Here is a 72,089-nt window from a genome sequence, read left to right on the forward strand (position 1 = left end):
CACAACACATTTTGGTGATAAAAAGGGATTTAAGGAAGTGGCAAGTGTTGTTGTAGATAGTGCTGCTGCATACTTACTCTAGTCTTATCTCTGCTTCAGGTCCGAATGCCCCCTTTAATTTTTTTAGTCTCTGTAAGGTGCTGCTTATAGGAATCACAAATTCAGAAAGCGTTTCTGCTTTGTAATTGTAGATTTATCGAATGGTGTTTTAGCATCATCATGTTGTCTGTCTAGTCTTTGCTAACAGATTTGTCATGTGATTTCATGCTTGGTTGTCTTCAAACTCTGTAAAGATTTCAAATCTCCACCTCCAAGCCTCAATTAATTGGCTTCTTGTTTCTAAACATGTGTCTGCCTAGCTTATGATAATTATGCCGCCTGAGTAACCCCAAATTCTCATTTTTGTTCCCTAGGAAGACAGTGTCTATTATACAGGGAGGATTCCTGATCCAGGCCACCGCCCTATTTCTGTTGTGAGAGATTTAACTTGCCCATAGACAGTGCTCTGATTTGGGGGGTGGAACCTGCCTTCCCCATAGGCAGAGATTCTGAATCCTGCCTCATTCAATACTCTGATCTCATAGTGTCATAGGTCCACTCAGTACGGGTAGACTTCTGTGTGCCCAAATATTCATTTTATGACAATATACACAATATGAAGCTTCTCTATTTTTTAAAAGATTGTGCCGTAATGACAGTACTTAAGGAAATCACAATGTTTGAAGTGTTAAATCTGTGACATCATCAATCAACATTTATTAAATGCCAACTATGGGCCAACTAGGCTTAAGTACTGGGTATACAAAATGAGGTAAAAAGGCAATCCCTGCCCAAAAGGGTACAATCTAATACAAGAGACAACATACAAATATGTGCAAACGAGCTGGATGCAAAAGAAATAAGAAATAATTAAGATTGGGAAAGTACTGGAATTAAGAGGGCTTGGTGAAGACTTCCTGTAGAAGATGGGATTTTTAACTGACACTTCAAGGAAGCCAGGGGTCAGTAGAATAAAGAAGCACCAGGGACAGCCAGAGAAAATGCCTAGAGCTGGGAGATGCAGGGTTTTGTTCAGTAAACGGCTTAGAGGTGAGTGTCCCTGGATCGAACGGTGTGTGTTGGGGATCGAGGTATAGGAACACTGCAAAGGGAGGAGGGAGCTATATTATGAAGAGCTTTGAATGTCAAAGTGAGCATTTTGCATGTGATCCTGGAGGTACAGGAGCCACTGGGATTTACTGAGTTTCCTAGGAGGTGACATGGTCAGATCTGTGGTTTAGGACTGGAGTAGGGAGAGACTTGAGGCAGGCAGGCAGCCCCTGTCCCCACCCCCCAATCCCACCCCCAGCTACTGCTGTTATTGCACCAAAGGGTGACAGTGTCAAGGCATCAAGAGATATTGCAGAGGTGACATCTCATAGGCTGTGACAACAGCTTGGATACAGGAGGGTGAGAAATAGTGCGGAATTCAGGACGACTCCTAGGTTGTGAGCTGGGGAGGATGGTGCTGTCCTCTACAATAAAAGAGAACGTAGAAAGCTTAGAAAAGTTTAGGAGGAAAGATCAGGTGTTTGGTTTTGAAATGCTGTTTTAAGATATTGAACAGGCAGTTGGAGAACTTCAGGGTCACATGATGAACAAGGTGGAGGGCTAGATAACTTTCCAGATGCTCACAGACTTGCAAACTTAGGTAAAACAGGAGCTATGCACAAGAAATAATACTTTTTAATATATTTTTTATATATTTTATATTCTGCTACCTTGCTAATGTGACTGTTTCAATTTTTAGTTGAATCTTGAGTTCTCCAAGTAAACCATCAGGTCATCCACAAAAATTATAATTGTATTAGTTTTTTTTAAAAACCTAAACCTATCTCCCAGTTTCTTGTTCTCGTCTTATTGCTGTAGCTATTTCTGGAACTCTAACACAGTAGTGAGTAGATATTCTTAATCTTTAGTACTTCTTCATTATATCTAAAACTAAGAGGTAGCATTATCTGTAATCTACCATGAAAAGGAACGGTCCACTTATTCTTGCTTTTCAATTTCTTTTTTCAGGTATGTATTGGTATTGTATTTGTCAAAAGCTTTTAAAAAATCCATGTACTACTGTATTTTTGTTATTAATATGATCTCATGTAATATTGAGCCAGCCCTGTATTCTTTGTATAACTCCAGCGTAGTCTTCCTGTGTACTTCTTCTGTTTGTGTAGCCTCTTGGTTAATTTTCAATGATTCAATATTTTTTATTGATATGCATTAGATATTAGTTTATAGTTTATTTTCTGTGACTTCTGTCTCCCTAGATTAGAGATCAGGACCATATTTGCCTCGTAAAAGGTCTTTGGTAGGATGTTGTCTTCCTCTGGTTTCACAAACAATTTATGTAATATTATGTTAATTATTCTTTGAATGACAGAATTTGCGTGTAAATCCATCTGTTCCTGGGGTGTTTTTTATTTCTTTTAAAAAACCCACAAAGGTTTTCTCTTTACTTTTTGTGCCATCTTTTCCCAATACTCTCTCCTAGCCCAATAGAATACTTCTAACAAAGAGTCAGAATTAGGATATAATCTGAATTTTACTGTCCACGTTATTATCATTGTGCATATCATCTGATTCCATTTTTCTTTGCTCTGCATCATCAACTAATTCACTCCCATGTTTCTGTCAACAAATATTTATTAAGCTCTGAATGTGTGCCAGACATTGTGCTAAGTACCCAGGATAAAAAGGTAAAATGGTCCCTGCCTTATAATGGGGGAAGATTACACAATATATATACAGGGTAAACTGGAGGTAATCTCAGAGGGAAGGGACTGACACTGAAGGGCAACAGGAAAAACTGTAAGCTGAATAAAGAGAGGAAAGCCAGGATGTGGTACTTGGGAGGATTGAGGATAAGAGCAGAAAGGTTGTGAAGGGCTCCTTGTGTACTTCTTCTCATCCTAATTTTCTCTGAATTCTTCATCTTATTTTCTGTAGTTAAATAGTATTTCATCAAATTTATATGCCACAAATCCCCAAGTGATTGGCCCCCATCTTGTTTCTATCTTTTTGCTATTTTTGTATATATGAGCCCTGCATTTCATAATTCACATCGTTTTATTACCTGCTCCATCTCCATCATATTGGTCTTTTGGGAGTACATACTCTACTCTATTAATGTTATATTTCTGAATCATAGGCTATGAACAACTTGGCAACTTTTCTCAAACAAGTCCAAATGGTTTTCCAGGATGGTGGGACCAACTCACAGCTCCCCAACAGCGTATCAGTGTGCCTCACTGCCCACAGCATGCTTACTGCTCATGGGAGGGGAAACTTCAGAGCTGTTTAATTTAGTGACTTGAATCACTGTTTTGTGAATATTGATACTTTTTTCCCTCAATAATTCTATTTTTTAAAATGTTTTATTCATATCATTTGACTTCTGCTGATCAGATTTCCACTTGCAGAGAGCTGACATAATCCCAGGACTCTGGGACTGAACATCATAGACACTGGGGCACACCCATAGAAATCAGTGGGTCTCAGAAACCGGATTATAAAAATATAATAGTAGACAGTGGGCTGGGGTAAGGGAATATCTATACCACAAAGTGGTCAGAAAAGGGGCTATAAGCTAGTAGGACCTAGGGGAACATCTTGATGAGGAAGAAGTGCAAGCCTAAGCCTAATGATGTTATTGGGGGCATGGGGTAGGTGTCCATGTGGATCAAAGGCCTATGAACAAGGAGAGTAGCTGCAAGCCAAAGGCTTGGAGTGTCTTAGGTGTCCCTAAAGTTCTAGAATCACTTGTTGGTCACCATCTTGAGTGTGTAACTCTAGGAAAATATACCGAGGAGCACAATAAGCATAGTATAACAGGGGCTTGCTAAAGTATATGTAAAGTATAATAAGCCTAACCCTTAGGATGTGGAAAAAACTGTTTTATTAGGAGAGTATACCAGGGCAGGGGGAGAGGCAACCTAAAGCAGCCTATTTGGCCTTCCCCATGTGACACTGCACCTTAAGATTTTTAATCAGGTATTGTAGGTTCAAAATCCAGTCACTTATGAACCATGGGACCCTGGGCCTCAGTTTAACCATATGTAAGATGGCAATGTTGGGAAGGAACTCTTAGAAGTCCCTTTCGGTTGGAAGTCTTTCCTGTCCCAACTCCAGTAGAAGATAGGCTTCCTGAAAACAGGGGCTATTTTCCTTGTTCTGTTTGTACCTCCTATGCCCAGCAGTGCTAGGTGCTCACTGAGGGCTTGCTGAATTGAGTTCAGAGGTTGGATCTTGTGAGTCATCTGTGGAAAGGCAGCAGACGAAACCACAAATTAACAGAATTGCCAAGAAAGGGAAACATTTTGGCCCAAGTCGGGCGTTTCATTGAGAGGCTGGAAAGAGGAAGCACCACAGTGCACACAGAGTGCTGGGCCTGGAGTCAGCGAGTCCTGAATTCAAATCCAGCCTCAGACATTGACTAGCTCTGTGAGCTGAAGCAAGTCACTTCACCTTTACCTGCCACAGTTTCCTCCTTTGTAAAATGGGAATCAAACAGCACGTAGTTCCCAGGGCCGTTATGAGGATCAAATGAGAAAAAATGTGTAAAAGTTTTGTAGACCTTAAAGTACAGATAGTATTTATATACGCTCTAGGTCTGGAGTGGAAGGAATGAAGTTCGAGTCCTGCTCTGGGGCTTACTATCTGGAGGTGTGCCACCAGTGAGGGGCTTGGTCCCTTCACATTCTATGATCTTAAATCTATTCAAAGGACCATCAAATGGAAGAGTAAAGATTTGTACCACTTGACTCCAAGGGACAGAGTGAAAAATAATGGGCTGGGCTGTTATTGCATCAAGAATGATTTAGGTTTGACGTAAGAAAAACTTACCAATTGAGTGCAGTCCCATGGGATGGACAGGCACGGAAAGGCTGTGATTCACAGAGCTGGAGCAAACAGTGAGATCAAGGAGATCCCAGATCCACCTTCATCCCTGACCCCAAAGTCCCCAAATGCTGCTGCATCTCTGCAGGGAAAGGCACCATCCAGCAGAGACTGGATGGCCACTTGTGGGGCATGGCATAGAAGGGAGGGACTCGGGTCCTGTGAAATTCAACCTGGTAATCCATTACCTTTATGTTTAGGTGGTACCTAAGCCAGGCAATTCAATCTCATTTTCCTTTCTCTACGCACTCGTCCTGTAGATTCCCATAAGATCTTCAGTAACTGGAGAAACAAATCATCTTAAAACTCTTCAAGATGTCACTGTCACCAGTGGCTCAGATGCTTTTGATTCCTCACTCTGCAAACACTGCCCCACTCTGGCAGAGGCAACAACCTCCCAGCTGCCAAAATGAAGTCATTGCAGCAAATGTTTTAAAAACAAAGGCCACTCACATTTCTGTGCTGTTTTATTTCAAGAGGTGAAGCTTTTCAATTACGCCGTCAATGAATGCATTCTTTAAGACAAGAGCATCTTTGTTAAAAGTGGTTTTATACAGAAACAGAATCAAGAGCAAAGTCAATTCCTTGAAACATGCACAGTTTGGTGCACTGGTAACTTGGTGCAGGTGTGGACACAAAAGGGAATTGGAATTCTGAGTAAAGCTATTTTGGTGCTTGTAACCCAAGGACACAATTCTGTTCTGGACCAAGTGGGCTAAAGTAATGTTTAAAAAAAAAAAAAAAAGATCTGAAAAAGCTACTGTGATGAACTTGACCAATGGGGTCCTGACAACATGGGGGGGGGCAAGAGAGGAGATAGTAATGCTTTTGATGTATATTTCAGGTTAAGGGGAGGGAAATGTGGGTGTGAAGGAACAGGTAGCAATAAAACAGTGTGAATTACGGAACACAGTTACAAGGGTAGGCACTCTGAGCCACACGATGTGATGCATATATAGTCAAGGCACATAGTTAGTTAGGATCATTCCAGAGGAGCTGCAATCGGAGAGAACGGAGTAGACATTAATTCTTCAGGTAACAAAGGAGTCAGAGCTTCAAATATAATCTCATAGAAGGGCACTTATTGAGAAATCGATAGACGGATCTCTGGCTCCCTTTGAGATGTACACGTACCAATTTCCTAGCTGGCAGGTGTGACCTCTAAACTACATGATCCCTAGCTAGCTTCCAGATCCGGATTATTACACTGCTTTTGGCTCCTTTTATGCACCATTCTATTTGCTCTCTTTCCATCTCCACTCTAGGCAAGTGATTTTTGAAATCTCTGAAAACGTTAAGGGCTCCTAACCCCCTAATGAAGGCTCTTTAGTCAGCAAAATGTGCTTTGCTCGGTGACCTGAATTAATTGTGGCCAAGTATTTGCTAAATCTCTGTTTGGCCATTGACAGACACATGCGCAGGCCCGGCCTTGAAGGATGTGCAGCCTGTAGCTCAGCAGCAACCAAACCCAATACAGGGGATGGGAAGAGAGAGGTACTCTCAGCTACCACACCAGCTCCATTGCTGACTTGGTATTGAGTTTATTCATTCAAGGCAACACAACTGTTAAGCCCCCATAAGAAAAATATTTCCCATGTCCTACTTAAACAACTTCCAAGCTAATCCCAGCTGTTAAGAGTCTCTTTTCCTGTATCGAGCTTGGTCAAAGCAGTTCTACCGCTCTGGGAACAAGAGGGTGATCTGAAGAGCCCCTCCCCCCAAGAGGACAAAAATACTTAAACAGACAAATAGGGAAAGTAGCTACATTGTTCCAACTTTGGACATGAGTAAAACCATCACTTTTTCAACTCAACTGCAAGAGAAAAGCAGAGGAACAGTTTGGTCCATTTTTCTGAACAGGACGCCTCCTGGTTTAAGAACCATATGGGATGAATGGGCTTGAGAAATCCCATCGGGTCCTTTCTGTTAATCATTGAGCCGATCCCTACCTGGTTCGCAACGAGAAGTCTTTAGTGGGATCTACATGAATGGATGGATGGCACCAATCCCGGAACTTCAACCCCCCAAAGGAGCAAAGGCGTGGCCCTAATACTGATTCTCTACTGGGAATGGTGTCTGTCCATACGGATCATGGGGGATGTGGCTGAGATGCATTATTTCAATTCCATTAAAGTGCAAATGCTTCGGTGTATAATGGTCACACCAAAATGTCTGCCCTCTTTATTCCCAAGCAGCAACTGGAGAAGTGAGGTGGCTCCATCTGGGTGACAGCAAAGAGTTCAAAATTACAAGTCCCTTTCCAACAAAGGTGGCAGTGGTGCAGAAGCAGTGACTTGATGGCTCCATTTGGGGGGCACTGGGATATACAAAGAAAAAACCGCAGTCTGGGAACAATGGAAGAAAAGTGGAAGGAAGGGACAGACAGCAATCAGGAGGAAGTTACTTGGGTTGCTTCTTAAATCCTCGTTCCCTCATATTCTCGGTTTAAGATTGTTCTGGATTTATTTCGCCACACATCTTGGCCAGGTAAGCCCACCACAGGCAAGCGAGACGATGACGTAGATGAAAATCTGTGGAGAAATGACATTTCTGTTCATGAGCAACGTAGCAAGTACACGGAGGCTTTTCCATCCAAGGTACATTCATCAGGAATCACCTCACTATACTCCACCATACCCCCTCCGATTCCACCATTCTGAAAGTCAATAACAAGTTGAACAAGTACTTTAAGGTTTGCGAACCCTGGTGAGGCAGCTCGAGCACATTACGAAGCAGTAATCTAAGCTCAAGGACCACTGGCTGGTGGCCTAGTACTAAGACTAGAACCTAACTACTAGACCTTGAACCTTGAACTGCTGATTCCAAGATCAGTTCTTTCTATCTTTCTATGCTGCTTCGCAAGCTGCATTTCCTTCCTATACAAATTGATGGGCTAACTAGGTCTCATTGATCAAACTGGTCAATTCAGAATTTATTTAATTTTTTCAAGTTGGGCACCGATTCCTTTGACAGAACTGGAATTTACGGCATTTCAGGTGCAAACGTTAATGGTAGTCGGGGCCAGCTTCTGGCAAAGGGTACCATACCCCAGTTCACTAAGGCTTATCTTAATCATGTAGGAGGAGGACAGGTCTGACAAATTAAGGGAAACTGAGGATGTCTAGAGAAACAGAAGAGATTTTGTTACACAGACTATATATTTTGTTATATACAGATTACCCAGAAAGAAAGAAACAAAAGATGAGGAATTTGGAATTCCTCCGGCAGAGATGAAATACTTCTTGACTTATTAATAATAATTTTATCCTCCAAAAGGTATTTGGGGGAAATTCTATTCTGGATCTGACTTCCACTACTATAGAGGAACCAGCTGCTAGGACAGAAATGCGGGGAATACTGAGGGTGGATGACCACCACCGAAGAGAGGAAATCTGGGCATCCTCTGACATGACCCTAGACACTTCAAAGGCAAGGATAGGAATGATCTTATGGACTAATATGCTTAAGGAGCAGTCAGCCCAAAGAAAGGGAACAATTCCAATGAGGAAAAATAGGATTTGAGTATATATGTATGCACAGGGAATCTACCAACTGACTTAAAAGATTTTAAAAATGCAATATATACAACATGGCAATAAGGTCAGGGAAGAGGAGGATGGATGAGTGAGGCACTTGTTGTAGATGGACCCTCTGCCACCTCCTGGAGAGACCTAATGACCTCCAAGCAGGAACAGCATGAAGCTGGGTGACACATGGATGCCAGAGTCTGGATCCAAATGGATCTTAAAAGATGAGAACATTGGGGTGAATCTTATGAGATGAAATTTAACAGAGTTTAATATAAAGTCTTGTATTTGGGTAGAAAAAACTTGGTAGCTTCACCAGCATAAAATGAGGAAATTTGGTAGACAGCAGTTTGTTTGAAAAAGATCTAAGGGGTCTTAATGGACTGCAAGTTTAGTGAGTTAACAGTGTGATGTGACAGCTGAAAAAGCTAACACAACCTTAAAAGAATAAGGAGGTGACAATCCTTTTAGACTACAGTTCTAAATAACCAGAATGGTGGCTGGCCTTCTATCATGTCATAGGAACAGGATATATGTAGCCTTGCGAAGAGATGACTCATAGGGAACAAGATAGTTAGATTCAAGGGTTTGAAGAGCTGATATGTGAAAGAAAGATTAGACGAGTTTTGGATTGGCCCCAGTTGCCAGCAAGAAATGGGTAGAGGTTGTAAATTTGGGTTTGATGTCAGGGGGGAAAAAAACAAACTCCCAAACAATGAGAGCAATCCCCAAAGGGAATGGGCTGCCTCCAGAAGTGCTGAGATTCCCCTACTTGGAAGGCTACAAACCAAAGCTGAATAACTGCTTGCATGTATAATATAATGATGATTCCTTCTCAGCATGCTGCTAAAGTCCCTTCAAATCAAATTCTGGGATTCTCATGATACAATATTTTTTTGGGAAGCTTTTGATTTTCAAAACATATGCAAGGATAATTTTTTTTCAACATTGACCCTTGCAAAATCTTGTGTTCCAATCCCCACCCCCACTTCCCTAGATGGCAAGTAACCCAATATATATTAAACATGGTAAAAATATATGCAAAGACAATATATGCATACATAGTTATACAATTATCTTGCTGCACAAGAAAAATCCAATCAAAAAGGAAAAAAAAACTGAGAAAGAAAAAATGCAAGCCAACAACAAAAAGAGTGAAAATACTATGTATGTTGTGCTCCACACTTAGTCCCCACAGCCCTCTCTCTGGGTGCAGATGGCTCTCTTCATCCCAAGACCACTGGAACTGGCCTGAATCATCTCATTGTTGAAGAGAACCACATCCATTAGAATTGATCATCATATAATCTTGTTGCCGTGTACAATGATCTCCTGGTTCTGTTCATTTCATTTAGCATCAGTTCACGTCCATCTCTCCAGACCTCTCTGAAATCATCCTGTTGGTCATTTCTTACAGAACAATAATATTCCATAACATTCATATACCATAACTTACTCAGCCATTCTCCAATTGATGAGCATCCACTCAGTTCCCAGTTTCTAGCCACTACAAAAGGGCTGCCACAAACATTTTGGCATGTGTGGGTCCCTGTCCCTCCTTCAGGATCTCTCTGGGATACAAGCCCAGTAGTAACACTGCTGGATCAAAGGGTATGCACAGTTTCATAGCCCTTTGGGTATAGTTCCAAACTACTCTCTAGAATGGTTGGATGATGCAATATTTTTTAAAATGTCCTCAAAATCTTTATGATTTTATTTTGCTTTACTTTCATTTTCAAGTATTTTTCCTTTCTCTCTATCCTTGGAACAAAGAATGAAAAAAGGAGGAAAAACCCATTTGATAAAACCAACTAATACATCAATCAAATCACAGATACTTGTTACCTCCTCATCTCCCATCTAAAAAGAAGAGATCTTAACCATTTATCATCTAATTCAACCCTTCACTGGAGTGAACTCTACTTGACAGTATCTTTACTATTGCATTCATCCTTCCCTATCTAGCATGGCAGCTGTTCCTTTCCTAGACAGTTCTGGCCGTCGTATTTCTAAAGTAACATGGTACAGCATTATTTTGCTTGTCTGACTAGCACATGACACTGATGGCCCCCTTTGAAGCTCCCATAGTCCTCCACACTGTCTTCTCCTTACAACCATTACCAGTGCAGCCGACAATTTTGTATCCTGAGCCATTTTCATTTATCTTTGCTAATTGAGAAGTAACATTTCAACACTGTTCAGCCTTAGTTCTAGATCCTGACCACCAACCTTCTACTTTTATGATATTGGCACACCATCTCCACCATTATGCAAGTCATTAAGCAAACCTTTCGAGTTTGACATCACAGATGCCTAAACACGCTCTGAGTGACGATGACTGACAGTAGAGCAGTAAGAAAATGGGGCAAGTCCAGCTAAGGAGAGTGGATGGTTTGGAAGAACTGAGGTTCTGAGGGGCCTACCACCTTTCCAGTCAGCCAGTCAGTCGGCAGGTCTTGTGGATCCTTCCTTACCAATATCATTAGTTTGTATCTACACTTCCATGGCCACCACTCTGGGAAAAGCTGTCATTGATAGTCACATGGCAAGTCCCCCTTCTCTAATCCACACTCTACAATTTCTCATTGCATAGGCCTGACCACATCACTTCTTTGCTAATAATGTTCAGGAACTCTCCTTGATTGCCCCAAGGCAACTTTAAAATTTCACAATTTCAACAAGTCTTCAGCTTGGAACTTGAAGTCCTTCACAATATGGCTCCAACCTACCTCTCCAGGCACAGCAGTTCCCTTTGCAGACATGATGTTTCAGTCAAATTGGCTTGTTTACTCTATCTCCTCCCTTAGAGGCAGAGGTTGTCCGCCATGGCTGGAAGGCCCCTGTCAGCCTTCAAGACTTAGTTTAGGTGCCATTTTCTTTCTTTCTTTTTTTTTTTGGCTGAGGTAATTGGGGTTAAGTGACTTGCCCAGGATCACACAGCCAGGAAGTGTTAAGTGTCTGAGACCAGATTTGAACTCAGGTCCTCCTGATTTCAGGGCTGGTGCTCTATCTACTGTGCCACCATGCTGCCCCTCAGGTGTTCAGATAGAAATATCTACAATATGTATCGGTTTATGTGTTGTATCCTCACCCCTGGGAGAATTTGAGCTCCTTGAGAGCAGGGATGGCACCCCTGGCCCATAACTGCCACCCAAGAAATGATTTTTGGATTAAAATGAAGAAAGAAGCATCATGTCAATCAGCAGGCAAGGAATCGGGGAAAATATAGTGAAGATGAAGGCAAGACAAGGCCCAAGACAAAAGCCTAGTGAATAGGCAAGGAAATGGGCCCAAGGTAGCAGCAGCAAGAACTTGAAATCTTCATCAGTTGGTCTCGTACACTTTCTGCCAGCCAGTAAACATTTATTAAGTGCCCCAAATGTGCCAAGCATTGTGCTGGATACTAGAGATACAAAGAAAGGCAAAAGTCAGCCCCTGTCCTCAAGGAGCTCAGAGTCTAATGAGGAAAACACCAAGCAAAGAAATACATACCAACAAGATACAAGGAAAATAATGAACTGAGAGAAGGCACTAGAATTATGAGGGGTTGGGGAAGGCTTCCTGCGAATGCTAGGATTTTTGTTGGGACTTAAAGGAAGCCAGAGAGGTCAGAACCTGAGAAAGAAAGGAGAACATTTTAGGCACGGGAAACAGCCGGAAAGAATGCTCAGATCCAAGAGATGGAGTGTTTTGTTCATGGAACAGCCAGGAGGAGTGTCACTGGGTAGAAGAGTACATGGCAGAAAGTAATGTGTAAAAAGATTGGGCAGGGGTTGGGGATGGTTTGTTATAAAGTTTTGCTTGCGAGGATTCTGTATTTGATTCTAGAGATGAGAGGGAGCCACTAGAATTTATTCAGGAGAGTGAAATGATCACACCTTCGAGTTAGAAAAATCCCTTTGGTGACTGAAAGGAGGATGGACTCAAGCGGGAAAGAGACTTGAGGTAGGCCAACTCACCAGCACTTATTGCAATAATCCAGGCATGAGGGTGGAGACAGTGTCAAAGGAGCAAAGGGAGAACCTCTGAGAGAAGCTGCAGAGGTGAAGTCAACGGGCTTGGGCAATAAGGATATAACTTGGTCTGGGAGGTGAGTGTGAAGAATCCAGAATGACTTCTGGGTTATGAGCCTGGGAGCTTGTGAGGAAGGTGATACCTTCAACATTAAAAGGGAAAGTGGGAGAGGGGAGGGTTTAAAAGGAAAAACAATTAATCTCTGGGTCATACTGAGTCCTAAGATGTCTAAAGGACATCTAGTTTGAGATGTCTCATAGACAGCTGACATGAGCCTATGCCAGCTAAGAGGTCAGATGCATAGAGATGATAATTCAGTCCATGGGAATTGATGAAATTATCAAGTGAAGCAGGACAGAGGGAAGAGACCACCCAGGCAAGTCTGAGAGAAACCCTCTGAGAGTACAAACTGGATGCAGGTCCAACAGAGGACTCTGAGATAGAGTAGTCAGACAGGCAGGAAGAGAACCAGTAGAGTTGTGTCCACAAAACTGAGAGAGAACAGAGTATCACGGATATGGATAGATGAATCAAATGAGTTTTTTGCAGATGGGTTTGACATGGACATGTTTATAGGCAGTAAGAAAGCAAGAGACTGAAAAGGGAGAGGGAAGATAATGGGAGAGGGAAGGAGGACGATGCAATCTGGCGGAGAAGGTGGGGATTACTTGTGCACGTAGAGGAGTCATTGTTCATCCTTTGTCTTCAAAGGGGAACAATGACATTGCAGGTGATGTCACTTTCACATGAATTGGATTTAAGTGAGACAGAGTGTCAGCCTCATTTTCTCTTCCAGATTCATAAAAGTCCAGTGCGAGAACAGCCACCTCATCCTGTGGGTAGGGGTGAAGGAGATAGTGACAGAAAGTACCCGAATAATGTGAGATAAGGATGAGAGAAGAAAGGGTCTTGGTGAATGTTCTGTTTTTTTTTTCTTCAGTAAAATAAAAGGCAAGTTTCTCATCTGATAAAATAAGAGAAGGGGAAGTCATGGAAGGTTTGAAAAGGGTATGAAAGGTTTGCAAGACTCTCTGTAGAAAGTGGGAGAGTGAACTAAGGAGGTAAGGCAAAAAGACTGCCTAGATTCAATGAGGGTCTGATTGAGATCATGGAACATATATTTGTAGTGGGCCCAGTCACTTTCCCCTGACTGGAACAGTTTTTTTTTTTTTTAACCTTCTTTACCTTTGTTTCTCTTTAAAAAAGAAAAAAAGTAACGTTTCCCCCGTCACTGTCAATAACTTGTTGCCCCTTGCTACCCCATAGAACTCTCTTTTGTGGCAGAGAAGTACAGCTGAGCCAAACAAAGTGGCACACGTCCTGTATCTACAGTTTCTGACCTGCTGCTACCTGTCAAGAGAAGGGACTCGGCTAACTTTTGTAGACTTCACATCACTCCCTGTCACACATCCTAGTTGCAGGCAAACAAGCCATTTCCCACCTCTACAAGGGCTGGTTCCCACACCTGAGATGGGCTCCTCTTGGCCCTCCCCTCTAGCCGCCACTTTCTTACAAAGCCTTTCTTCATGGCTTCATTAATGCTCTCTTCTATCCTTGAATGGTATTTACCAGAAGAAGCTTCTCAAATGGAGGCATCTGACACATGTGATTAATAAAAGCTTGTCACAATGGACTGAATCTTGCATGCTATAGTCCAAGCTCTCCTAGTGGTAGCAATTCTGGCCTGTGATGGACCTTCCAGAATGGGGTTTGGAGGGGGAGGGAAGCACCTAAGAATGCAGCTTTACCTGTTTCTTCTTCTCCTTTCCCTCTGTTGCCAGTTGTCCCTATGGAGATGACAAAGAGAGAGGAGGAGGAAAGACAGAGCCAGTGGTGGATTCTGTAGCAGTGAGGGGAAAGAAAGGAAGAAACGATGGGCAGAAGGAAAATTTCTTGCACCTGACACATGAGTTAAGTATCTGGTTGTCCAATTGCTTGTATGAAATACCACTTGGGAGTGTGCAGCGAGTATTCATGGCCTCTTCTCAATCCTCATTCTCCTTGACCCCTTTGCAACATTTCTCCTTGGAACCTGCCCACATTGGTGCAGGTCACATCACCTCACACCTGGACTGCAACAGGAGCTGCTGATGGCTCTGCCTGCCTCAAGTCTCTCCCGTTCTGAACCATCCTCTGTGTGGCCACTGACATGATTTTCCTAATACACAAGACTGACTACTTCTCCCCCTACTCAATAAACTCCAGTGGCTCCCCATGATCTCTAGGTTCAAATGCAAACTTCTTTGGCATTCAAAGCCCTTCATGACATGGTCCTCCTATCTTTTTAGTGTCCTTATAGCTTACTTCTTGGCATGTGCCCTTTTAGTCAGGGACAGTTCTCAGATCCTGAAATCTTCTCTGTCACCCATACCCGGAACACCCTCCTTCCTCAACTTGTCTACTGATTTATTTGGTTTCCTTTAAGTCCCAACTCAATTCCCATCTTTTTCAAGAAGCATCTTTCAACTGCTCTTGAACCTAGTGCCTTTCTTTGTTCATTATTTCCTATTTATTCTTTATATTGCTTGCATTTAAATTTTTTTGCATGCTGTCTCTTTTGCATGTTTTGATTGTAATCTCCTTGATTGTCTTTTGCCTTTCTTGATATTCCCAATGCCTCCAAGATTGTCTGGCACATAGAAGATGCTTAATAAATGCTTTTTGACTGACCTAACTGATTCGTGCCCAGTCACATGCTTTGAAGAGATAGCCAGGGCTCCTCCTTAAATGGTTTTCCCCTGAAACTGAAAATTTAGCTTTCTGACATCACAGTAGAACTTGGGTTTTAATCATGGCAATGCTATTTGTAACTCAGATTTGGAGGACCAACAAGGAACAGCTAAATTAGACTTCACAGATTTCTCAAAACTGTGAGATTCTTAGCACCCTCCACATTTATAACTGGAAAAGAAGGGGAACTGGTCATGTGGTAAGAGCAAGGGATATTCAAACGCATGAGATCAGAGAGGATATTGAAGTATTTTCATATGTCCATATTTTCATTATCTTGTCAACCTTTTAGAATCACTTAGAGCAGAACGTTCCATTTCTTGCTTAGTGACCATGAAGCAGTTTCTTAGCAGTTCATCTTCTTTAAGGACAATGTTAGCTACTCACGCTCACAGGAGGGGTTCATCAAACTTACCATTGCTGCGATGATGATGATGACGGTGAGCTTTAGGTTCTTCATACACATGGCTCTGGCAAGGTTCCTGCTAGTAGTTTTGAAGGTGACTGACTAGAAGAAAATGAGTGAACAGTTTGATCTGTAATATTCAATATTTGATTATCTCAGTATCACCTGAAATATATCTTGCTTCTTCCAGAAAGCTGTTAAGCATACATGTAAAACTAGACGAACATTTTCTTTGAACTGTTTAAAACATCTGATTTCTTAGAGAAAGCTGAGCAACAAAAACAAAGGGTAACAAAAATAGTATCTACTCTAAACAAAGCTAATAGTAAGCATCTGTTTTAAAAAAAAATGACAAAAACAAAACTCAACGTGGATTCCAAACTTCAGCTCCCAACTGATAATGTCCCTTCCTTCCTTACTACTGTATCACTGCCCCATTGCATTTTGGTCACTTATTAAAGGGCCTGCAGTTGCATGGGAGAACACAGATCATATTGCTTCTGAGTGACACTGTACACTGAAGAAGAACGAGAGGTGGGGGAAGGGGACTAAACAAACTTTAGTAGTCAAATGGAGATTGTTTATTCTTATGAGCTTTGGTTAAGGGTTTGTACAATACGGCAAATCTTCTGGCTTCCCATTTATGCAGCTATGAAAAATGTCAGCACTTGGTACTCTTTAACAAAAGCTGACATTTAAGTTTCGATGTTATTTCTGCAACTAAGCTGCTCATGCTGCAATGGTTGAAAGAAAAATAAAACTTGAATTGGAGCTCATGAATCACTTCTTGCTAAGGGCAGAGAGGCTCATTACCAAGAGGCTGCCCATTGTGGACAACTTCATGGGGACCCATGAAATAAACTCAAAGTAGCCCTTAGATCTGGGCAGCCTCTGCAGTGACAGTAGCCAAGTGGTGGCAGAGCTTTGACAAAGGGGCTAAGAATTCCTATTTTTCACCTTTAACTTGGTTACTGGTACTCTTAATATGAGATCCCTGTATCAAGATCAAGAAGTAGACAGACTATTTGAAGCCTAGGAGTCTACCAGTCTTGATGTTCTGGCTATAAATAAAGCCACTAAATGGAAAAGATGGTGAGAAGCACTCCTTGGAGAGGCAAAGGAGCTGGTGAAGTTGCCCAAAGGCCTATTCCACAACTTTTTAGCTCACATTGCAATGCTCCTAAGTATCTGCAGAAAAGACTACCAAAGAGTCACTGCAGCTTATGTACCAGGAGTTATTGCAAAGGAGGAAAAGGGAGAGACGTTCTACACAAAGAACTCCAACAGACCTTCCCGATTTGGTCAACAGAGGCTTTGGTAGTGGGATCCTTCAGGGAAAAAGTGGAACTAGCAAGGACGGTGAGGAATACATTGGAAAGCACATTTGGGAATAAGGACTGAAAAATTCTTGTAAAACTGTACACAGAAATGTCATGTCTCTATATCATGAACCTTTGAGAACTAGAGTATCACTAGATGCTAGACATAATGAGCGCTAGGTAACACCTTATATTTAAGGGAAGTGGATTTGTATTTTGACAGGAAATGATTTGTTACTGATGTGGTAATCACCGTTACTCCTGAATTAAGCTCATCTTAGTAGGTGAGTTGTAGGGGAGAACTTTATAGGCAATGTGGTGTAGTGGAAAGACCACAGAACTTAAAAGAGTTCCAGGACCTGAGTTCAAATTCCAGCCCTAATACTTATTACCCATGGCACTTAACTTCCGAATCTCAGTTTCCTTATCTGTCAAATGAAGGAATTGGATTAGATAACCTCTAAGGCCCCTTCCAGCTCTAGATCAAGGATCCAGTGAGCCTAAAGGGAAGGTCTTCTCCTGTGATGTGCTATAGCAGATCACATCTTTACTAACATGCAATTGACTAAGAGATACTGAGAATACAATGAAAAAAAATGTGATTTGATAAAGTACCACCTCTTCCAACAAGGTATATCCTCTCTATGTATCAAAATTGGTCAAGATTTTTAAAAAAAGACAAAACAACAGTGATAATAGCAGATAGGACTTACAACAGAGAGGAGTATGACTATACAAAGTATTGACCACTATGATGGAGAAGCAGAGCCTCCTGGAAGAAATTTGCAATAATGAAGAGGAGTCAGAAGTAACAATCCACATAGGAAAAACCAAGTGGATGAAGAATGTCTATTACTTGTATATCGCATACAGCTGAAAACATATCTATCAGTACAGATACCTGGAATACACTATGCAAATGGACATTTAGTTGAGCTCAGAATTAAAGAGAAAGAAGACAGAGAATGCTAGATTACCTTTAGGAATCTGCAAAGCTTTCTTAATAATCCCAAATTTCTCCCAGAAACAAAAGTCTATTTTTTTAATACCAATATTCTATTTATATTATATAGTGTAAGACATAGAACGTGATTGTCTCTAAGGAATCAAAAATAAATATTATGTTAAGGTCAAGGAAAAACTCATGGTGGATATGAAAACAAGCTATAGCATAAAATAAATAGGGAACTTTGCAAAACAGGAGTTTTTACAGGAGTAAAAACAGGATATTATTAGGGAAATGTATGACTGAAAAATAAAACAGGCTGGTCATGTGGTAGGGGATAAGAGCTGGACAGTCCATGTTCCACCTGTAGCACCCTTACAATGTGAGATGAAACTAAGAACTCCTCAGTACACTGGGAAGACTGCTTCTGGCAAGCTAATGGGAGGACACTGCTAGTACTGGGCAGGCATGGATACACTGGAATCTGTATTGGTGGAAGGAACATCCCCAGATCCATCTGAATACTTGAGTATAATAAAAGAGTGGCTTACCTCAATTGCTCATCTGGAAATCATAGATCAGTTTCTGTTGAAATCACAAAGCTTTTGATTTCATTCATCCACAAAGAAACTTCACTACTTTACCTTAAACTAAGTCAGGATGACATATAAAAAGCTAAGTTGATTCAAACTAGAGAAAGATTTTTCAAAATCTATACAATGTAAGAGGTAAACAAGCATTACTTCATGTCCACTCTTCAAAAGCAATTCTATGTGTTTCTTAAAAACAAAAACAAAAGTGAATCCCAGCCTCAATCTGACAACCTAACATGAAGATTATCAACACTCTTATTTTGGATTCACATCGATTAGGAAAGAGCTACATGAATTGCACTTAGCTATAGCTGGCCCTTTCTTGAAATTTAATAAGCATTTATTAAGCTTCTTTATATGCAATGAATGGTGCTAGGCACTGGGGGAAATACAGAGGTAAGACAGATAGGCTTTTTACATAAAACTTAGAAAGAGATAAATACACTAAAAATTGGAACCTAAAAAGTAAATCAGAGAACAAAGTACTCATGACATCATTATATGTGACGGAGAAATCGCTTTCAGTGGTCAGGGAAACGGAAAGGCTTCGTGGAAAAGATGGCAATTTGAGCTGAACCCTGGCAACAGCACATCCAGAGACACCGGAGGTGTCCAAGCTTTGCCGAGTTTGTCCAGAGGGCCGGGTATACGACAGCAACCTGTTACCTCAGGCTGAGAAGGTTGCTTAGTGGCAGATCATGGAATGCCTTGAATCACAGGCACTTGCCAGTTTTTCGTTTTTCAAATGCAGGCAGGCTCTGGCAAGAAGCAAAATGGCCCATGTGGCCAAGACACTGACACTTCTGTCCTTTGGGAAAATTTTTTTTTCTGTGTAATATGAGAGCCCTCTAAAACCAATCTTTATGGACTATTAATGGGGTCAAGTTTGTAATTCTGTCTAGCTTCATGTAAACAAACAAGTGTGCCCGTTTAAAGAATTCAAGGCGAGAGGAGGATTAAGAGAAGACGGGGAGAAGCTGCTTCAGTCTGAGATGAGGGCCGTGCCATCTCCAGGGAGGCCTTGGGAAGAAGAGCAGTTGGAGTCCATGCTGAATCTCCTACTTCTTTTCTGACTCCAAGTGATACATCTCAGGATCATGGGGAAATCATGAGCCCTCATGAGGTCAGTGGATTCACTGCTTATTCCAAAGGAAGAGCTTCAGTTTTCCAATCCAGAACAAGCTGTTATTCACTGATTTCTGGAAGAATGAGCCTGCCCAATGGTCAACGGACAGGGGCAAAATGAAGGTGCTCTGCTCTCTCTGGTTTGTTTTGCTTTACAAGTCTGTGACAACCTGGTAGCTTTGCTGCTTCTGCCCAACTCTCCCTTATATTCTATACCTCCCTGTCTCATGGTGGCTTCTGCCCAACTCTCCCTTATATTCTATACCTCCCTGTCTCATGGTGGCTTCTGCCCAACTCTCCCTTATATTCTATACCTCCCTGTCTCATGGTGGTTAGCAAGAACAATAAGACAACTCTTATGGCTCTCAACCAGCATATGAAATGAATGTGACCTCTGAATAAAAAGCATGCAGCAATTCGTTTTCCTAAGTGATTCTCGTTTCCCGAAATCCGGCTTCTTCAAGGCTACTCCAGGCAAGGCCAGTCTTCTTCATAAGCAAAGAAGTGGCTACTAGTCAAACTGATATTATGAGAGGGGGGCCAGGAAGGCTTCAAAGAACTGTGACCTCATCAGTGAGGATGCTCACTTCACCAATGCAGATCACAGCCCCTCTAACTTCATGAGTTTCTGTGGCCAAAAACTCTCCAACTCCCCCCCCCCCCAAAAAAAAAAAATTAAACAAATTGAAACCAAATCAGCAACCTTCCCCACATAATAGACACATAGTCTACCATCAAAATCTTTCCAGTATGGCAGGCCTGGCCAGAGCTTGTCCAGCTTTTGAGAAACTCATGTCACCTCCACACCATGAAGAGGCAATGGAGGAAGACTTTGGTGGTGAATCTCCTCTGCTTCTTCCCCTCCACAAAATCACTACTACCAGCCATTCTAGTTCTCCAAATTCCACCACTGGGGATTTGTTCTCTTGGGACTTATGAAGGTCCTTCGTCCTAAGCTAATAGGAAAAGTGTTAGCTTATAAAGGCTTACCTGATAAAAGGTAGGTTAAAACCCAGAGTCTTTAGGCTTGTATTCAAGGCCTCCCCAAACAGGCTGTGGCCAATTCTAACTTTGACTCTTACTACCTCCCTTACACACTCTCAGGAGAAAGCCAAAGGGGATTCTGAATTACTCTGTCCTCCAGGTACTTGTAGTCACAATGTGTTTGTTTTCACACATCTTCAAGGTCCAACCCAAAGGCTGTCATGAACTTTCTCTTAGCCCCAAAGCTCTCTTAGCTGTGTACATGCCTTTTTCTCTCTCTTCAAACATGTAGGCGGCTCTTTATTGTGAGGGATTATTTATCTTACTCATCTTTGTATTTTTCCAATACACTGCCTACCACATGGAAGTTCGCACTCGATAATAACCAGTTCTGGACTACTACTCTGGAATTTCCCCCAATAACTCAGCCATCAAATTGAATCTGGTTCTTGTGAAATACTTACAGAATCGACCAGATGTTCTGTTTTATCTATCAGTAATTCCAGTCTTTCTCCTCGTTGAGCCACAAGATCTGGGAGTAGGAAGGGAGGAGGGAGGGAAGTCATAAGGAGTAGCAGCAGAATAGGGAGATTGGGGAAATAGAAAAGAAAGAAAAAACTAGATTAAAATTCTGCTAGTTTGCAATTTGAAACTATGCTTAAAAAGTTATCAAACTGTGCATACCCTTTGACCCAGGAGTGTTTCTACTGGGCTTATATCCCAAAGAGATCTTAAAAAGAAGGGAAAGGGACCTGTATGTGGAAAAATGTTTGTGGCAGCCTTCTTTGTAGTGGCAAGAAACTGGAAACTGAGTGGATGCCCATCAACTGGAGAATGGCTGAGTAAGTTATGATATATGAATGCTGTGGAATATTATTGTTCTGTAAGAAACGATCAGCAGGATGATTTGAGAGAGGCCTGGAGAGACTTACAGGAACTGATGCTGAGTGAAATGAGCAGAATCAGGAGATCATTGTACACAGCCACAAGACTATACAACGACCAATTCTGATGGACGTGGCTCTCTTCAACACTGAGATGATTCAAACCAGTTCCACTTGTACAGTGATGAAAAGAGCCATCTACACCCAGAGAGAGGACCGTGGGAATAGAGTGTGGACCACAACATCGCATTCTCACTCTCTCTGTTATTTGCTTGCATTTTGTTTTCTTTCTCAGTTTTTCTTTTTCTTCCTTCTTGATCTGATTTTTCTTGTACAACAAGATAACTGTATAAATACGTATATATATATTGGATCGAACATGTATTTCAATATATTTAACATGTATTGGACTACCTGCCATCTAGGGGAGGGGGTGGGGGAAAGGAGGGGAAAATTGGACAAAAGGTTTTGCAAGAGTCAATGTTGGAAAAATTACCCATGCATATGCTTTGTAAATAAAAAGCTTTAATAAAAAAAATTAAATTCTGCTAGTTTGGCTCTCAATTATAACTAAATTTTTCCAGTGTTTGTTCACCACAGAACCATGAACACCCTTAAATCACTGGAAGAAATGAGAAAAACCAAAATATTAGCACTCTCTCTCTCTATAAAGAAGGGATAACTGCTATTGCAAAATGTGAGGGAGACATGGAAGTAACTTGTCCAGTGATTTCTCTAATCTTTCTGTGACCAAATGCCTAAAGACTAACAGCTATTCATACTGTAAATATTCAAGCTATTAATAAAAGATCAAATTTGGGAACTAAAATTCAGTTCCCCTCCAACAGCGTCATCTTGAAAGTTACAAGTTAACTTCAAGTGCTTTGCAGAAGCCAGTGATGTAAGGTTTTAGAGAAATAAGCTAGGTTTGAGAGTCAGGACAAAAACAGACTTCACAAGTTGGAGATTATGGCACATCCCTTTTTTTTTTTTTTAAAGCACTGAAACTCAGTCATGTATGCTTTTCTGAAGTCTACAAAAACTTGTATTTCTAAGGAAGTTAGGAATATTTATGAGGAAGTTATAATTTAAGGTATAGATTTAAAAGGAGATGTCTACCTGACTCTATTTTTTTATTACTTACCAATCTAACACACACACACACACACACACACACACCCACCCACCTCTCTGTGCTCTTTTGGGAGAATTGGTTTTGTTCTGTACCCAAGCATGGTCAGAAGGATAAAAGAGAGATAAAACATATATGCAGGGCCACACATGAGCTACCTGAGTAGACAACTATACTTGGGAGTAAACTGGGGGGAAGAGGTGGGGATCTTTCTAGTCAGTGTCAAATCCTAAAGAGCCCAAGCAGCTCAGTTCCTGCCTCTCCATTTGCCCAGAGGCTTCTAGACCACAAGTCATACCAATGTTCCGGACCATGATTCCTTTTAGTTCATCCACCTGGGCTTGAGTCTCCACCACTTTGTCCACCTGTTTGTTCTCAGAGTGATGTTTCTATGAGAAAAGAAGATTTGTGTGAGACAACCTAACATGCAATGAAAACTTATTTACTGCAAAAAACAGCAAGAATGACAAGACTGCGGGAAGAAATATGTCTAGTAACTAAGCTTGGTCAGAAACTTCACTGTCACAGGCAGAAATAACACAGAGAGAAGAAAGAAACATTACAGGAAATAGAAAAGGAAGGATTAAGGTACTAAAATATCATTGTATAAAGTATCATTTATACTAAGGAAAAAAAAAAGAGAAAACATACAAAAAATATAAAATGTCATCTGAGAACCTGAGAAGGAGGCAGAGGAAGAATAAAGACCATTCAATATGACACCCCAAACCCCAAACTGATGTGGTACCGCCCTTAGGAAGGATGTAGCAATAATCCCACCTGACCTTGGGAGGGATGTAGTTGGAAATGATGAATTTCTTCCTTTACATTATCCTGTCCCCATTTACTCTGAGCTGGATGCTGAGCCCACAAATATTGCTGGCTGTCAGAAAACAGCCTGTTGGTCTGTGATAATTTGGTCTTTGAGACTAATGAGCAACAATAATGAGGTGCTGAAAGTTAATGCAGGCCCAGAACAAAAGTGGATGTCCAACACTTGACCTAGTGGTTTCAGGCCTAAAACACAGCCCCTGGAAGGTCGTGCTAGCTCTGCCCAGAGAACTACGGGTACTGAATCTGCCCCAAAAGTCAGAACCAGACCACTCCTCAACTCCACCTCTAAGCCATAAAATAAGCATATCAGTTAAGGGAAGTGCCTGGCTCTTTTACTTACTTTGGAATTTAGCCCACTTTAATTGGCATTACAATTGTAATAAACTATATCCTTTGACTGGGAGAGGGGTCTGAGTCTGGAAATTCTTTTGAGACACCTCTTAATACTGATCTGCAAACCAACATTTTTGGGAATCCCCCCCCGAACCCCTATAAAACAAAATACAAGAATGAAAATGAGTTGAGAAGAATCGACATCTAGGCCATCATTCATTCCTTTTATTCCTCTCTTGTCCCTAAGATGGTTTAAACTTTTTTGTGTTCGTCTCTGACTACCTAGCATTGTTTTCAATTTCTCTGTGTGTGTGTGTGTTAACATGCAATAGAAAATATGATAGCAGTACTTTTTTGGTAGCAAATAACAGGATGAACATTGATTGGGGAAAAAGTAAAAAAACAAACCAAAAAACTGTGGTAAGTGAATATAATGGAAGAAACAATAACTCATTGGTTGGCCCAGGTTTCCCTCTTCCTTACACAGGCAGGGGGCCACAGCTATGAACAAAGTCAGACCCAAGGAGGCCTCAGAATTAACCTGGGGCTATGAACTTGTTTTAAAAATATTTCAATAACTGTATTTAAACAAAATTAGTTTCCTATTAGCATTTACAAATATTATTCAGAGAAGAGATTCACATGTATCACCAGGCTACAAAGGGGTTCAGGACACAAGAAAAGCTTTTTTGAATTTAATTCATTTCCTCATCTGTTAGATAAGATCCCTAAGCTCCCTTTTAGCACTTTAGCTTGTATTCCATTAGTCTATGACATATCTTGTACCTTGAGTTGAGTTTTGGAACTTAAGTATAAGACTTCATGCCTGCTGAATTTCTTCTTACTAGATTCAGTATAATGGTCTAGGGATTTAGAGCTCCTTGGATGCTGACTGTAATCCACTCTGTTGGTTCCCCCTCTAATTTCCAGTCATCTGTAAAACTGATAAGCCCATTTTCTAGGCTTTTACTTTAGTCATTGTTAAAAATGTTCAATGGCATGGGGCCAAGCACAGATCCCTGTGGCACTCCCCTGTAGACATTCTGCCACATAGATATTGAGCTATTTATGAGCATTCTTCAAACCTGGCCTTTCCAGCAAGTCCAACTCCATCTTACTGTATCATTGTCTGCACAATTCTATCGTGGATGTTTAATGAACTCTGTGCAATTTGGATATAATCCCAAACAATGACAAATTATATGGGGGCATACCATTCCATTAGGGGTTCCCTGAATGAACAAGGCTGCAGAAATTATTCTCTGCCTATCTTAATCTGCATACCTTGGGGCCTAAGCCGTCAAAATGATGACAATTACATCCCTAGAGTGCTGATGTTTTGGGAAAGTCCGTGAAGGGCTTTACAAACAAAACATTCCCAACAACCACCCACCAACCAAGAACTATGGAGCAGATGAAACAGAGATTCAAAAAGCTTCAATGACTTACCTAGGGTTATTGAGCAAGTAAGTGTTGAATAGGATTTGAATTCAGATTTTCAAATCTAGCACTATTCATCACACAAAAGGCAATGACCAAAGGAATAAATAAAACAATTAAAAAAAAAAAACTAGAACTTTAATCACAAAATGCTATCATTCCTATCCTTTAAAGCTCAATTATGTAGCATAATGAATAATATGCTAGATTGGGAGGCAGCAGAGTCTTGGATTCAAATCCGACCTACCACCTGTGTGATCAGAGGCAACCAGCCATCTCACTTCATTTGTTGAAGGGCATTATTACTTGCAACACATAACTGGAAGGATTATTGTAAGGAAGGCACTTTATAAATCCTGATAAGATATAAATGTGAATGATTAGTCCGGCTGGAACAATACAAATATTTGTCATAAGGTATTCTGTCACAGATCGAAGTTCAAAAAACCATTTAAGATCATTCAAAATCGAAGTGTCCAAACTGAAAAGAATATAATTTTCTATTATCTGTGACTTAGAATCACCAGAATAAACAGAAACAACCAACCCATCGGAAAGTACTTCTGATTAGATTCAGGTTTTGAGAACTCTGCTTTGAGCATCTTAAAAAAGTCAAAATGTAAGAGCAAGAGTTCTAGAGTAGATTCCTCCAATTGCAAGAAGACCAAAAATTCTAGTCTCTGATCCCCAGATAAAGTTCTTTATCTTTCTCTTAACTTCATGAGCTACTCGGAAGGGTTACCTACTTGGTGAGTCCTCTGACCCCTTCTCAGTCTGAAATTCAGAGTCCTACCTATCTGTATTTCACACTACTGATTCCCCACCCCCCCTCAAGATGCATCCCTGAGTCCTGTTTCCTCTCCTTTTCCCTTTGCACACTCTGTCCATCAAGAACTGGATCCTTTAATCACTGCTTTAAGCATCACCTCTATACCAATGACTCCAAAATCTTAGGGATTTCTTACTTTACCTTCTCTCCTTAACATGACCCCTATCTCCACCTGCCTGCTACACATTTCCATGAAGATATCCCATCATAACCTCAAACAGTGCAGGAACCAAGGAACTCCTCATCCTGTTCTCCTCCATTAGTCAGTTGCTCCCAGGCTTCAAAGTGCCTCCTCCTGTTATCTCCTCTTCACCTCCAAGCACCAAATGCTCTTGGTTCTCCCTACAAAATCACGCTGTCATGGCTGCCACTCCAGTTAGTACTGGAGTACCTTTAGTATCTCTCACCTCCACTACAGTTAACAACATCCTAGTCTGTTTCTCTATGATTTCTCCTCCAATTCAGCCTGCCATCTGCAACCAGATGTAAGCTTCCAGGTGAGCACTTTATAAATCAAGGCATTTCACTGCTCCCCCCTACCACCACCCAAACTAAAAGTCTCTGTCTCAGTCAATATGCCATGCACTGAGCCAGGTGCTGCAGATACCAAGACAAAAATGAGACAATACTGTCCTCAAGGAGCCTCCGTTCTCTCTGGGAAAATAGCCCCCACACAACTAAACAGATGCAAAGAGAGACAAGAGGGAATTTCAGGTTGTGGCTTCTGGTCAGTCTGACTGACTTGAGCTGGGTGACGGACAGCAACCACTCAATCAAAATAAACATTCACGAAATGGCTACTGTGTCTCAGGTACCACTGTGCTAAGTGCCACGGGGGATATACAGATGCAAAAGACAGTCCTAATCCTAAAAGAGCTTACAATCTAATGGTGGAGATAACATGCAAACAGATACGAAGCAAGCAATACACAGAGATTCACACACACAGGAATTAAGAGGGATTGGAGAAGGCTTTCAGTGAAAGAGAAGAGTTTTAGTTAAGACTTAAAGAAAAGTAGGGAAATCAGTAAGTCAGAGCTGATGAGGGAAAGCATTCTCAGCATGGGGGACGGCTAGAGCAAATGCCTGGAGGTGAGAAATGAAGGGCTTGTTCAGGAACAGTCAGGAGGCCAGGTCACTGGACCAAAATGTACCTGGTCAGGAGACTTATTGAGTAGGGAGGTGGCTTGCCATTTAGGAAAATCCCTTTGGTGACTGAATGGTGGGAAGTATTTCTGCAATAATACACTGACTGGTTGATTGATGGCAAAAAAAAAAAGAAAAAAAAATCTATTAAATCCTCTCATGGTCCTCCAGTTGACAGCAATGGAGGGAATGTAGTCAAAAAGTCGACTCTTCTTGGGGCCCTAAGAAGAAAAGTTTTGGGGGAAGGTGTCCTCTTACTAGGCAGACTATGGAACCCTGTTCTCTAGGCTTTAAAAAAAACTTGGGTATCTAGGAAAATCAGATGCCGGTGTGGACTGTTATTTTGATTTTAGAGAGACCAGAAAAGAGGAAAGGGAAGGAAGATGAAGGGGCACAGTGTAGTTGCGCCACCCCCCCCCCATTCCTCACAGTGGAAGGGGGGAAGGAGGACATTGGAACAGATGCTCAACAACTGCTAAAGAATCCATTTCTCTTGGTCCAGACCCTCTGTGGTACCTCTCTGACACTCCATTTCTGGGGAATGTTGGCCACCAGGGTATGTTGAAGTCCAAAATGAGATTAGAGGAAGAAGAGGCAGAAAAGGATGGAGGGTAATTGTACCTGAAGCAGCGGGGAAGGGGGTATCATGCAGAAGGGGTCCAAATATAATCCACCTACCTCTAAAAAATTTCATGTCCTTTCACTGTCTCCCCCTGAGGGACTGACTATAGAAGAATTTGTCTCCTTCCTGGTTGTTTTTTCCCCCATCATTTTAGAATTTAAACCATAAGGCAGGCAAAGCAGCCATTGGGGTTGAGCCTAGCAAGTGGGGGAGAAGGGGGGAAGAGGCATGCCCCCCAACTTGCCCTTCCCCAAATTTTCTCTCTACCCCCCAAACACTTTCTTCTTTTGAACTCCTTGTCATCCAGGCCTCTAACCTTGGTCCTCTTTCACCATACATATCCAATTCATGTTTGGTCTTTTCTATTTTTTATAACACCTCTCTTGTCCATTCACTGGGGTCCTCATCACCTTGGGCCTGGAGTACTGGAACAGCCTTCTGGTGGATCTGCTGCCTCTAGGCTTTCCCTGCTCTAGCCCATCCTCCACACGGCCACTAAAATGATTTTTGTAAAGAGCAGGTCTGCCTCATCTCCCCACCCCCAACTGCAGTGACTCCCCATGGCCTCCAGGTTTTTGGAAAGCCTTTCCTAACATGGGCCCTTTCTGTAGTCTTCCTTTTCTTGGACAGGGTCACTGGACCCTGCTCCACTCTTGCACTACTCTCCCTTGCAATTCTTGATTTTTTTGGCTTCCCTTACAACTTGATGCAAGGAGGAGTCCTCTTGGCAGAAGGCCTTACATGTAACAGTCCCCATGGAAACTAGCAGCACCCCCCGAGGACCAACTGCCATCCCCTTCATACAGAACAGCTTGCATGCTCTCTGCATGGAGAGAATGGAAACTCCTTAAAGGTGAGGCCCATGGCTCTGTCTTTCTTAGCACCCTCAGTCCCTGGCACAAAGAAAGCACATAATGACTATCCCAATGCCTGCTTAATTGGAACTTCAGAGAAGACATAAACCGGAAGGTCCAGAAATTAGTATCCTATTCTTTGTTTGAATTCATTTCCTAAGAAGCAATATAGTGACCACCCAACTTCTCACCAAACTTAGTATGCGTATACAGGGGAAAACTGCTGTTTTCAGGGCGGATTTTGCTGAAGAAAAAGCTAAAGCACTATTTGAATAAGCCGAGAAAAATAATTCTATAGAATCTCATTCCAACACTCTTCCCCAAATAAAGTGTAAGTGAAGTTTTGCCTTTTTGAAATAACTTGTCTTTTTCGAAAGGTACTAAGTGATGTGGGTGAGGGAGATGTGGAAAGATCCCGTGTCAGGCTCCAGTTAGCATGTGTGTGAGGAAGCAGCAAGGCAGGCAGGGAGGCAAGTGGAACTCTGGGGAGACGGGACATGTTGCGTAATGGCAACGGTTCTAACTGATTCGGCCTGCATGTGTCTGAGACTATGGGGTTCTTGTAACAGCTTCCTGACCTCAGCCTGTGGCCACATTTCTGCTCTAATGCTTTTTCTGAAATGCAAAACCGGGACAGAGCCAGGCAAGTGGCTGGTGTTAAGAAGTTCTCAGGAGCAAGAGTGCAAACCAGACCAGCAGCAGGTCCAGGGGCTATTTCTACTTTTCCAGGCAGAATGTACTTCCACAAGCTGTTCTACGAAGATTTTCCTGAAAAAGCTCTTGGTGTTTCCTTCAAGTGTTCACACCAACAGCCACGACAAATAGTGAATAATCCGGCAGAAACTTCTAGAGTTAACAAGCATTTACTGAGTACCTACTTCCGTGCCAGGTACTATGCCAAACATACAGAGAAAGGCCCTTAAGATATAGATGGGCTAAATTTCAACTAGAGGCAGCAGCATCAGAGGGAAAACACGAGCACTCAGGGGAGAAGGAAGGGCTTCCAGGAGAAGGGGGGATTTTGGCAGACACTTGAAGGAAGCCAGGAGGCTGAGGCCAAGAAGGAGAGCATCCTCAACATGGAGGACAGCCAGTGAAAAGACAAAGAGCTGAGAAACGATCGAATTTCTTGTTGGAGGAATAGCAAGGAGGCCGCTGGGGTCACTGGATCACAGAGAAGGTGTAAGAATGATAAGGCAGAAAGGAGCCAGGTTGGGAAGGATTTGGTATCTGATCCTGGAGGTGATAGGGAGGCGTTCGCTAGAAAGGTTTTGCATGGCACCCATGGCTGAGCCTGTCTTACCGATCAGAATAAAAAGCACCAGTCTTCTGTGTGGGCACCCTGCCAACAGGAAAGCCGTGAATAGTATGCATTAGTATGTATAGTTAGTATGACTGCTACCAATGTGCATGAGTGAGAATATGAACAGGCCCGGAGTGCTGAGACCAGGCCAACTCAAAGCCACCATGATTGGTGGAGGAACAAGAGCCACATTCTGATCTCGGCCACCTTCAGGGTCCCCTCCATTCCAAACAAGCAGGAGCTTATAGTCAAGTTCTTGCCTATGGAATGAGCCAGACTTTGTTATCCAGCAGTTGTCAAGGGAAAATATTTAGAGGTGGCAAAAATTGCAAATAGAAACATCTGATGCCGAAAAAGATCTTACCAGTTGTGCAGCCAGAACACTGGAGAACTCACTGTTCATGGCATAGGGAAGGGCTGTTTGAGCTCTGGAACCATAAGTAGTCTGGAACCTCTTCTTGATTTCATTCAGAAAACTGAAAGCTCGGGAACGTTCGAAATCCTGCAAAGATACCCACATATCTGTAAAGAGAGCAGGCCGACCGCTCTGCAGTAGATGCTACAACCGGCTCTAGAGTTTGAGCAGCAGCTTGCACCAGGGAGACACTCAGCAAAAGGGAATATGCGAGCAAGAGGGGATGGATGGGGAAGCTGGCTCTCTGGGAGTGATTTTGCCAGATACACTCTTAGTACCCAAGAGGACTAGGCCAAACACACAGCAGCTATGTCGCCCAGGCCACTCAATCACATATATGTTCTTCTGTCAATAAAAAGTTATTAAAAAAAATCACATATATATTCTTTCTTTCAATCTCCCTCCTTCTCATGTTAGCAAGAAGTTAATTGAAAGTCTACAAATGATGAAAACCTAAATCCTGATTTCAGGATCTGCACATTTTAAACTTTCATCTATAACTTCCCCATATAAGAGTCATAAGATCTGTCTGTTTTTTTGTTTTTGTTTGTTTTTTAAAAAAACCAAAAAGCAGTCACTGAGAATGGGAGGAAACTGATCATGTCCCACAATGCCCCAAATCTGGAAAGTGTTTCTATATTAAAGTACTGCCTCACCAAACTCTTCCAGCAGAGTCTAGAGCTCTGAAAAATCATTTTGGCCCATCAGCCGTTTAATTCCAGGCCTTAGCAGAAGCTAAGAAATGGAATGGGGGGAGGAAGGGAGATTCAGAATTTGATTAATGGCTGATTAGATTAATTATAAATATGATCAATTTTCAATTATCCAGAGAAATTGGACATCTCAAGACAGTTTTTGCATAGCCACCTAACATATTTCTATCTCCTTCCCTTAGCAGTCTCACAGAATAACTTGAGAAATCAATAAGAAAAGGAGACAGAGGAGAGGGAGAAAAATCACAATTATTCTAACACCTAATATCCCATTACTTTAATTTTCTGGTTAGCTAAGGATTAAACAAGCTTGGAAATCTTTCTAACATTAATTAGTCTATGTTCCTGCTGCAATCCAGTCTAGTGAACAGAATGGAATCTTCCTTTGGAAAATTAAGACTCTGTAGGTTGAGAAGTCTTACAAGCCACCATTCTGACCACCAGGCCAGAGACCATTAAAAAAGTACAGAATCCTTGCTGTCAGCTTGTTTGGTGCTATCATTTGTTTCTGACCCATTCAGAGGTATATTCAGAAGACAAATTTCAAATCACTGAACTTGGGCTGGGTGAGTTTCAGTTACTTTTGTGGCCAGTTTAGCCTGTTTTCTGTACCACAGTCCCCTCCGTTTATATACCGAAATACAATGTAACAGTACTAGAAAATGTAAGTGGGTTATTAGTAGCAATCTACTTTCAAGGTACTTACATCATCTGTGATACAAAGATACACGATCCTGTCTTGGCAGATGTAGTGAAATAGGTAACTGTGGAAATAAATAAAAAACTTAACCATACTTACCAGCAACATTTAAAAAAAAAAGTCTTTCCCTCTATGCTAAAGTATACGTAACACATGGAATATTTCACAACTCCCCTAATGAAAACACTCTTCAATGCCTCATCACGGGTTAGGGCTTTTGAAGGGTGTATAAGTGGAGAAGGCCTACCAGGGCCTACTGAGACAGAGGTTTTGGGCCTAGGCCACTGTATGCCTGCTGCCTAAAGATTCAGTGCAAATAAATCCAACTTACTCTTACCATATGGTTCTCCCCAAAATATTAAATCTGACAATATGCATCTGAAAAATCATAGACAGCTGGGCCCTCCCTCTTTATTCAAGGCTTGATTCTGGGGCTCCAGTGATCCCACCTTAGTCATACTGGATCTTCTCAATACAGTTCAAGCACAGAAATGACCTGTGGCAAAAGTAGTCTGGCAAAGTGTCCTAACTTAAAAAAAACAGTCATGAGTTACTGGCAGCTAATTCAAAGAACCACCCAAAAGTCTGTTTTTTAGTGTTGTTCTAGTTGTAGCTATGAAACTCCTTTTCCCCCACCTCCCTCCATCATCACCAAGCAGGACTCACTTTCCATGTGAATAAGTAAGTTTATTATTTTCAGAGGGTATTTTAGCCAGAATCTGCTCTGTCACCTCCAGGAAGTTTCCACCACACCAAGCATGTTTGGCAAGGATGGTTGTGCCTCTGGCAACAACTGCGAAAAGGATAGCCATGCTTTCAATCCTAATAAAAGAAAACAGAAGTAAGACAGAATAGTTCTTCCACCAGAATTTTTTTTTTTTTTTTTATCAAAAATTACTTTGTGAACATCTAATTAGATGGATGATGCTCTCCCGCCTTCCCAGTCACCAATGGAGTGAAGGAGGCTGTGCAAGCTGTTCCCATGCTTTTTTAGCATGACGTTTTCAGCAATGTTGTCAGGCACTTTCAATGAGGATGAAAATGGTATCGAGGTCAGCTGCTACACTGACGGTAAATTATTTAGCTACAAGCTAGCACTAAAGTGGAGAAAGAGTTGGTGTGCAACTTTAGGTTTGTAGATGACCTTGTGCTCTATGCAGCCTCAGACTGAAATGCAACAGAATATGAATTTGTGTGTGCTGACAATTAACAGCAAGAAAACAGAGGTTCTCTACCAGTCAACGGCACACCATCCATATATGGAATCACCGATTAAGCAAATGGAGAAATTCTGAATGTGTGAATAAGTCCCCTTTTCTTGGCAGTAAACTTCCCAGGGATGTCTACATCAATTAGCTGGCTCAGTGTTTGGGAGGATCTGAAGGAAAGGGTGGGAGAGAAGAGGCATTAGGCTACCTATCAAACTGCAGGCCACTGTGTTGGTCAGCTGCTTTAGTCATGTCCTCCTATTCTTTGTGATTCCTTTTGGGGGGGTTTTCTTGGCAAAGATACTGAAGTGGTTTGCCATTTCTTTCTCCTGCTCATTTTATATATGAGGAACAGAGGCAAGAGGATGAAGTGCCTTGCGGAGGGTTACCCAGGTAGGCAGTGTCTGAATTTACAAAGATGAGTTTTCCTGACTCCAAGCCCAGTACACCATCTAGCACACCTCATTGTTGCATGCCTATGAAATCTGAACAGTCTACCTGCACACCCAGGAAACAGAATCGCTTCCACCTGAATTGTCTTAGAAAGATTCTGAAGATCACTTGGCAGGATGAGGTACTAGACATTGAGGTCCTTTCTTGAGTTGAACTGCCAAGGATTCCAACTCCACTGCAAAAAATACAAGCTTGATGGGCTGGTCACGTTGTTCAAATGTCAAATGCCGCCTGGCAGTGGGAAGATTCCACGGCCTCTTACTGGCTGTATGACCTTGGGCAAGTCACTTCATCCTGTTTGCCTCAGGTTCCTCATCTGTAAAATAAGCTGGAGAAAGAAATGGCAAAGTACTCCAGTATCCTTGTCAAAAAAACAAACAAAACCCCAAATGGGGTCACAAGTATCAAACACCGAAATAGCCAATCAACAATATGACTATGAAAATAACCTTTAAAAAGTATCGGAGCTTCAGGCAGCACAGTTGACATTTGATTCAATCTACTCTCAATAAGTCAGCCATACAGTATCATGGATCATGCCCCGTGAGCAGCCTCACAGAACTTATTCCTCTGAAATCGCTAAGCTCACCTGCAAGATGGCCACAGGACCCCCTCAGAACACTTCCAGGGAAGGGATCCTGGGAGGTGCTGCAAGCCAATTTCAATCAGCTTTCATTTTTAGCACAGTCTTCCTTATATCATCTTCAAATCTGCCCCTCTCAAACTTTCATCCACTGGCCTGATTGTGCCCAAGCAAATCTTCATGTGGCTGCTCTGCTTGAGCTTGAATGAATGTTCTACAGAGGTGTTTAGGACGCAACAAGCACAGTGATAGGCAACTGGGGTACAAACAAAAATCAAGTCAGCCTCTGGTCTCAAGGAGCTCTTATTCAAATAGAAAAGTACACACAGAGGTAAACATTCCATTGTTCTTTTGCAATGTCATGTTTTCAAGCTATTTAAAATATCCTGGTCACCCTTCAGTAACTAGAGCCACTCCCACTTGTCCATGACTCTCTTAAAAGGTTGTGTTCAAAAACCAACCTTTTATTACATTTGGGATCTAATCAGACTGTGGCCTCCCTTTCTGTGTATATTCAATTTCCATGAGTGTAAGGGGCAGAGCCAAGATGGTGGAGAGGACACACACTTCTTTCTGAGCTCTACTGCTACCCTCAAACTAACTACAAAATTCAGCCTCTGAAATAATGCTAGACTGTCAGAACCCACGAATATTGGGAGTGCAACAAATTACCAGCAGAACATAATTCCAAAGATCTTCAGAAAAGGTCTGTTTTGATCAGGCCGTGTTGGTACAGGAAGAGGTGGCCAGGCACAGGCAGGAAGCCAGAGCACAGAGGCCAGCTCACACTGAGCAGACAGGGGCAGGGTGCAGTATCCCTGGGGAGGAGAGTTGATGGGGAGAACTCTATCACAGTGTTGGCTACTTTTCCCTGTTTGCAAACCAGTATATCAGCAGAGAAGTTATAAAACATTCAACATATATGCAGAGGGTAAAGAGTATACCCCAAAGTGCAAGAGTCTCATGGGCCACGCCCACCCAACACCGGGAGTGACTCAACGCCATCCCAGAGCAGCCGTTGCCACTTCCAGGTGTCCGTAAAGAAAGCTTGGTACCTCCTTGCCCTAAAAGCAGATCCTAATTTTTAAAAAAAAATGAGTAAAAGGCAAAGTGGGCTCTAGATAGCTTCTATAATGAAAGGAAACAGATTTCAAACCCTGAGGAGACTAAAAGCAGATTATCTCCAGATGAAGCCCCAAAGGGAGATATAATCTGATCCCCACCACATAAGGTTCTCCTAGAAGAAATTAGGAAATATCTTAAAAGAGAGCTAGAAGAAAAATGGGGAAAGGAAAAAGAAGCTCTGTAAGAGCGTATGGAAAAGGCATATAACTCACAGATTTGATAAAGTGGAAAAAAAAACCAACTCCCTGAAATGTGAAATGGAAAACATAAAGAACTCCCAGGAAAATAAAATTTGTGGATTGGAAAAAGAAAATAACTTCTTTTAAAAAATTGTGAAATGGAAAAAAAATTTCATAAAACAAAACAACTCATTAAAAACTCAACTGGACAAATACAAAAAGAAATAAAAAAATAAATGAAGAAAATAATTCATTAAAAATCAGAACTGAACAAATGGAAGTGAATGACTCAATGAGACATCAAGAATCAGTCAAGCAAAACCAAAAATATGAAAAAGTAGAAAAAAATGTAAAATGCCTACTTGGGAAAACAACAGACCTGGAAAATAGATTTAGGACAGATAATCTAAGGATTTCTGGACTCCATGAAAATAATGATGAAAAAAAGAGTCTAGATACTATTTTTCAGGAAATCATCAAAGAGAACTGCCCAGATGTCATAGAATCAGAAGGTAAAATAGCCATTGAAAGAATTCATGGAACACCTCCTGAAAGAGACCCCCAAATTAAAACTCCAAGGAATATTGTGGCTAAATTTCAGAACTGTTGGGCCAAGGAAAAAATATTACAAGCAGCCAGAAAAAAAAACAATTCAAATACAGAGGAGCCACAATAAGGATTACTCAAGATCTAGCAGCATCCATATTAAAGGATCAAAGGACCTGGAATCTGATATTCCCAAAGGCAAAGGAACTTGGAATGCAGCCAAGAATAAACTACCCAGCTAAACTAAGGATTTTCTTCCAGGGAAAAAGATGGGCATTCAATGAAGCAGGTGAATTCCATTTATTTCTGATGAAAAAAACCAGAGCTAAACAAAAAATTTGACCTCCAAATATAGGACTCGAGAGAAACATAAAAAGATCCAATTTTTCTTGTGTAGCAAGATAACTATATAAATGCGTATACGTATATTGGATTTAACATATATGAGTGTAGCCTAACGTCACATGAACGCTTTGGGCTGCCAAAAATATTGTTCGCTCATACTGGATCTATTATCACATGACCCCTGGCCAAACCCAATTCTGTAAGTACTAAGGATCAAATAAGTGCAGCCTGTCCAATTTAGCGTGGTATTCTAGTTTGCTAAGATTTGTAGATCTTCCAACTATCTTTTAACATACTGGCTATTACTTCTAATTGGGTGGTGCACAAAACTCCAATCACCAAGATCCCAAAACAGAACAATGGTGACTTACTTTCCTTCCAGCAGACATTAACTAATTAATTATCTCTTGTTCTTTAGCTAACTCGGGATAAGTCCTTGGTAGTTTAAGGGTCAATATTGAAACAAAAAGATTCAATAGTTAGAATGAAAGAAGAGATTTTCTTCTAGCCAGAGAACAACATTCAAAAATAATAAGAGCCCTAAGGGCTCCCCGAGTTGATTCAATAGGGAGGGGAAGCTCTCTTGCCTAAATGATCCATTGTGATCCAGCAGCCAAGTATCATGGAGAGTTCCAGGAACTCCTCCTGACTGCTCTGTACACAAGCCACGATCCATGTCAGTTGGCTAAGCACCTTTATTTCTGAGTCAACCAAATCTGGAGGTACTTCTTAAGATCACTTAATACTTGTGAATATCTCAGGAACCAGACTAAATGTAACTGGGACATAGCTAACAAACTAAATACAAATACAATAGAACATAAATGAGGTTAATAGATGCTTTCTAAGTTGATATGTGGTTTCACAGATCCTTATGAATGGTTCAGCAGTCCTGTTTCTCATTGACACACTGCTTTGAACCATCCAGGGCACTCACTTCTTGACCATCTTAGTGGATAATCCTATCTCCAAATTAACTATAAACAGAAAGTGAAAGAAAAAAAAAAAGATTTTCCATGAGAACTACAAAAATCCTTAAAAGAAAGAAAGCAAGAGATGAAACAGTGAAATAAAAACTCCTGAGAAAAGAATTAGAAGCAGTGTTGAACTAGTGGAAATACATAAGCTATTTTTTCCTCTCCCTTGATTTTCAGTTGAAAAGCTTCTTGATTAGATTGCTAAATCTGCTTGTTATTGGCATCTGCATATGCATAACACTCAATAATGACTCTCTGAATGTGAATTCTTAACACATTCCATAAGGAAAAGCCTCCTGGCCAGTGTGACCAGATCATGGAAAGTAAAGGAGGGGAGCAAGACCTAAGAAGATTGGGAAGGTAGGAGAGGGACAAGTTATGAAGGATTCTCTGAGGGGACTGGTGGGATTACACTCTGGGAAATGCAACATGATGTGAAAACAGTAAACAATAAAATTTCATTTTTAAGTTTTGGATTACATGAGTAAAAAGATAGCAGACTAGATAATTTCTCCCATTCCCACAACCTCCGGAACTTCTCCAATTCAGGAATTACCTGCCAAAGATAAAGCAACTTCAGCTGTTTCCATGGTCTAGGACAACAAGAATCCAAAAAGGGAAAACAAAAGTAAGCCCAAAGCCCAGGAAGTGATTCTCACTAACCATGAGCTCACTTGGCAGCATGGCCATACTAGCAGACTCCAAACCTATCCTATATCCAAGATCCCCCCTTCTCATCTCCAGTGGCAAAGAGCCCCCAGATTCAGACTGTGGAACCTAATCCTGGCCCAGACAGAAAGTCAGCAGTCCACAGCCCCGCAGGAACAAAAGCCTGTCAGAGGTCACAACCCTGTAGCACCAGCAAAGCCAATGGCAGGACAGATAAACTTGCAGCACCAATGGTACAAAGCTCCCAAAAGCCAGTGCCAGCCAAAGAAGGAAGAAAGAGAGATGGAGCGGGGGAGGGAAAGAAGGAAGGAAGGAGGGAGGAGGGAAAGAGAGATGGAGGAGGGAGGGACTGTCAGAGAGATTTTTGAGGTAAATCTGGACTTCATGAGGGACACAGTGGGAGAGGGCCCTACCATGGGACAGTAACCCTTCTGATACTTGCAATAATTAACTCTGTTCTAGGAGTGAGGTACAATGAAAAGGGGTTAAGCCCTACAACACAGTGGCAGAAAGATCTAAGGAGGAGGGCCCAAAATGGATACCATGGAAGCTTTGATTGCACAAAGAATACAGAGAGAAGAGAAAAGACGACCTGGTAAGAGGGGACATGGATTAGAGAATGAGGATCTAAATGAGAGAAAGAGAAGATGCTTCATGAAGAGGATGGAAGAAACACTTTTTGGAAAGAAAACTATTAAACCAATGTAAAAATTTTAAACAAAATCCTATGAAACAGATTACAACAATATATATGAGAAATCATTCATTATGACCAAGCAGTATTTATACTAGGGATGCAAGAATCGTTCAGCATTAGGGGATCAACATAATTAATGGTATTAAAAACCAATACATCCCAAACACATGATTAACTGAACAGATGCAAAAAAAAAAAAAAAAAAAAAAAAAAAGTCTTAGAGTACAGCTCCTTTATGCCAAAAACCCTACAAAGGATAGGTGATTTTTATAGAGGCCCTTTTGTGCCTATCAATACTACAGTAGAACCTTTTCCAAAAGAGGTGAGGGAAACGATGATGTTGACTCTGTCACTATTATTTCATACCGTTCTGGAAATGTTAGCAATAGCAATGAGACAAGAAAATAAAAGAAAGGAACACAGATGAATAGGAGATAAAACTATCCCTGATTGCTGATGTGATGGTATATTTGGACAATTAGGGAATCAGAGTTGCGGACTACATAATAAAACCCCTCAAAAATCAACTTCATTTCTTTAAAATAATAAAACAAAACACCAGAAGCAATAATAAAAAAGGAAATCCCATTCCAAAACTATAAAATGAACGAAATAATCTGGGTAATCTACCTACCAGAGCACTCAAAAGACATGTAGAGATTAAATTGCAAAGTGCGCATTAAAGAAAGACTATCTCACACCTATCAAAATGGTTAAGATGACAAAAAAGGAAAATGACAAATGCTAGAAAGGATATGGGAAAATAAGCACATGAATGCACTGCTAGTGGAGCTGTGAACTAGTCTGACCATCATGAAAAGAAAGCAAGTTTGAACTATGCCTCTAAAACTATCAAATTGCATAACCTTTGCCCCAGAAACACCACTTTAGGTACATGACCCAAAAAGATCAAAAAAGGTATATATTTATATATTTATAGCAGCTCTTTTTGTGGTGGCGAAGAACTAGAAATTAAAGGTATGTCCATCAACTGGGGAATGGCTGAACAAGGTATGGTATAAAAGTTGATGGAATACTATTGTGCTGTAAGAAACAATGAAAGGGATTAATTTCAGAAAGACCTAGAAAGGCTTATATAAACTAATGCAAAATGAAGTGAGCAGAACCAGGTAAACAGTAATAAAAAATAAAAGATAATCAATACAACAATCCATCACAATTCCAAAGGACTCATGATGAAATGTGCTGCCCACCTCCAGAGAGAGAACTGATGGGCTCAAAAGAGCAGACAGAAACATATTTTTTTCTGTTCTTATTTCCTTAAGACATGGCTAATTCAGACATCTGAGTTGTATAACTTCATATTTGTAATGGGTTTTGTATTTCTTGCCTTCTCAATGGGCTAGGGAAGGTAGATAGACTCTGGGATGGAAAATACAACAAAATTTAATTTAAAAAAGAATTAAATTACTTAAATAGCTAGAGAAATATTAAGTACTTATAACTAGGGCATGCCAATATAATAACATGACAATATTATCAAAATTAACTTACTCTTTTAATGTTAGATCAATCAAATTAACAAAGATCTAGCCTATCAAAGGAAATGATGAAAAGGAGGGACAAATAGATTAAAAGGCAGCAGACATTAAAAAAGATCTGGTAATGGTTAAATAGAGAGATAGATAATGGAACACACTAGCAACCAATTATTAATTGCCTACTATGTGTCAGGCCCTGAGCTAAGAGCTGGAGTTACAAAAAGAGACAAAAGACCCTGCCCTAAAGGAAATTACAGTCTAATGGGGGAGACAACATGCAAACAAATATACACAAAGCAATTTATATATAGCAACATGGGGAAATAATTAACGTAAAGAAGACAGCTTGGGGAAGGCTTCCTATAGAAGATATCAATTGGGAAGCTAAGGAGGTCAGAAGTTGGAGCAAAAGAGAGAGAGAAAGCATTCCAGCCATGGGGAAAGCCAGACAGAATGTTCAGATCCTAGAGATGGAGCATTTTGTTTGTGAAACAGCCAGGAGACCAGTGTCACTGGATTGTGAGCTGTAAGAAGCTTGGAGAGGGCGGAGGTGGTCGAAGTTATAAAAGGCTTTGAAAGCCAAACAGAACATTTCGTATTTACTCCTGAAAGTGATAGAGAATCACTGAAGTTTACTGAGTAGAGTGCTAGCATGATCACTTTAGTGGTTGACTGGAGTGGGGAAGAGACCTGAAGCAGGCAGACAGCTCCTTCCCAGCAGGCTATTCTAGCAGTCCAAGTGAGAAGATGAGGGTCCAAGTTGAAGAGAGTCAAAGGAGAGAAGGGGGGCTATTCGAGAGATGCTGCAGAGCTGAAATCAACAGGCCTTAGTAGCAGCTTGGATATAGGAAGAGAGACAGAGTGAGCAGTCCAGGATGACTCTCAGGAGAATCAGAAACAACAGTGTTTGTAAAACTGGATAACAAAAACTAACCCAGGAAAAACTACTTATTTAATAAAAAAGTGCTGGGAAACCTAAAAAGTATTCTGGCAGAAGAGGGCCCGGGACAGAACATAAAGGACATCTGTGGCTAGACGGCACACAGGTCTGGAAGGGGATCCAACAAAGGGAGACTGGGAGGGAGCAGTCAGAGAGGGAAGAGGAGGACCAGAAGAAAGGGACGTCTCAGAAATCTAGAGAGAAGGGGGCTCGAGAAGGAAAGAGTGATTACAATGTTCCAAAGCCACAGGGGGTTGAAGAATGAGGACTGAAAAAAAGGCCGTTGGATTTAGCAACTAAAATCACCAGTAACTGGAGAAAAGTTTGGGTGGGATGATGAGGTCAAAAGCCAAATTGTAAGGAGGTTAGAAGAGAGGAAGTGGAGACACCTATTGTAAATTGCCTTTTCTAGGAGTTAAGCCACAAAGAACAGGTTTAGGACAATAGTTAGCAGGGTGAAAAGATGAAGGGAAGATTTTTTGAGGATGGGGGAGACATGGGCATGTTTGTAGGCAGGAAGGAAGGAGCCAGTAGACAGAGAATAAAAAGAAGGGAAAGGGTGGGGATGACCAATGGGACAACCTGTTGGAGGAAACGATATGAAATGGAGACCCTTGTATCAAATTGCTCTGGCTCTCCCTCTCTCCTTACTCCATTCTTTATTCAACTATCAAATTGAACTTCTTCAAAATACCAGATATACACATGTCATCTCCCACTTCATTCAATTGCAGTGATTCCCTGTCACCTCCAGGATCAAATAAAAAGTTCTCAGCTATTCAAAGCTCTTCATGATCTGAGCTCCTTTTACCTCTCCATTGTTATTACCTGTACCCAGTGACCCTGGCTTCCTTGCTTTTCCTTAATCTCCATGTATTTTTATTGCCAATACTCCATACCTGGAATTCTTTCTCTCCTCATTTTCACCCCGGGGCTTCCCTAGCTAAAATCCCACCTTTCATGAGAAAAGCTTTTCCAGATCCTTCTGCCACTATTTAATGTTTATATATATATATATATATTACAAGTCCATGAGAAATGCATTGCAACTGGATTTATTACAAGAGAAAGACACATTTATGCGGGAACTCCTCATACCAAGGAGTCCAGTGGTACAGGGAAAATCTTGGGTATTTAAGTTACAGGGAAAAGGGGAAGTTTTAAGGGAGGGGGAAAGAACCCTCCCCTCTTGAAGGGAAGGAGAAAGGCCATAGCAAAAGCAGCATTCTATTCCCTTGGGATCTGATAGAGCATGAAGATAGAAGGGTCCCAGCTGCACAAAGAGTTTCTCAGTCTGATGCAGACTGATGCCTGTCTTGACTCTCAAGGACACACAGGGAGTCCAGCTTGGGGTGCAAATAACAAATTATATCTGCTTAGGGGAGCTTCATCCTTGACACAGTCAGGGCCTCCTGCATACTTTGGGCCCAGTATGTCTAGAAAATATGGCAACTCAAGAAGACAAGTTCAGCAATTTGGAACTATGCTCAAAAAGTTATCAAACTGTGCACTTTTGATTCAGCAGTGTTACTACTGGGCTTATATCCCAAAGAAATTTTAAAGAAGGGAAAAGGGACCTGTATGTGCAAGAATGTTTGTGGCAGCCCTCTTTGTAGTGGCTAGAAACTGGAAACTGAGTGGATGCCCATCAATTGGAGAATGGCTGAATAAATTGTGGTATATAAATGTTATGGAATATTATTGTTCTGTAAGAAATGACCAGCAGGAGGATTTCAGAAAGGCCTGGAGAGACTTACATGAACTGATGCTGAGTGATATGAGCAGGATCAGGAGATCATTATCTACTTCAACAACAATACTATATGATGATCAATTCTGACGGACGTGGCCATCTCCAGCAATGAGATGAACTAAATCAGTTCCAATGGAGCAGGAATGAATTGAACCAGCTACACCACGGAAAGAACTCTGGGAGATGACTATGAACCACTACATAGAATTCCTAATCCCTCTATTTTTGTGCCTGCATTTTTGATTCCTTCACAGGTTAATTGGACACTATTTCAGAGTCCGATTCTTTTTGTACAGCAAAATAACTATTTGGACATGTATACTTATTTTATATTTAATTTGTACTTTAACATATTTAACATGTATTGGTCATCCTGCCATCTGGGGGAGGGGGTGGGGGAAGGAGGGGAAAAATTGGAACAAAAGGTTTGGCGATTGTCAATGCTGAAAAATTACCCATGCATATAACTTGTAAATAAAAAGCTATAATTTAAAAAAAAAAAAAAAAAGAAGAAGAAGAAGAAGAAGATGACAAGTTCAGGAGGCTCCTTAACATTCTTAATGCTAATAGTACCACCCCTCAGTTGATTTTCTCCCATTTACACTGGCTGTAGCTTGTTTGTATATTTTTCTCCTCTATTAGGTTCAGAGCTCCTTAGGAGAAAAATTGTTTGGGGCCATCCCCAGTGCTTAGCACAGTATCTAGCATAGAGTAAACACATAAATGTGGGTTAATTGATATATGAGGAGCTCTCCCTCTTCGTCTCAGTCTCCTCAGTTCTGTAAATCTCAACTACAGGCCCTCCATCTTCAAGAAATTTTTCTCGGTGCTCTTTCAGTCTTAGTGCCTTCTGAGATTATCCTGTTTATTCTGTACATATCTTGTTTGCATGGGGTTGTTAGCATGTTGTCTCCCTCTTGAGACCGAGTTCCTTGACAGCTGGGACTTTCCCCCCTTTCTTTGCATCCCCAGCACTTAATACAGTACTTGGCCTATAGTAATGGTAGTTGATTGATCACCATCTAATAATATCAAGGATTTCCCATGTTTGTAATGCCCCTTTCTCTGAGATTTAGTCCAATTTCTAAAAAAAAAAATACATGCGGGAAAAATGTTGTTAGGATAGATACCTATATATATATATATATTTTAAATGCATATTTAAAAGTAGCAGCTGGAAAGTATATGTGTGTATCTACACACACACACACACACACAGACATCTTTTTAAATACAAATGTTTTAAAAATAAGTTTTTATTGATATTTTCTGGGTTTTTTTTTTTACATCCCCCTAAGTATCCCAAGAATCCCTCTCTTTCTTCCTCCTTCTCCAAGAGTCATCCCATGTGACAAATAGTATTTATTAGAGAGGAGGGGGAAAAATCAGTGTGACCAATAAATTAACAAAAGTCCAAAAGCCTGGTCCATGTAAAACATCTGTGGACTTCTCTCTTCCACCAAGGAGCAGGTTAGAGGTATCTTCTCTTATCTCATATCTTGTCATATTTATATGTTATATTTACTTTTTTACTTTATATGTTATATTTACTTTTGATTTTTTGATGTATCATTATTCTTTCCATTATAATCTTGTAGTCATTGTGTACTTTAATGTTTTTGGTTCAACTGACTTCACTCTGCATCAGTTTGTAGAGTGCTTCCCTATTACACATCATTTCTTTTCTTTTCCCTTTAATAGTATTTTATTTTTCTAAATACATATATAGTTTTCAGCATTCACTTTTAGAAGATTTTATGTTCCAAATTTTTTCTCCCTCCTTCCCTTTCCTTCCCTTCTCCTCCCCAAGACACCAAGCAATCTGATATAGGTTCATCATTTCTTGAAACACAGAAATATTCCATTATATTCATGTACCACAATGTGGTTGGCCATTCCTGAATTGATAAGCATCTATTTTGTTTCCATTTCTTTGCCATCTTTTTACAAAAGGTGCTGCTGTAAGTATTTTGGAATATATGAGGATTTCTTATCAATGGCTTCCTTGGAATATAAGCCCAATGATGGAGTCTCTTATTCAAAGGATTTGAACACTTTATCAACATTTGTGTAATTCCAGTTTCTTTCCAAAATGATTGTACCACTTCACAGCTCCACCAACAATGTATTAGTGTACCTATATTTCTACAACCCCTTCAACATTGACCACTGCCATTTTTTGACATTTCTGCATAGAGTGAGGTGAAATCTCAAGAATTGTTGGATTTCCATTTCTCTTTATTAACTAGCCACCAGGTGATGACAGACTACTGGGTGCCTAGTCAGGAAGACCCAATTTCAAATGCAGTCTCAGACAATGACTATCTGTGTGACCTTGGACAAATCACTTAGTTTCTGTTTGCCCGAGTTTCTTTATCTGTAAAATGGAGGCGAAAAACAATTTCTGGGGCTCTTGTGAAGATCCAATGAGATAATTGTAAAGTATTTAGCATAGTACCTGGCACATAGTATAAATGATTTCTTTTTCTTTTTTTTATTATTAGTGATCTAGAGCACTCTTTTATGTAGTTTATGGATACTTTTCAGTCCTTTTGAGAAGTGTTTGGTCATATCCTTTGACCATTTATTTATCTGATGGTTGTTAGTCTTACATAAGTTTGTTTCAATCATGTTCAACTCTGACCCCATTTGGAGTTTTCTTGGCAGAGACCCTGAAGTCTTTTGCCATGTCTTCTTCAGTTCATTTTATGATGAGCAACTGAGGCAAACAGGGTGAAGTGACTTGCCCGGGGTCTCCCAGCCAGAAAGAATTTGAGGCTGGATTTGAACTCAGGAAGATGAATCTTCCTGACTCCAAACCTGGGGCTCTTTCTATGCACCACCTACATGCCTCTACACACACACACACACATACACACGTACATGTGTATATGCATATATACACATAGAGAAAGAGAGAATTTATATCCCTTATCAGAGAAGTTTGATATAAAATTTTCCATTCAACTACTTCCCTTATCCTAAAAACCTTAATGTTGTCTACAGAACTTTTCAGTATTAAGTAATCAAAGTTATCTATTTTATCTTTTAAAATTGCTTCAACTCTTTTTTTGTTATGATTATATCTCCTCCAAATAGGTGCAAGAGGTGGAAGATGTTTCTCCCCTAATTATTCTATAGAATGATCATTAATATTAAGGTTATAGTTCACTGGTGAAGGTGTTAGTTAAAGCCTGATTTCTGCCAGAATACTTTCTAGGTTTCCCAGCACTTTTTTTCATTAAATAAGTAGTTGTTCCTGGGTTAATTTTTGTTATCCAGTTTTACAAGAGAGTCATCCTGAACTGCTCACTTTCTCTCTCTTCCTATATCCAAGCTGCTACCAAGGCCTGCTGATTTCAGTTCTGTAGCATCTCTCTCGAATAGGCCCCCTTCTCTCCCTTGACTCTCTTCAACTTGGACCCTCATCTTCTCACTTGGACTGCTAGAACAGTCTGCTGGGAAGGAGATGTCTGCCTGCTCTCTTGATCCTAAGCTACCTGTCCTCTCTAGCAGGTTGAATTGCTCCATCATCTCTTCCCCTCCATCTGCCTCTCCTCGTCTGCTGATTGCTTCCCAACAAATGTGCCTGTTCCTTTCCATCCTCAAAAATTCCTCACTTGATCCATCCATCCCCACTGTCTTTCCATATCTCTCTTCCCTTTTTTGATTAAACTTTGAGAAGGCTTTATACAATAGGTGGCTTTTCTCTTACTCATCCTAATTCTCTGCAAACTTGCATCTATCTCTGCTTAGGAGATATGCTGAATCAAATATCCCGTAGACATCTTAAAGTCAATATATCCGAAACTAAACACATTTACTTTCCCCCTAAGTCTCCCCTCTTCCTAACTTCTCTGTTATTGTTAGGAGCCCACTAAACTCTGAGTTGTCCAGGTTCTCAACCCTTCTCTCACCCACTTTATTTAATCTGTTGTAAAGTTCTGTCGATTTTGACCATGTGACATCTCTCAGATATACTCTTTTCTCTTCTGACGCCGACACCACTCTGGTGCAGGACCTGGACTATTGTAATAGCCTTGCTATTCTCCCCGTGTACTACTTCACTTGGAGATCTTTTCAGCTCCCATAGATCTAACGACCATCTCTATGCTGATCATTCTCACATCTACTTATCTTGCCCAACCACTCTGCTGACCCCCAATCTTTAATCTCCAACTGCCTCTCAGATATCTAGAACTGGATGTCTGCCAGCCATCATACTAAACACATGTCCAAAACAATTATCTGTCTGCCTAAATCCTCTTCCCTTCTATCTTCTCCATTACTGTAAAAGGTAGCACCATCCTCCTAGTCCCCCAGAGCTCAAAATGTGGGAGTCCCCCCAACTTCTTCATTCTCCATCCAAGCTGTTGCCAAAGCCGCTCTGCAGCATCTCTCAAACATGCTTGTTTCCTTCCTCTGACACTGTCAACACTGGCAGTGCAGACTCTCATCACCTCATGCCTCAATTATTCCAGGCTACTGGAATATTCCAAAAGCCTGCTTCTGGATCTCCTTGGCTTAAGCCTTTCTCTACTCAGTCCATTCTCCACTTCAGTGTCAAAGTGATCATCTTAAAACACAGGTCTGACCATGTCAACCTTTCCTTCACCCCTCCTAATACCAGTGGCTCCCTACCTAGGGCCTCCAGGAACAAATACAAAATGCTGTTTGGCATTCAAAGCCCTTCATAACTTAGCCCTCTCTTTCCTTTCCAGTGTTCTCATACCTTATTCTCTGACAGGTACTTTTTGATCAGATGATTCTGGCCACCTGGTTGTTCTATGAACAATATTCCACCTCTTTGGGCATTCTCTCTATCTGTCCCCCATGCCTAGGATGCTCTTCTGACAAGGGAAGTCCCAAAACTCTCTCTCACACTCTCTCAGACTTTGGGGGGAAAGCTTGGGAAACTCCCTCAGAGAAGCTCTCCCCTGAGAGACTCGCCCCAGGGAATCAAGATAAGTGGTTTCATTCTGTTATCTGGGTGGGACTAGTTGAGTCCAGGACCACGCCTACTTAGCCCCAGCTGGAGATGGAGATTTCTATCCAACTCTAGAGTTGGAGATTAGTCCAGGGACACTCATTCAAATGGAAAATTTCTATTCAATTCCGAAAATCTCTGTCTGATCTTAACTCAAACTGCTGTCCAGCCAAAGTTTCAATTATAAAAAGAGGCAACTTGGGGCTCATTCCTTGCAGAGGACCTAAAAGTAGGAACCTCTCTCTCTCCTTGGCATGGCTGAGACCCTCTGCCTGCTTAAAAGACATTCTCTTTTCAGCATTACTCCCTTTTTCTCTCTCTTACCTATTTCCCTAACAGGACCTTATTCATCTCTCTGTCAGGATTTCTCTGCTAGAAACTTTCTCTGCTAGATCTTTACTTCTCTGTCAGGACCTGTCACTAAGGAAGTCAGCCTGCAAAAGCTGATTTCTCAGTTCTAATAATAAACTTCCTTTGCCAATTTAACTTTTCAGGTTCATAAAGTCATTTATGAAGGAATGAATTTCTGACCAGACGGGGGTTCCCACAACTCCCTACCCTGAGCCAAACCTCATCACTTCCACCACTCTACCTACTGACCTTCCTGGCTTCCTTTAAGTTCCAAGAAGCCATCCCCAATCCCTCTTGATCCTAGTCCTTTCCCTATTTCTCCGGTGTGTATCTTGCTTTGCACATATTTGTTTGCATAATATCTCTTCATTCAGATTGTAACTTCCTTGAGGGTAGGGGATGCCTTTTGCCCTTTTTTGTAGCTCTAGCACTTAGCCCAGGGGCCTGGCACACAGAAAGTAATTAATAAATGTTTATTTGATTAAAAAGTTGGAAGGGACACAAGTAGAGAAGCACTTTGAAAGACAAGAAGATGATTTTATATTTGAACCTGGAGGTGATTGGGAATCACTAAAATTTATGGGGATTGGAATAGGGTGGGAGGGAAGGTGATATGGTCAGAACTGGTTCGCCAAGGCATAAACAGTCAAAGAATTATGAACTGACAGTTTTCAGAACAAGAAATTAAAGCTATGGTCATAAGAAAAAAAATGCTCTAAATCACTACTGATTAGAGAAACCGCTATTAAAAACAACTCCTAAGCTAACAACTCACACCTATCAGATTGGCAAATATTACAGAAAAGGAAAATGATAAATACTTAAGATGTAGGAAAATTGGATACTAATGCACCATTGGAATTATAAACTGATCCAACCATTCTGGAGAGCAATCTGGAACTATACCTAGAGGGTTATAAAACTGCATATCTTTGATAAGGTGACCCTATCCCAATCCCCATAAATTTTAGTGATTCCCAATCACCTCCAGATTCAAATATAAAATCATCTTCTTGTCTTTCAACTGACAACTACTATGTCTGTATCCCAAAGAGATTAAAAAAAAATGAAAAGGATCTATTTGTACAAAAAATATTTTTAGCAGCTCTTTTATGGTGGCAAAGAATCGGGAATTGAGGGAACGTCCAATTGAGGAATGGACAAATAAGTTGTGGCATATGATTGTAATAGAACTGTGCTATAAGAAATGATGAGCAGGATAATTTCTGAAAAACATGGAAAGATTTATGTGAATTGATGCAAAGTGAAGAAAGCAGAACTAGGAGAATACTGTACGTAGTAATAGCAATATCATATGATTAACTGTGCGTGACTTAGTTATTTTTTCAGCAATACAACTATTCAAGATTATTCCAAAGGACTCATGATGAAAAAATGCTATCCAACTCCAGAGAAAGATATGATGGAATCTGAATACAGATTGAAAGATAATATTTTTCATTTCTTTATTTTTGTGTTTTTTCACAACATAATTAGTATATAAATCTATTTTGCATGACTACACATGCATAACCCTATATCAAATTGTTTACCACTTCAGGGAGGGGGAAGGAGAGGGAAGAGGAATGGAAAAGATGTGGAACTCAAACTTTTTAAAAAATAATGTTAAATTTGTTTTTCCATTAACTGGGGAAAATGTTATTCAAAGAAAATAGAAAATAAAATCTGGGTTAGTTAAGGTTGAGGTATTAAAAGTTACATCTACCATGTTGTCAGATTTTTAAAAAAAGAAAAAAAAAGGATGAACTGCTCTTTGGACACCTGGACAACTAAGTGGAATGAACTGGAGGAAACTGATGGGCTTCAATAGACAGCTATCTGCAAAATTCCAGATGTGCTTATTTGATTTTAATCAGATGCTTAAAGAAACCAGATGAAAACTTTTGGCACTACTAAATAAAATGTCTAAAGTGTAATGTCAACATTTCAATCAGCTTTCTTATGGCTCCGTTCCTAACAACAGTAACTTAGACCAAAACACCTCTCCAATAGGAATCGTTTCCTCAATTAAAATGTAAGTTCTTTTTAGGGCAGTGAGTGTCTCTATTTCATACTGCTACATGCCCAGGACCGTATGCATACAGCGTCTTGGGCTTGCTTCCTAAACATGTTATTCCTTCCTTTATTACCACAGCTTTTTCAATCAATGACCAATCTTTGCCCCAGATGGAGTAGAGCTAGAGGGTGTGGAGATAATACTGTGCCCACTTTGGAGGTCTGTGCCAGTTAAGCACAAATTCTGCAAGGCCTATTACCTTTAAGGTTCAGTTTATTTATAATGGAAGCAGGACAGGTTCAGCACTAAACTGGTTGCAAGGAAAAACAACTTTCTGTCACAGGAACTTTTTGGAATAAGCACAGTGAAGCAAAAACAAATCCACACGTTGCAAAACTGTGCAAAACTATGCCTCGATCTGACCTCCAAGTTCATCAAACCCTCTCTCTGTGGTGGCCGCATGTGTCATCATGATTGCAATTGTGGTGCAGTTACTGTGCTGATCAGTCACTAAGTCATTCAGAATTGACTGTCTTTACAGTATGGCTGCTGTTGTAGAAACTGTTCTCCCGGCCCTGTTCATTTCAGTCTGAAAGCATCCCTCCTCCCCCCCATTTTACAGTACAATGCAGTTGCCCATCACCTTCACAAACCATTCATAAACCATAACTTGGATTCGGTCATTTCCCGACTGATGGGCATCCCTCCGTTTCCAATTCTGTGCGTTTGTTTGTTCTTCTTTTTAATCCTATGCTTACCCCTAAGCCCACTCGCTACAGGAGAGGGGTCTCCATGACATAGGGGGAAGCTACAGACGGACAGCCCTTCCCTTCAGCATCTTCCGACAGCCAGGTGGGGCCAAGGCAAGAAAAGAGGGCGGCTCCGGGAAGGGGAGGGATCTAAGTGACCTCGGCCCTGGCGCTCCACCTCTTCCCGCCCCTCCCTCCCTCCCACAGGCCCCACTCAGCAGAAAGGAAAAGGGGGAAGGGAAGAAGGGAGGGTAAAGTGGGGGAAACAGAGGGAGAGAGAGAGAGGGAGGGGGAAGAGGAAGAAGAGGAAGAAAGGAGGAAGGAGAGGAGATGGCAGACAGAAGGGAGGGGGGTGGCCTTCCCGGTGACGGAGGCTGTCAGAGAAGGAGGGAAGTCACTTACCTCGGTGCCTGCAGGGGCCCGCCCGAACGGCCCCAGTCGCCGGCAAAGGGTCTCTCGGCCCGAGGGGAAGGAGGGAGGTGCGTACGGACTGCGTGGGTGCGTGCGTGGACGCGTGGGGGGGCGTACACTCGATAGGGGTTGAGGCCACTGGTGCCGCTTGCGCGCGCACGCCAACGATCAGACTAATGACGCTGCCCTCTGTAACCGAACGCAATGACCGAGGGGGAGGCGGGGCGAGCTGGACCCTCAAGCCCAGCTCGAGCTGGTGCTCGAGATCTTCCGCCCGCAGCCTTCTGGGAAACGAAATGTGGAGGCGTGGTCCTCCTTCCACGCCTTCTCTGAGGTCACAATGCATCCTGGGACTTGTAGTTTGAGGCAGTCGTCCGATTGTCTTAAAGGCAGTCTTTAGGGACTGGCCCTGGCAAAGGACTAAATGCTTTTGTGTGGCCAAAATCAATGCCCTGGCCTCAGGTGGGTGGGATCTCTGGGTGATCTAGTAGCTGAGCCTCTGAGCTGTCACCCAATTGTTTACTCTGCCCACTGCATTACAGAAAGCACTGTCCCATAGAGTAAATGAACAGAGCCTGATACCTTAACCCTACAATGCACGTTCAGTCAAAAGCATTTATTAAGTGCCAGGTGCTGTGCTATAAAAAGACAAATAAAAGTCACTGTCCTCTTGGCTGTTACATTCAATGTCTGGGACAACATGTGTAATAATATGGAGAGAGGGGGAGGGAGACAGGAAGAAATGGAGGGAGGAAAATAAATGCAAATAAACCCTTCCATACAAAATACTAAATGGCTAAAAGGCCACTTCTCTCCCAGACCCCAGAATTCCTTCCAGACATAGCACGTATCTGGCCCCAGGGATTCTTAAGGACAGCTGAGACTATCCTTGAGTAGGCAAAACCTTTGAGTTCCCTCAAAAGGTTACATTCACTCTCAATAATAAACTATTAACAATAGCCATGATGGGGCCATTTAGAAATCCCACGGATGGGGACTGTGAATGTACCTAGTGCTCAAGTATAGAATGGAGACTCCATGAACTTGAACTCGAACAGGTTGGGGACTGGCTTGTTTTCTGATTAGTACTTCAGATTCAATCTGCACGCTGGTAAACCATCTTGGAGCAGGGTTAATGGACTGAATGACAAGACTGGGCAAGGATCATTAAGAGCATCATACAACAACCCAGAGCAGGATCCAGGCAAGAGCCAAGTGGCTAGGCAAAGGCCCCAAGAAAAGCAACAATCCAGCATAAAGGAGTAAGTCTCAAGCCTCACAGAGAGAGGCTCACAGCAAGACAAAGGCCCAGGCTGTGTCCAGTTAAAGAGCAACTGGGGGTCCCAACAGCAGCAGGAAAACGCCTCAATGGCAGATCCAGGGGCTAGACCCCAGCAGGAGAAAGGCCTTGAGCAGCATCTAGGCAGTGTTTCCAGGAAATCTCTGAACAATAAGAGAAAGAGCTAGTCAATTCCAGCTCTTTGGGGCCTATCCAGTCTACCCAGGAAGAAAAGTTTGGTCCTGGTATAGGCACCCGAGGAATTGAAGTTATTATGAATGAATAGAACAAAGAAAACTTTGAAAACCAATACATTGGACTGAGAGATGTCCAAAGAGTAAATCCCAAAGAAGAGATCGACCCCACAAAGCCAAATTGAGCCTAGGAGTGATAGTTTTGTTTCCTCTTTGCCTAGGCTTTCCCTCTTACTTTCTTTTTTGTCTTATTGTCTTATTGCTATAGCTAGTATTTCTAAGTCTTTGACTAGTAATGGTAATAATGGTAATGAGCATCCCTGCTTCACCCCTGATCTTATTGGAAAGGCTTCTAGTTTATTTTTCCTCCTAACAGACAATGCTTGTGCTTGGTTTTAGATAGAATCTGCTTGTTGTTGTTTGTCCTTGAAGAGGATCAGAATGACATTACGATGTTGGGTCAATGTACCGTGTGTCTAACTTAAGACGCTTAGCTTAGAAAACTCTACTGCAAGTCAAGCAGAAATAGTCTGTATGAATATTCAGGTAGAAGATATCTCAAAATCTGCACATCTCATGTTTCTGTTCAGCTAGTTTTATTCTGCTTGGCTCATAGAGCACAGCACCTTCTCTGATGCTAGCATGCCATGCTGGATAGTTCTGTGTCAGTGTCTCCCATGTCTCGCAGTCAAGACCATTTTATCCTCATAATTTTAAAGAAAGCTCCATTTATTTCTATTCTGTGTTTTTTTTTTTTATAAAAGGAATGCATATTTTCCTTGTCCAATCTCTTTTTTGCATTTTTATTGAAATAATCACGTGATTTTTGTTGTTATTGTTACTATGGCCAATTATATTTATAGTATTACTGATATTTTTAAAGGAATGCACATTGTACCTTGTCCAATGTCTTTTCTGCATTTTTGTTGAAATAATACCATGATTTTTGTTGTTAGTTAATATGGCCAATTATATGGATAGTTTTACTAATATTGATCTGGCCCTGCATTCTTGATATAAATCCAGCCTGCTCAGAGATTATGATATTTGTGCTACATTGTGTTATCTCCTTACTGATATTTTATTTAAAATTTTCGCATCACTATTCATTAGGGACATTTGTCTATAGTTTTTCTTTCTCTGTTTATAGTTTGTCTTTCTCTGTTTTGAATTTCCCTGGTTTAGCTATCAAAGACACATTGGAACCATTAGTTTAGATATTAAGAACACAGGAGGAAGGGGCAAGATCCTTTCTTTAACGACTTTTTCAAGAAATTGATGTAGTATTGGAATTAATTTAAATGTTTGGTAGGATTCTCTTATGAATGCATCTAGTCATGGATATTTTTTCCTTTGGGAGTTCACTTATGGCTTGTTTGATTTCTTTTTCTAAAATAAAGTTAAGTATTCTATTTCTTATACTATTAATCTATTATTCTACTACTATATACTATTAATAACTAATATTTATCCATTGCATTTAAATTGTCATTTTTGTTAGCATATGGTTGAGTGAAATAGCTCCTAACAGTTGCTTTTATTTTTTCTTCATTTGTTGTGAATACATCTTTTTTCTTTTTAATACCAGTAATTTGGTTCATCAAGACACTGATCAAGATGAAATCAATAAGAAAATTGAAATAAACTTTCCCAGATATGAATAGACTGTCTATACCCTAAAAAAGAGATTGACAAGCAATTTTTTAACACTGAATCTGTACCCGACTTCTACAATGAGTTTGTAATATACCAATTCAGAATATAGATTCTAAACCAAGTATTTTCAAGAATAAATGAAAATAAGTTTTTAAAAAGGCAAAAGAACACATTTTTCAATCGTTTAAAGAAAATTATGAACTTTACTGAAGACAAAAATTACAGTTAAAGAAACTGAAAACTGTTCACAATACATTAGCAATCAACAATGTCAGATGTTGGACAGTAGAAATTTTACTTATACATTTAAGGAAAAGAACATCTAGCTTCTCAGAAATAGACAATCCAATTTAAAGGTAATCATGGTTTTGCTGTAATATTAAGCATGTTTAACATTCTTATATTTTCCTCTAATAATCCCTTAATAACATTTTCCTTTTTTTGTTTATTTCCACAAAGCATTTCTTCTATAATATTGAATACAATAGCAGCTTTTTCTTGAAGATCAAATGGAATTTTACTAATATTTAAGAATGCAGTTAGCTCAGACCTGAAATCATATAAGAAATTAATAAACAATCTAAGGTTTTCATTCTCATCCTTTTCTTTTATTAACTTCTGAGGTTTATTTTCATTGCTGGGTGAGTTTTCTCTATCTACTAAGGCAAGGCTTTGGATTAGATAGTTTTGGGCAGATTCAACATCGTCTTTGAATTCTATATGGTATTTTGTATTTTTCAATGCATGTTTTATCTCCGTATTTATGTCTGAGATTTTTCGCAGAATTAGATCTTCCACTGCTTGATCTCTACGCCATTGTTCTTTGTCTTCCTCTGTTGGCTGAAAGATCCCTGTTCCTAAATCGGTCATCGGTAATCCTGGGTGGCTCATGGCGAATGGAGCCACTAGAGCCATTTGTCCTGGTTTAACCCCTTTCCCTGGGATAGCTGGTTTCAATTGTTGGGAAGTTTCTTCAGTGAGCTTCAAAGCCGAGTCCTGAGATGCTTTCCAAAGTCCTTTGGCAGGTACTTTTAAGACTGGTTTAGGAGCTACATTTACAGGTGGTTTGACGCTCAGCTTCTTGGACGTTTTCGTAACAGGTTGGAGGTTAGGGTCCCCAGCCATTTTTACAGTTAGTTCCACGGTCGAGGTCACAGCTTTCTTCATTCCTGAATTCTCAGCTTCATCTCCACTATCCAGTTTATAAGTTTCTAAAGCGTGGCTGTAGGTATCCTTCAAATTCGTATTCTTCCAATCCGAATAGTCCTTGTTTGCATTCTCCGGGTTGCCAGATGCCACTACGGTAGCACTGTTGTTTGTCCTCGCTTGCTCTTTTGTGTCCTGATTCCTGGTGTACTGGATGGCGTTCTCAAGATCCAGCTTTTCCTTAGGCCAGCTTTGCTCTTTTATCAGGGACACCAGAGGCTTTGTCCCGTTAGGTTTAGAAGATTTTGAGGCCCGGACAATTGGGACTTCCTCCATAATCTCCTCCCGGATACCTCCTGGGATCGTCTTCTTGGTGCCTTCCTTGATTTTATTCTCCAGGGTGGAACTGACACTAGTAGCCTGCTTCTTTACAGGGGGTCTTTGTGTGGGCACGCCCAGGGCCATCTGCTGTAGGATTTCAGCATAATGCTTCAGGATACTGTTTTCTTTGCGCACCTGCTCGTCATTTTGAGTCCACAGCGGTGGGTAGGCCATGATTGGTAGGTGCCAGAGCCATAACATGGCCAAAAGCACTGCCACCTTGGCACTCATCTTCCCTGGCCGTCTCAGGCCATCATAGCGGGGCTCAGAACCGAGAGAGCGCTCAGGACCAATTGACCGGCTGGTACCCAGATTCACCAATTGGCAGCCTTAGCCAACTGAACAGTTGGCACCCCAGTGTGTGAGGCCCTTAGGGGCACCGCTGCTACCAGAAGGGGCTCGAAAACAGCACCAGCTTCACTCTTCTTGCCTCACAGGGCTGACCACCCTCTGGAGAGACCTATTCCTCTACAGAGTAGGAATTGTACTTGCCTCTGACTCTACCTGCCTTTCCTTTCCCAGCCTGCTTTGCCCTGAGGGCAGCCAACTCTCCGAGGGAGATTCCTGTAGGTGCCGAACCTCCCCACTTAACGGCCGCCTGGAATCTCAAATGGATCCCGCGTTCCACTGTATCCAGGAAATGGCGTCACAAAGGGAGGCAGGCCCACGGAAAGGGGCGGAGTCAGGGAGGAATTAGGGCTGGTGAAAACAGTCTGTAGGAAGTCTTTCATTTATATATCATGGCGTCATCTCCCTGACGTCAAGGTCCTCTTTGAGAAAGAAGGACAAATAACCACAACAGTAAGAAGCCCACCAAGGCGAAGAAACAGAAACCCATACAGTGAGGGTGGCTCAAAGTCTAGCACAAAGTAATCAATGTTTGTAGATTGAAATTAAACTATGAAATTAAAAAGGAGGTACGAAATGTGGTCAGGTTGGGATTTCGATCCCTTCTTATTGATGAAGAGGAAGAGTGAAGAGTTAGGCTGAGGAAGACAGACAGAGACAGAGAAACAGAGAATTCTTTAAAATAAGAAGATCACACTTTCTAGTTTTGGCTTCTATAGAAGAAACAAGGCAAAGAAGAATAAACAAGTAAGAAAGAGAAGTAAATGGTGTAGGTTAAGTAGGAGGGATTTGGAAAAGAGAAAGGATGTCAGAGTTGAATTTGGGAAGGAGAAATTTGGCAAAATTTAGAGGAAATTGAGGAAAATCTGAAGAAAAATCCGACCATGTAACTAACTCCCCCTACTCGATAAACTCTTGTGGCTCCTATCATCTATGACTCTGTTGAATTTCTACTCTTTCAACATCTCTCCTCTACATTTCCTTCTCTTCTCTTTGAAATTGCCCCCAACCTGGTACAGATCCTCATTATCTCATTACTGGATTATTACAATAGCTGCTAGTAAGTCTGTCTGCCTCAAGACTCTCTTCTCTCCTGTCCATCCTTCATTCAGCCACTAAGTGGTTTTCCTAAAGCACAAATCTGAAGATGTCACCCCTCTTACTCAATAAACTCCCCTGACTCTCTATCACCTCAAAGCATCAAATATACAATCCTCTGTCCTTCCTACCTTTCCAGTCTTCTCACATCTTAAACTCGACCTCATCCCCACAATGTAATCTGAAATACAGTAATATTGACCTCCTTGCAACTCCTCATACAAGATACTTCATCATCTTCCAAATACATTCATTCTTACCAGCTATCCCCTATGCCTGGAATTCCATCTCTGCTCATTTCTACCTCTTGGCTTCCCTGGCTTTTTTCAAGTTTCAACTAAGATCTCGCCTAATGCTAGTGTTTTCTCTCTATTATCTCAAATTTATTCTGTCTATCTCATATTTGTTTGTAATTGTTTACTTGCTGTCTTCCTCATTAGACTGTGTGCTCCTTGAAAACAGGACTATTTTTTGTCCTTCCAAAAGCACATAGTAGGTACTTAATAAATGTTTATAGACTTGTCTTGACTCTCCTGGTTAGAGTCACTATATCATTCTATAGTTTTTTCCAATTAATTAAAATAATTTACTTTTCTAAGTTACTCTTAACTCATGTTTATATCTCAAAGTTTCTCCTCAGCTCTGGTGTTTTATAAGAAATTCTTGAGAGCTTTCTATTTCATTAAAGTTTTTTTTTCCTCTGTAGGATTATGTTTAGCTTTGCCAGGCAATTTGTTCTTGGTTGTAAGCCGATTCCTTTTGACTTTTGGAATATTATACTCCAAGGTCTTTTTTGATTTTTAATAGAAATTGAGAGTCCCTAATCACCACTACTCATCACTTCATTTTCATCTGAAAACTGCCTGTTCATATCCTTTGGCCATTTATCTGTTGGAGTTCAGCTCCAGAGAAAGCCGAGAGAGAAATGAATATCGGAGGAAGATATGCTTTGCAATCTCCATTTATTAACCCGAGAGCCAAGGTGTATATACTCTTTAAGCTAGTATTACATTAATACCAGCTATCTCCAGATGATGCTATATAACTTCCAGGGTTAATGCATAGACCACACTTTGACATTTCAACTCCATCTTAACTAGCAATAACAAGCTATTTATCATAACAGGATAGTAAATAACAGTAACTATTAATAACAAAGTATTTGTCAAAACAGAGTTGTGAATAGCATAATTGTAATGCCTTGTTCCTGTCACATGCATTCTTCATCAAGATTATTCTCAATTTATCTCTAACATATTTTTCAATTCATTAAGGAGATGGTAAGCCAAAGTTTTGAATCATTTGCCCTTAGAAAGATCAAGTCTCAAGTAATACATGGACCGAATTCTTCCTATACATGGATTTATTCAATACTCTACATTTATTAATTAGGGAATGACATATTTAAGAAATGAGGCCTTTATTAGAAATACTTGCTATAAAAATTATTCTGCAACTTTCTGCTTTCCTTCTCATCTTGGTTACATTGGTTTTATTTGTGCAAACCCATTTAAATTTGATGCAATCAAAATTATCCACTTTGAATTTCATAACACTCTCTATCTCTTGTTTGATCATCAATTCTTCCCTTTTCCATAGATTTGACAGATAAACTATTCCTTGCTGTTCTAATTTCTTGATGGTATCACCTTGTATATCTAAATTATGTACCCACTTTGACCTTATGTTGGCTTACAGGGTGAAATGTTGTTTAATGCCTAGTTTCTATCATACTATTTTCTAATTTTCCCAGAAATTTTTATCAAATAGTGAGTTCTTATCACAGAAGCTGCAGTCTTTGGGTTTATCCGATTACTATAATTACTTATTTCTGTGTCTTTTGTACCTAATCTATTCCAATATTTATTTTTGATGAATGTTGCTTTATAATATAGTTTTAGATCTGGTATGGCTAAATTACCTTTCTTTGCATTTTTTTTTATTAATTGCCTTGAAATTCTTGATCTTATGTTCTTCCAGATGAATTTTGTTATTATTTTTTAACTCTATAAAATATTTGATTTGATTTGTTTGATTGTTATGGCATAAGTAAGTAAGCGAATTTCGGTATAATTGTCATTTTTATTATATTAGCTCAGCCTACCCATGAAAAATTGATATTTTCCCAGTTGTTTAGATCTGACTTTATTTGTATGAAAGTATTTAGTAAATATCCAAATAGTTCCTGGATTTGTCTTGGCAAGTAGACTCCCAAATATTATCTTTATTTATTTTTCTTTTCTTTTTTCCCCAAGGGGCAAAGTTTATTGTGATTGTAATGCCAATTGAAGTGGGCTAAGTTCCAAAAGAATTTAGCAAAGAACCAGGAGCAAGAAGATAAATTTATAGGAAGAAGAGAGATCAAGTGCTTCATGTCACTGATATGCTAATTTTATGGCTTAGAGGTAGAATTGAGTCTTTACTTATTTTAAATGGAATTTCTCTTTCTATCTCTTGCTGCTAGGCTTTATTTGCAATACATAGAAATGCTGATAATCTATATGAGTTTATTTTGTATCCTGCAACTTTGCTAAAGCTGTTCATTGTTTTGAATAGGTTTTTGGATGATTTTGGGGGATTCTATAAGTATATCATCATATCATCTGCAAAGAGTGATAGTTTTATTTCCTCATTGCCTATTCTAATTTCTTTAATTTCTTTTTCTTTTATAATTGGTAAAGCCAACATTTCTAGTACAATGTTCAATAACAGTGGTGATCATGGAAATCCTCTCTCTCCTGATCTTACTGGGAATGCATTCAGCTTTTCGCCATTGCAAATAATGCTTGCTGTTGGTTTTAGATAGATACTTCTTATTATTTTAAGGAAAGCCCCCTTTATCCCTATGCTCTCTAGTGTTTCTAATGGGAATAGGTACTATATTTTGTCAAAAGCTTTTTCTTCATCTATTGAGATTATCATATGATTTTTGTTAGTTTTGTTATTGATATGGATGATTATGGTAATAGTTTTCCTGATATTGAACCAGCCCTGCATTCCTGGTATAAATCCCACTTGGTTGTAATGTATTATTCTGCTTTGCTGTAATCTCTTCGCTAATATTTTATTTACAATTTTTGCATCAATATTCATTAGAGAGATTGGTCTATAATTTTCTTTCTCTGTTTTGGCTCTTCCTGGTTTAGGTATCAGTACCATATTTGTGTTGTAGAAGGAATTTGACAGGACTCCTTTTTTTTTTTAACCTATTTTCCCAAATAGTTTGCATAGTATTGGAATTAATTGTTCTTTAAATGTTTGGCAGAATTCACTTATAAATCCATCTGGCCCTGGAGATTTTTTCTTAGGGAATGCATTAATGTCCTGTTTAATGCTTGGGACTATTTAAGTAATTAATTTCCTCTTCTGTTAATCTGAGCAGTTTATATTTTTTGTAAATATCCACCCATTTTAGATTGTCAGATTTGTTGCCATACAGTTGGGAAAAATAGCTTTAATTTCTCTTTCATTGGGGGTAAGTTCACCCTTTTCATTTTTGATGCTGATGATTTGGGTGTTTTCTTTCCTTTTTATAATCAAATTAACCAAAGGTTTATTATCTATTTTGTTGGGTTTTTCATAAAACCAATTCTTAGTTTTATTAATTAGTTCAATAGTTTTCTTAGTTTCAATTTTATTAATTCTTCCCTTGAGTTTCAGAACTTCTAATTTGATATTTAATTGGGGGTTTTAAAATTTGTTCTTTTTTTAACTTTTTAATTTGCACACCTAATTCTTTGATCTCCTCTTTCTCTATTTCATTAATGTAGCTAGTTAGAGGTATAAAATTTGCCCTAATAACTGCTTTGACTATATCCCATAGATTTGTCTTATTATTGTCAAACAATTTGGATGAAATTATGTTTCTGTGATTTATTGTTTGACTCCCTCATTCTTTAGAATTAGATTATTTAATTTCAAGTTGGTTTTTAGTCTATCTTTCCCTAGCCCTTTATTGAATATAATTTTTATTGCATTGTGGTCAGAAAATGAAGCATTTACTATTTCTGCCTTTTTGCATTTGATCGCGAGGTATTTATGACCTAATACACGATCAGTTTTTATGTAGGTGCTATGTACTGCTGAGAAAAATGTGTATTATTTTCTGTCTCTATTCAATTTTCTCCAGAGGTCTATTATATCTAGGTTTTCTAATATCCTATTATTATCCCTAATTTCTTTCTTGTTTATTTTGTGGTTAGATTTGTTTGATTCTGAGAGGGGAAGGTTGAGGTACCCCACTAGTATAGTCTTGCTGTCTATTTCTTCCTGTAACTGGCTTAAAATCTTCTTTAAGAATTTGTATGCTCTACCACTTGGTGCATATATATTTAGAATCATTACTACTTCGTTGTTTATGGAACCCTTTATCAAAATGTATTTTTCTTCCTTATCTCTTTCAATTAGATTTTTTTAACTTTTGCTTTAGTTGAAATCAGAATTGCTATGGCTATTTTTCTTACTTTAGCTGAAGCATAATAAATTCTGTTTTAGCCTTTTACCTTTACTTTGTATGTGTGTAGGATTCTATTTTTAATCTACTCTGCTATTTGCTTCTATTTTATGGGAGAGTTCATCTCAGTCATATTCGCAATTATGATCACCAACTTTGTAGTTCCCTCCATCCTATTTTCTTCCCGATATATACTTTTGTTCTCTCTTTTTACCCTGTCCTTACTAGTATTTTTTTTTTACCTATCCCACCACTACCTTATTTTCTCTCAACCTTCCCCCTTTTCTTACCTTTTTTCCTTGTGTTTGTTTTTCTATCCTGTCCCTCCCTTTTCTTTTCCTCTTTCTCCTCCTACTTTTTTATAGGGTTAAGATAAATTTCTATACCTAATTAAGAAATTAAGTTATTCCCTTTTAGAGCCAAAACTGATGAGATCAAGCTTCAGACAATGCTCATCCCCCTCCCTTCTTTGCCTCGATTGTAATAGGTCTTTTGTGCCTTTTCATGTGGTCTAATTTGTCCGATTATTCCTCCCCTTTCTTCTTCTCCCAGTATAGTCCTTTTTTACCTCTCAATATCCTTTTCTTTGATATCATCACATCAGAGTCCATTCACAACCACACCCTCCATCCCATGACACCCCTCTGTCTGCCCAGTACTTTTCCTTCTTTACTGCAATAGGGCCAGGGCTGAGATTTGGCCAAGGCCAGGGCTGTGAACTAGATTCCCACCCTGGTCACAGATTTCTGCTGACTTTATAAGTTACTTTAACCTGAAAAATGTTCTACTCCATCTGCTAACACTCTAAAATTTGTTTAGATTCATTATTTAAAGGAATTTATTTAGAGGAATTTGGAGCATTTTGGGTGGGGGGGGGGGGGGAGATTGGGCCAGTTCCTGCCTTTACTCTGTCATCTTGGCTCTGCCTCTCAAACTTCTTTCTTGTTGATTTTTCTGAGGGGGGAGGTTAAAACCCACCACTGGTATAGTTTCGCTTCTCCTTTATAATTTGGATGCTATTCCATTTGGTACATATATGTTAGTACCGATATTCATTGTGATACCATTTTAAAAATAGTATTTTATTTTATATTTTATATTTTTATTTTTCCAAATACATGCAAAGATAGTTTTCAACATTCACCTTTAGAAAATCTTGTGTTCCCAATTTTTCTCCCTTTTCTTTTCTCCCCTCTCCCCAATATAGCAAGCAGTCTGATAGAAGTTAAACATTTGCAATTCTTCTAAATATATTTCCACATTCAGCATGCTGCACAAGAAAAATCAGATCGAAAGGGGAAAAAAAAACACAAGAAAGAAAAAAAACAAACAACAACAAAAGGTGAAAATACTGTGCTTTGATCCACATTCAGTCTTGATAGTTCTCTTTTCCATCATAAATCTATTGGAATTGCCTTGAATCATCTGTGGGACCTTTGAGCAAAATGTAGTTTCCTTACTTCTCCCTTTTAATTAGATCTGTTTTTGCTTTTGCTTTGAGATCATGATTGCTACTCCTTCTTTTTTGTAACTTTACAATATATTATGCTCCAACTTTTTTGTCTTTACTCTGTGTTATGTATCTTTGCTTCAAATGTGTTTCTTTTAAACAACTGTATATTGTTTAATATTTAACACATATTATTCCCTCTTTGAGCTCACCCTCTGCTTTACCTCTACTGTAACAGGTCTTTTGACCTATTCATGTCACCTTCATGTGATATAATTTACCTCATTCTGTTTTCATTTTTCCTATTCTCCCAGTACAAGTCTTTTTTTCATCCCTTAATTTTTTTAATCTCATCACATCAAAGTCAACTTATATTCAAACTCCCTATCTATGTATACTACCTTCTAACTGCCATAACAGATATACAGTTATTAAGTATCTTCCCATGAAGGAATGTAAACAATTTATCTTTATCAAATAGAATGCTTCCCCCCCTCCCTTTCCTGTTTACCTTTTAATGCTTCTCTTAAGTCTTATTTTTGAAGATCAATTTTTTTTTTTGTTCAGATCTGTTTTTTAGATCAGGAAAGTTTGAAAGTCCCCTTTTTCATTGAATGTCCATTTTTACTCTGAAAGATTATACTCAGTTTTGCTTGCTAATTAATTCTTGGTTGTAATAAGCTCTTTTGCCTTCTGAAATATCATATTCCAAAACATCCAATAATTTAATGTAAAAGCTGATAAGAATCTATAATCCTAACTGTGGCTCCTTCATATATGAATTATTTCTTTCTGGTTATTTGTAGCATTTTCTCCTTGATCTGATAATTCTGGAATTTGGCTACAATATTCCCTGGAGTTTTTATTTTGGAATCTCTTTCAGGAGGTGATTGGTGGATTCTTTCAATCACCATTTTACCCTCTAGTTCTAAAATATCAGGACAGTTTTTGTAGATAATTTCTTGAAAATCTATAAGAAATGATCAGCAGGATGATTTCAGAGAGTCCTTATATGAAGTGATGCTAAGTGAAGTCAGCAGAACTAGGAGATCATTGTACATAGCAACAGCAAGATTATATGATGGTCAATTCTGATGGACATGGCTCTTTTTAACAATGAAATGATTCAGGCCAGTTAGAATGGTCTTGTGATGAAAAGAGTGATCTGCACCTAGAGGGAGGACTGTGGGAACTGAGTGTGGATCACAACATAGTATTTTCACTCTTGTTATTTTTTGCTTGCATTTTGTTTTCTTTCTCATTTTTCCCTTTTTGGGCTGATTTTTCTTGTGCAGCACAATAATTGTGGAAACACATATAGAAGAATTGCACATGTTTAACATATATGGATTACTTGCCATCTAGGGGAGGGGGGAAAAGGGAAAAAAATTGAAACACAAGATTTTGCAAAGGTGAATGCTGAAAATTATTCGTGCATATATTTTGAAAATAAAATGCTTTAATAAAAAAGATAATTTCTTGAAAAATGTTGTCTAGGCTTTGTTTTATTACCGTTTTTACATAGTCCAATAATTTTGAAGTTATTTTTCCTGGATCTATTTTCCAGGTTGGTTGTTTTTCCAATGAGATATGTTACATTTTCTTCTTTTTTTTCATTCTTTTGATTTTGTTTGAATAATTCTTGATGTCTCTTTGTGTCATTAGCTTTCACTTTCCCATTCTAATTTTTAATGCAGTATTTTCTTCATTTAGCCTTTGTACCTCCTTTTCCATTTGGCCAATTCTGCTTTTGAAGGAGTCATTTTCTTCAATTTTTGTGCTTCCTTTTTCAAGATGCTAATTATTTTTTTCATGATTCTCTTCCATTTCTTTCCCCTAATTTTTCTTTTATTTCTTGTTTTTGATTTTTAAAATTCTTGTTTGAGTTCTTGCAAGAAGACTTTTTGCATTTAAGACCAATTTATATTTCCCTTTGAGGCTTTGTATGTAGGTATTTGGACATTGTTGTCCTCTTCTGAGTTTGTTTTGATCTTCCCTGTCATCATAGTAGCTTTCTGTAGTCAAGGCTCTTTTTTTCTTGCTCATTTTCTAGCCTATTTTGTGACTTTTAAAGTTGACCTTTATTCCTGAGGTATAGATGACAACGTTATAAGCTTCTTGCACTAGTGTCCAGGAGCTTGGTCCTTGACTTTCTGTGCTGGGGCCTCTGGGCTGGTGGTTTGACCACTGTGCTAAGGTGGCCCAGTTTCAGTGTGCCTGTTGTGCTCAGAGTTGTGGGGCTGGCAGTTTGCCTGCTGCATTGGAGTTGGTGGTCTCACAGCTGGCTTGTTGTGCCACTTACCTGCTAAGCCAGGACCATAGGGCCTACGTTGCTGATTTGTGTTGTGCCTAAGAGACCCCCCACTGGCTTACCAGGACAATACCTGCACTGGACTGCACTATCATTTTACACAAATGATACAGATCTTTCCTGCAGTCCTTTTAAGTTATCTTGGGCTAGAAAATTGTTTCACTCTGTCTTTTTCTAGGTTCTAGAGCTCCAGAATTCTTTTAGAGGCATGATTTAATGTTGTTCCCAAGGAAAACTGAGGAGATCTCAGGCAACTTCCTGGCCTTTTTCCACCATCTTGGCCAACAGCAAACCTTTTTTAAAGCCAGGAGAATGAAGAGTGGAGTAATAAAATGTAGAAGTCCACTTCTTCAACTAATTTTCATAGGAAAAGTTCTGTGCAAAATGTAGGTGTAGGTGTGGCCATGGCCATACTTCCCTTCCCTATTTTGCTCCAGCCCTGTTTCATACTCCATAGTGAGGCAGAAACTCAAAAGAGGACCTGTAGCAATATAGTCTACTTGCAAGACTTTGCTTAAATATCAAGGAGAGAAAATAACAGCCTTATTCTCATGAAGTTCCCATACATTTCATGATCATTCTAAGATCATCATTCAGTTGAAGTGTCCTTGAGTTCCTTCCTCCAGGTCTTGACATTCTATGGGAAACAGGGCAGGACACAGCTTTCTCCCTCAATCATCCTATGTTATGTCACTCATGTTTCAAGCTTCCTCCTTTTTTGCTCAAACATCCCCTGCTCAAGATTCACCGTTCACCTAGTGTTGGAGGTATCTTGACAGTATTAGAAATAGCACTAAAACAAAAATTGGAAAAGTAGACTAAATCAAGTTTCAGGAGAGCAGAGACATATGGAATGGGAGTTGATTATGAGGGCAATGAGGTCCCGAGATGTGAATTATCTGAAAAAGGGAATATTCAAAGGCATGGAGAACATCTCAGGCCTTCTTAATACCAAAATCAACAGCCTTCTCTCAATACTGACTTATACGGGCTCAGTCTGATTTGGCCCTTTGTCAAATGTAATATAATAAAGTTCACCTGGAGGAACAGAAAATCAAGAATAACAAGGGAATCAATGAAGAAAAATGTGAAAGAATGTGACCTCGCAATGTCAAATCTCAAATTGTATTACAAAGTGGTTATCATCAAAATAGTCAGATATTGACTAAGAAACAGAGTGATGGGTCACTGGAATGGATTATGTATAAAATACACAGTAGTAAATGACCATAGTAAGCACAAGCTTTGGAGAGGGGGTGGTGGTAAGAACTCATTATTTGACAATTGATGGAAACATTGGAAACTCTAATAGAGCACAAGGACCTTCTGATTCACTGAACTGATGATCATACGGAACTGGGATGTTGGCACATCCAGTCCACAGGAGGGGAAGAAACAGTTGAGTAACCGTGAGGGATAACCTGATGAGTCATACACTCCTACTTCCTGTTACTAGAAATTTATCAACTCAGGGGACCTCAGATATATGTTACAAGTATGGAGGAACCTTGGCAGGGGGCAGACTAAGCAACTCATGAGTAATTAGAGTACTGACTGAATGCCCCAAATATTGTACCCTTTCCTGGTGGGTAAGCATTCAACTGGCCACACTATCTAACTACCCACTTATGACAGCTGAAACCAAGCGAATGAGCTAGAATTGGCCAATATGCTACTTCCATTCCTCATCACTTGAAGTAACAGGGAAATTAAAAACAAAATAACAGCAAACCATTTAACCTTCTCCACTTAGGTGGCGAACCAGGCTGTCCTGCTTCAGCAAGCAATTAAATGTGTCCAGGGATGACTCATTATGTCCTCAGCTAAAGATATTGAATAAGTTTAAAGAATCCTCAAAAACATGGCAAAAAGACAGCAGCGGTCTGACTCCTTGGAAATGAAGTCTATTCTTGCCCTTTGGTAAGGGATGCCATGGCTTCAAGGTAAGTTAGGACACCCAGAAAGAAAATTTCTCTGTCTTCTGGGTCTACATGAGCCCCAACTCTTACAGACTGCTCCAGATTAAAGCTTCTTAAACTGTGAGTTATAACCCCATGTGGGATCTCATAACTGTGGAAGTTACAAAATTATGACTTATTATTGGTTAATGTTTGATTTATATGCCAATTTTATGTACCTATATACTCAAGGTTGCATAAAAATTTCTTGGGGGAAAAGGGGTTGCAAGTGGAAAAAGTTTAAGAAGCTCTCCAGTATCTTGGTAGGCACTGAGCCCGTGATATTCCCAAAAGAATTTCCAGGGAAGATGGACACTTCACTTTTTGCAAAATATCATAATAAATTGGAGAAAATAACAGGGAAGGTTCACCTTCTACAAGGAACACTAAAGGCAATCCAGAAACTAGAGATTTGGGGGCACAGAAGATTTGGGGGCATCTTGGTCAAATAGATTGCTTTAGCAGCTAACCTAAGGTAATACTGGGTCCTAAAGATCCCAGAAAACCTTCTTTTTGGCACAGTCTTTTCTCTTCACCCTTTACCTGCCCAAGTCTTGTACCATCTTTCTATCACAAGACCAGAGGTGCCTTTGGCAGAGGTAGAAATGGTACTAAAACAGAACTGGGAAAAGTAGTCAGCCTGGGTGAAGTGTAAGGAGAGAAGAGCCACAAGAGAGGGAATATGATTGTCAGAGAAGGCCATAAGTAAAGTCTCTGAAGGAGGGGAAGATTCCAAAGTCATGAAGAACATAGGGAAACTTGAACATCAAGACTAGCAAAAGAGTGACTCAGGCATCCATCAGTGCTGACTCTTAGGCCTCCTGTTCTCTTTCTACATAGAATGAGGGCCTTTACAATGCCATTCTTTACTAGAGAGCAGGCAGGTTTTCAGGAGGGATATTCACCAACGGACCCCATCTTTGTCACTTCACCAGTGAATTGGGAACTACTGTGATAGTTGTATATTAACTTTTTAAAGAAGCATTTGATTAGAGGCTCTTTTTTCCAACCTTCATTGTCACCCCACCTTTACATCAGGATCACTCTTGTAGCACTTATATAGTAGAAAGAACACTAGAACTGAAGCCATGAGAACTTGGTTTGGAATCCTATGACATGTTCATGGTCATTCAATATCTAAGTCAGGGCTCCTCAAACTTTTTAAATAGGGGGCCAGTTCACTGTCCTTCAGACTGTGGAGGGCCGGACTATAGTAAAAACAAAAACTTTGTTTTGTGGGCCTTTAAATCAAGAAACTTCATAGCCCTGAGTGAGGGGGATAAACGTCCTCAGCTGCCGCATCTGGCCCGTGGGCCATAGTTTGAGGATCCCTGAAGTGGTTTTAGCCTCGGGGACAACAGTTTCCTTGAATATAAAGGAGTTGGATTATTGTAATGTTCTCTTCTCTAAAATATAATATTCTCTGGAAGCAGGTTTCTTGGGGGGCTTCTGGTGGCAGCCTTAGTTTCAGTTCAGTGTAATAATCATCCTAAATACAGCCAGGAGTTAAAGTCCAGATCCTTTATTTTCTCTTTCCTTCACTTGGAGCTCAGCTGGCTTTCTGGAGGCCTTCCGGATCTTGGTTTCAGTGTTCTCCACAGGACAGCCTGCCACCTCTTCTCTGTCTTCCTTCGTTCTGCCCAACTGAATCCTGGCTTCTCAATCTCCCAGAGTGCTCTTTGGCCCTGAGAGCTTCTTGCTTATATGTTGCACACTGAGTATACTCTAATCATTACATCACTAGGAAACCATTATTTGTTGTAGGATTAAATCAATGCTAAATTAGATTTAACCACTGTCTCCCCAATTCCATCTAGTACCTTGTTTCAAGTTCTGGCCCATAACATCTCCTAGTAGGATCAGATCATTTCTACTGTCTTAGTACCTTGTAAGAATCATAACAGATTATAACCTCTCAGGTCTCATCCACTTTTAGTCTTAGGAAGGACTGTTTTCTCTACTCTACCTTAACGTTCCTTAGTGCTGAGATTGAGAGCATGGTAAATTGGGGATGGGTGGCTAATTGGAGGGTAGACTTAGCAGAGTGTGAGACCAGTGAAAATTCTAAAGCCCGGGAGACATTATATAAAAGACGCATCTTTAGGTCCTTTCTTAGGCAGTGACCTGTTAGTATGTACAATATTTTGCTCACTAGTTCTGCTCACTTCATATGCATCAGTTCATAGAAATCTTCCCAGGTTTTTCTGAAAGCATCCTGCTCGTTATTTCTTATAGCACTCCATCACAACCATATAGCATAACTTGTTCAGCCATTCTCCCATTAATGAACGTCCTCTCGATTTTCTATTCTTTGCTACCACAAAAACAACTGCTAAAAATATTTATGTATATATTAAGTCCTTGGGAATCGGTCTCAAGGCACGTCTATAAGAGGTTTTCCTTGCAGGACTCAAAGGTTTAAGTTGCTCATGTGATATCAGACATGAGAGATAGATACCCTCTATTGTCATTGGCCTCATTCCAGGACAGAACAATGTGTATTCCCCTTTAGAAAATTAGACTTCCCCAGTGTTGGAGAAGATCTCCCAGAGTTTAAGTACCCATCCACCTTGTTTGTCTTTGGAGATCCTTAACATGTTGTCATATTTTGGAACGGGTGGAAAGATTGTTGCTAATAGAGGCTTCTCAATCTGGAATCCTGATACCAGTCCTCCCACACCCCTGGCTGGAGACTCTGCTTAGTAGTTCCCTAAAAGAACAACATCAACATGCCACAGGCCTATGAGGCTGGTGGCAACAGTGTGGTTGCCCCTACTCCAAAAAGGGTATGAAGGCGATCTGGTGGGAGCAGTCTGTTCTATATGCAGAAGAAATAACTGAATCCTGACACTATCTTAGCTTAGCTTAGCTTAGAATATTACTGTATTCTAGATTAGATCACTGAGATGTTTTAAGGGTTTGGAGGTCTTCATTTCCAGTGGTCTTGTGATCAAAAGGACTGTCTACACCCAGAGAGAGGATTGTGGGAACTGATTGTGGTTCACAATGTAGCATTCTCATTCTTCTTTGATGTTTGCTTGCATTTTATTTTCTTCATCATTTTCTTTTCTGGTTTGATTTGATTTTTGATAATTGTATGAATATGTATGCATATATATTTCTACCGTGTTTAATATATATTGGACTACTTGCCATCTAAGGGAGGGGAGTGAGAGAAGGGGAGGAAAAAATTGGAACACAAGGTTTTGCAAGGGCTAATGTTGCAGAATTATCTATGCATATGTTGTGAAAAAAAGTTTGGAGGTTTTGCACCAGCTCTCAGAAGTTGCGGTCATAGTCTCCAATGGATTCTGTCCCAGGCTAGAATATCTTTTGATTGGTAAATTCAGAAGAAAACAGATCATCAAATGACAGACTGCATTGGTAGATGCCTAGGTCTCCCATATTTGGGTGCTTCCTTAGCAAAACCCCCAAGGCCGGAGGTCAAGAAAACCAACGCATGCTTCTTCATGTTCATGACAAAGCTTGAAAGATGCCAGGCCTGGCCACAGAACTTCTCCAGGAAGTTCCCTGCCATACTGTAGCTTGCTAGGGAAGTTGTGGGACTAAAGATGCTTCACAAAGGCCCAGCTGGGCCCAGAGCCAAGTGTCTCTCTGTGCGGATTGACTACCCTGCCCTGAAGTACTTTCATTCTTGGTGGCAGCATGGCTTAGCTCCTCGTAGAGTCTGGCATTCTGCCTGCTGTTTATGGAAGACACTTGCCTCAGTTGCCAGTTTCTTGGTATCTGTTAGTCTTCTTCAAAAGTGTCGTATCCCACTCCAGGTTGTACTGGGGCTGCATGGAGTCCTGTGGAGTCACATGTTCAACACAAGGCTTGAAATGAATTTGGCAGCAGTTTGGTAGTAAAGACCAACAAAAGGACAGACTTTGATTCTCCACATCTTTGTATTACAGATACCCGGTGACAGTTTTGTTGTCCATGGCTGCACTGCCAATGACTACTATCCAGAGAGTGTCTTGATAGCTCTTCCATAGGCTGGGCAGAATGAACTAATCACTTTTCAATTTTAAATAGAAATGACATCATTTCTGCCCTTCTAAAATAAAATTTTAAAAACCACTTATCTCCTATTTCTCTTGATTGTGCTTATTGTCTTACCCTAGTGACTTTGCTCCATCTGACCACATCTTGCATCATCAATTTCCTCATGAGATTTGCATGCTGGAGGAAGATTTTCAATCATTAGCCAGATGCCTGTTTCCAAAAGCTCCTGCTCTCACTTGGTGACTAGCTTTCCTGAGCTAAATGCTGACATGCTATTTGATATTTTTCAGTTTTGCCTGATTTGCCTGACTCCGGCTGATTTGAAGGCAGAATATTTTCAAAAGGCATAACAACAGTATCATATAAGATGATTCTTATCATCAAGAATTACTAAGGCCATTCCAAGTGACTCAACTAACCCTGAACAGTCAAATTCCCCTAAATTTTACCCATTTCTGCCACTCTGATGGTCTTTGCTAGTCTAGTGAATATGGTGATCCCTCCTCAAGCTAAGGATCATAGTGGCAGTAA

At 40.3% G+C, this 72,089-nt stretch overlaps 2 protein-coding genes across 6 annotated transcripts; both read right to left on the reverse strand.

Moving 5' to 3' along the window:
• Window positions 1–5,383: 5,383 nt before the first annotated feature.
• VAMP7 (vesicle associated membrane protein 7) lies at window positions 5,384–51,558 on the reverse strand. 5 transcript variants are annotated; one of them, XM_031944973.1, is made up of 9 exons: window positions 51,268–51,558; window positions 33,491–33,773; window positions 32,451–32,606; window positions 31,791–31,848; window positions 30,321–30,458; window positions 22,894–22,984; window positions 21,044–21,111; window positions 15,622–15,714; window positions 12,054–14,316 (listed from the first exon to the last, which is right to left on the reverse strand). In XM_031944973.1, the coding sequence occupies exons 3-9, from the start codon at window positions 32,594–32,596 to the stop codon at window positions 14,221–14,223; spliced, it is 690 nt and encodes a 229-aa protein (XP_031800833.1). In that variant the 5' UTR covers window positions 32,597–32,606; window positions 33,491–33,773; window positions 51,268–51,558; the 3' UTR covers window positions 12,054–14,220. The 5 variants fall into 5 exon arrangements, with proteins under 5 accessions (XP_031800831.1, XP_031800834.1, XP_031800830.1 ...); XM_031944971.1 differs by lacking the exons at window positions 12,054–14,316; window positions 33,491–33,773; window positions 51,268–51,558 and adding exons at window positions 5,384–7,466; window positions 33,201–33,468; XM_031944974.1 differs by lacking the exons at window positions 33,491–33,773; window positions 51,268–51,558 and adding an exon at window positions 34,035–34,640 and having other exon boundaries at window positions 12,053–14,316.
• A 3,059-nt stretch (window positions 51,559–54,617) lies between these two features.
• Window positions 54,618–56,564, reverse strand: SPESP1 (sperm equatorial segment protein 1). Its single transcript, XM_012553159.2, has one exon. It carries the CDS (start codon window positions 56,161–56,163, stop codon window positions 54,766–54,768), a length of 1,398 nt encoding a protein of 465 aa, XP_012408613.1. The 5' UTR covers window positions 56,164–56,564; the 3' UTR covers window positions 54,618–54,765.
• Between the last annotated feature and the right edge of the window lie 15,525 nt (window positions 56,565–72,089).

This window comes from Sarcophilus harrisii, chromosome X (assembly GCF_902635505.1).
Source record: "Sarcophilus harrisii chromosome X, mSarHar1.11, whole genome shotgun sequence".
Lineage (NCBI taxonomy): Eukaryota > Metazoa > Chordata > Mammalia > Dasyuromorphia > Dasyuridae > Sarcophilus > Sarcophilus harrisii.

Bases quoted from the DNA above. Each gene is read 5' to 3' on its own strand.
- VAMP7 (XM_031944970.1), bottom strand. From the start codon at position 33,244: ATGACTAAAGCAGCTGACCAACACAGTGGCCTGCAGTTTGATAG. The intron at 32,607-33,200 runs GTAGCCTAATGC...TTCTTTTATTAG, and splicing joins AGTGGCCTGCAGTTTGATAG to GATTGAAAGCATGGCTATCC. The intron at 31,849-32,450 runs GTGAGTCCTGCT...TTATTTCCACAG, and splicing joins CTTACTTATTCACATGGAAA to TTACCTATTTCACTACATCT.
- SPESP1 (XM_012553159.2), bottom strand. From the start codon at position 56,163: ATGAGTGCCAAGGTGGCAGTGCTTTTGGCCATGTTATGGCTCTGGCAC.